Genomic DNA, 72,089 nt, shown 5'->3' with positions numbered 1-72,089 from the left:
CTCATGTCAGTAGCTTCCTGGTACTGATTCTAGACCGAGGAATAATCCTTCAGAATTGATAGCTCGGTTGATTATGTAAAATGTTTCAAACTCCACCTGTCGAAAGTTCCCTCATAGATAAACCACATGTTTCTTCTTAACCATCTGTTATATCACTGCAATACTCTCATGTCTACAATACAACAATAAGAGGTGCTACCCTACTTGACACGAATGCATCTGGAAAGCTCTTGTGCTTTTGGATAGGTGTCATGGGTAAGACTTATGTTGCAGGGAGGATTGATCAAGGACAATGTGGGAGAGATCTGTCAGTCTTCCACTTTATCCTACAAATGCGAGAATGACACCCATCCACACAGGGAAAGATGGCCAGCTGTAATAATAAAATCAGTATAGGACTCTGTCTGCTATACTTTGGTGTATATGGCCAAATAGATGTATTGCACAGTCATCAGTTGCAGTCACAATCTAGCATATGATGCTATCTGCAAAGTAGTGGAGTGGCGATTTAGTGATGATACAGAAATTTGGAAGCATTCTGCCATGTCATTGTCTGGCATTTAAATTATGAAATAACTGGTATACTTCGATGTATATGGCAGAATGGGCATACAGCACTATCATATATCTCCATTTGAAATTTAGCATATGGCACTTCCAGAGTAGTGGAGAGATGATTTACCTATGATACAGAAATTATGAATCAATCTGCTGTGTCATTAGCTGGCACTGAAATAACAAACAACTGATAAAAGTGATCATGCTGTCAACTGCGGTGAGTATTATTGTACATCGCCCCATATCAACAGTGTATTTCACATCCCATTCATCCACTGGTATGCAGTAGATTAATGTATAATGATTGACTGACACCACTTGGTTCAGGAGGTGGGAGACTTGGCGAAACACTATATATCTGTTACTTGTCACTGTGGAGCATGGGACTAAATGTAGAGGTCACACTTTCAGACGGTTGTTTGGGAGCATTCCTCAATGCTGCAGAGTCATCCTATTTCCATGTCCTGATATGCCCTCCACATATTTTAATATTTTTTACCAATAAGATAACAGTACCTCTTTTTATATCTACTACCTAATGCCTGTTGTGAATGGTACATTCTGGCGTTTATCAGCAGTTGAGCAGTAATGACACACATGATTGAAAATTAGGTAACAATGCTCTTAGAACACTGAGACATCCGCTATCCCATCACTGTGGAAGATGAGATAATCTGTGTAGGTTATCACCTTTGGATAGCTGTTGGAAATGCTCTGCAATGTACTGCAAACGCTTCCAGTTTCCATACGTTACAATGACTTCCATATTTTCTCAGTGAGAAATATTGCCTCTGTGGTTTATTTCTACCAACTTGTCTGTTGTGGGACATGTATAGTTTACTCCACGCAATTTTAAGCTTTCTGTGCGAGCGAAAGGATCGAAATGTGTTAATGTCAGCTTGGCAGCTCACGTAGACCTCGGAGGCAAGGTAGAAAAGCAAAGTTTATGGTGGTGCACGAAGCTGTAGTCGTACACTGTTTGGATGTGTTACAGCCGGAAACACTATGTGTTAAACTGCTTACAAACCCGCCCTTGTGGTTGATGGTCTGTTATAACTGGTCTTCCTCCAGTACAGTCAACAAAACGTTATGCAGATTTGTACAAGCAACTTCGATCACTGCCCATGTGCACCAGTGGAGTGATATGTGTATATGTAACATTCCCGATGTCAGTTACAGACGGTATTTGTTGTTTTGATACATCGAAGGAAAGAGATGCCGTAAAATCTTATAGGAGGTTCTATTACAAGGAGTGGTATCTCTCGTTAAAGTTTGGATGCTGATAGTTCTCTCAAAATTGCACCAATTTTGCTCATGAAAATATTAGAAATTGACTGTATCTATTCTCGTGGAATCACGACTGTTTTTATTATTATCATCATGGTTGCGTGTTTAAATATAGGTGTTACTGCAAGTGCTGTGTTATTTCGAACTTCACAACCACTTATTATAAAGTCTATTTATAGCTCGTTGTGGAACTTAGAAACGATTGCGCTTCTTCCTGGCGTGATTACATTATGTGAAGCAGGATGTGATGATCAAATTGCTTACAAATCTAGAATACAAGAATATGCTGTGTGATACAAATTTTACAGATATGTCGGTAGAGGTGAGTTATACATCAAAAATGTCAAATGTAAGCAAGGAGAGAGACACATGGTAAAATCTTAAAGGAGGTTCTATTACAAGACAGGCTTTCACGATTTGTTTTTTAAACACCAGTGTAATATAGCATGTTAAAATGGGACTTGCAATATTGTACAAAACAGTAATGTCCTCTTGAATTATAGCACGCTGCTATCGAACATAAAATGACTGCATTTTTCCGTCATGTGAGCTAATGGCTTAAAAGACTGTATTCTCTAATGTTATTTCTCGTGTCTGAAATGTTTGTAATAGATATGTGCATGACAGTTTATTTATGGACAGTGATTTGGACACAAGAGATGTTCTCAGGTCGTGTAATTTGTGGCTGAAAAAATTGCTTAACGTAGATGTTTTTTCATTGGAGTTAACATTCTCGCTCTTTCTTTACGCTGATGACGGTTTCGATACAATGAGGACATTCTGCAGTGAGCGGTAGTTTTTGCAGCAAAATAGTAGTGTATGTGTGTGTGTGTGTGTGTGTGTGTGTGTGTGTGTGTGTGTGTTCAGTGTAGTGTAATGTAGTGTCGTGTAGTATAAGTTGTGTGTTGTGTGGACCCTGACCCAAAATAGTAGTGTATGTGTGTGTGTGTGTGTGTGTGTGTGTGTGTGTATCCAGTGCAGTGCAGTGTAGTATAAGTTGTGTGTAGTGTGGACACTGACCAGTAAGGTAATTAAAATGAGTTGTGTAAAGGAATTTTTTAAATGAACTATGAACCAGCTTGCAACTTGTATAAAAACCGCTATACACAATATATCAAAATCAATAACACGGAATATCAATATCGACGCACAGGAGATAATATTACTGTCTGCATGAATTACTTAAATCTGTAAAAATTGTCATTTTTCATTGAGATGATGTGTTCGATATCATTTTGTAAACACTCTGTGGATAAATAAACTAATAATTAACTAAATCATTCAATACTCATAATAAGACGATTATCTCCACAAAGTTTGATAAATGTCGGACAGGAGGTTCACATTGTAACACTTTCCATTTCCGTCACCGTAGCTTCATGTTGTTGCTAGGCTTATGTCTGCAGTATATCACGATGTATGATGCTACACAGTTAATATGCACAACGCGTCGGGCACAACAGTGTGCTATCACTTTTATCATTGAAAGTTCTTTTCCAAGAAAATTGAAACAATATGATAACGAAATATGACATTTGTGATCATATTTCAACGTGCTATTTTCCAATTTACTTATTATCACTGTATTAACTTCTCGCTTCTACCTTTTAATTATAATTTTAACTTAGTGTTAACTTCAGTTGGCAATTGCTCAAACGGTAAATTAATTCTCCCCAAGATTTCTTCTGAAACTGGCTGTACATAAAAATAGCCATAAACCAGTCGTAACTGTGCTGTTCCAAGTCAGTCGTTTACCGAGTTATGACGGGCCAGAAGTGGTATTTTCAGGGAGAGCGTGCATCCTCCTTCTCTTAAAAAATCTTTGAGTTCACTGACCTCCGGGTCAGATTCTAAAGTAATTCTTTCCTTAGCAAAACCCTCATTACCGTTGTAAGTTACGTGGTCTCTAATGAACCCGTCAGCAAAGGCTATAATAGTCATTACTTTGGTAAGATCTTAGTGGAGATGGATAAGATTTATCTGTCTAGACTTGGAAGGGTGTTTCAAATAGGTAATTCTTAAATACTTTTCCGTTGCATCAGTATTGTTATCAATGAATATGGAATTAGTAGTAAAGGAAAGGATAAAACAGAGTTAACACACATCGCAAATATAGTTCTATTTTTATTTCCGTACATATCTTCAGCCCTAACTTCTGGTTCGCCTCATGAAACATATGTCTGCTTTGTGACATTGCGATTGTGGCATGGATCGAGACTGGGATGTGTTATCGTTTTACCAGTGTGTGCATATTAACGTGATTTTATGTCTGCGTTTAAAAGAATTTTGCGTAGAACTTACGGCCTTATTTTATAAATATGTCGGCTGCAATGCTTTGCTGAAAATTGCTACGTAACTACGTATGAAACTATCGTAGTCTCAAGGAAATCTTCTTGGTCGCCAAGCCGATAAGAATCTTAATGACTGATGTTAAAGAATCGTGCAGGCTATGGAATAATCTATCTGCATGAGAACCTGCTGTATCCGTACTTGGTACAGCGTGTGCTCGCAATATCAGCAGCATGTACACTTCTGCGAATGATTCATTGAACAATGCATCAACCCTCACGTGTTAGTGGAAATTTGCTGTGCACTATTGAGGCTGCCTTTTAACATGATCCGATTGCAAAGCTTCACAGTCTGCGTGTATGGACAGCCGAAAATCCTCATAAAATTGTGCACTCACGTCATCAGCATCAATTTTCGTTAATATTTGGGCCGGCATTGTTGGTGGCTCTAAGAGACCGTGTTTTCCATGCAGGCTCAACGGAGAAACTTATCATGTTGCAGAAACCGATATCTAATATGGAAATAAAGCGTTTCTGGGTCCATGTCATACGACATATTTTCTTCCGTTACGTTTGAGGTATGTTTCCCGAAAGTTTGAAAGTATCTTTTTGTTACACCATGTGTATGGTATGATGGATGTTGGCCTGCTCGTTTCGAACAGTGTGATTACAACGTACTTACTTATTCACTCTCCTGACTCGCCATTCTCCTTCCTCATAAACTGGTCCAAACATTTTCCTCGGGATTTTATTTCCGAAAACCTTTATCTTTCTCTCTGTACACTTATCTGTTCTCCATATTTCTGCAACATACATTAATACTGGTCTCATTATGCTTTTGTATATCCTTATTTTGACAAAATTTTGGATTGTAGTAGCTGGTGAGTGAATATAATGCTTTCCTCATCCTCCAGGTTAGGTGCTGGGCACTGAGGTAACAACGCATTGGGGTAACTATCGGTCTCTAAAAAACGAACCTGTTACGAAACGTCAAGAACATGCCTCTGATTACAATGTTCTTCAGCCCCTTAATATAAACAACACCAGATTCGTCTTACCCATGTTGTAAAATCTCATTTCCTGGCCATGCCTGTGTGCCCACCCCTTGGTAACGACCTTTCACAATTTTCTACCACAGGGTGGCGTTACTGCGAAAAGGAGCTTTGCTTTAACCTGGAGCTGATGGCAGATGTTTCCCACAAATCCTCCTGGATGAACTATGACTGGAGCCTAAGAGGCCGATTTTAAGGGCGAGCATTTCCTACGAGGCGAATTTTAAGGGCGAGCATTTCCTCAGTGTTTTCAGCATTCATTACAGAAAAAGTTTTTAATGTCCATCTAGGAACTAGAACATTCTTTAGCTAGCTGAAGGTGATGTTAGTTAAAAGTGACAGACGTAGCTAGGGATAAGTCATGAAAAAAAATTTCATTTATTGCACTGCAAATGTGTGGCTGGTGTTTTTCACGAGATCTTATTCTTGCTGAATTTGAACTGTGTTGTTTGTTGTTAAGGTAATTACCAACCGCTATTGTTAAGTGAGAAGCGTTGTTCTTCAAACCTCGATCAATGACAAAAGGTAGATTTTTTTACGAAATACTTTTTTAAATATAATACCGAAATACTAATTGCACAAACGAGTTAAATTAACATTTACACAGCTTTTACAGGCACGATTCCAATAGAGTGTTCGACTTTTAAAAATTTTATTATTTATTTTAGAATAAGGAGACAAAGTTTCTAAGTTTTTTTTTTTTCCAAAAGCTGATAAACGCAAAGATGGAAGCTAGAAGTTTTCTTAGTATACACATTCAAACACATTACTTCCAATTGTTTTTTATCGTTAACATTAATTACAAAGAAAACTACTGCACTGTTCATTTTACATAGAAATACAATGCTGTAATGCACTCTAATACTTAGTATTACACCTTTACCGGTACGTTAAAATGTCTCATAAGTTTTAAGACATGCTTTCTTCTGATCCGTACTAACCATATTCTTCTTTTCCGAAGTGGTTGCCTTCCTTATTTCTTGGCTGCTGTTGTTAGATTAACGTACTTCAACCTCTATAGAACTTTCATTGTAAGTATCCGATACTGACAACAATACCTTCCTCTTAGACTTTTCATAAAACATTCCCTCGCCGAGCAGTTGTTTTGAAAGGCCTCTTAGATCGTAGGAGTTTTAGCCCACTGGACTTGAGATGCTACGTTTCTTAATCTTTATTTAGTATCTTCACAATGCCACGTTGTTCCGGCACTTTATCATATTCAGTCGATAAAAGAAAGCCTACAGGGTGAGAATTTCATCTTGGAAAGGAAGTCTTCCTTTTACTGGTTTCTTTATCCACTCTACCAAACGCTCTCATAGGATTATAGCTGAGTTCACGAATACGAAAGTAATGTACCAACTTATTAAATTTTCTGTTTTATTCCGTGAAGGCCATTGGCTTGCACGTCGCACATCATTATTGTATTTTAATTTTGTCTGTTACATGAGTCAGAAAATGAATGAATTTAACTTGGTTATATCCTTTCGGTCCTTCTGTTTCAAGTGGAGTATGAAAACAATCCTTTCACTTGTTTGTGCTTGAAAATAATTATAATGCACAATCCTTGTAGCCAAACTTGTCTTGAATAGACTACTTCACATACAAGGAGCTTTGGCTAAGGCCGACTCTATTACTTATCGAAACATCCTTTAACCACATTTGGATCTTCCTCCGTCAGGATTGCATAGAACTTTGTTGCATGAAGTGTGCAACCTTTGTTTTGCTATTAGTTGATCCTTTTTCTCCAGATCTTGATTCCTTTGAGAGACTGTCTCTGGATATCCCTGCTGTTGCTTGTAGTGTTGCGGCACATTCAAGTACCCTCTGGCCACCTTTTTCCCTTATGCTGTATTTTATCGAAACAATATTCTTCCTTTTCGCTTCTTGCTTGTTGTTCCTTCTCTCTGAAAAAGCTGGCTTGAAGTGAACAATAACCAGGAGTGAATGTTATTGGGTAAACCACTATTTTTTGTTTCTATTTCTGGTTCTGGCGGAAAGTACTTGCCTACAGCTTACGTTCCTTGTTTAGGGAAAACTCTCACATTTCCAGTGACAGTGACGTAATACATTGATATTGTCCCTTCAGTTCTCTCAGAAGCAAATCACAGTTTGCATTTGTTAAATTCTGTTTTAAATGGCTGAGAACAAAATAGTTTTTGCAAAAAGTCGTAGTTTTCAACACCCAATAACAGAATAAATATCGACTTTTGGCAAAAATGTTTCAACAAATCCTGCATTGCAAAAAGGTTGATTTGTGACTACAAGGAGCTAAATTTCGAACCACTGAGCAGTCATTAACTTTAGCAAAAATGATCCTCCATTGCCAGGTGAAACGGGTGCAATGACCTGTGGTGAGCGTAGTGCATCTAGTGGTCGAGCCTCAGAATCTTCCTGAAAGTAATTTAGGTTGCTACAGGGCTTTTAATTACTAACTTACGAGTTGTGAGCAGTTTAACCACGCCTCATGGATCAAATAATGGTGTAAGACCATTATTTATATTGATTTGGTATGTATCAGTGCAGATAACTAATCTGGTTCCGTCAATGAAAGTTTCCAATTACATTCATAGAGTAGTAGATCATATAAATTGACCTGTGCAATGCTCAATGGCAATAGTCCGTGAATTCTGCCTGATGGCATTTTGCGCCTTCACATAATGCTGTGAAATCCCTGTGGCAAGACATTTCAGGTGGCGACCCTGCCAGAATTGGAATAAGCACATATAACTTCATCTTCTTCAGCTGAAAGCATCTTTACCAGCTGCCAACATTCACAGAAATATCTTTATAAGCTGGAGGTATCGACTGTTGCGTCCTCACAGGTCGAAAGCATCGATTGTTGTGTCATCTCCAGCTGGAAGCATCGATTATCATACCACTATGGGCCCCACATATAAGTAAATGCAGTAAGGTATATTGCGTAGCTTTAGTGCAGTACAGTTTGAGCTGTCTGCATACAAGTAATCGGTTTTGTTCTTGTCTGAGATATTTGGCTCGATAACACTCTGAACTGCTGAAATTAGTGCTGATGATTTACTTCTTGGAAGCGATATTTTTTGGGAGATTTTTCTGAGTGTAATTGTTTATTAACTTCGCTAGCGTGAAAAAGGGAAGTGGTAGAAAGCCAATTAAATATCCTTGAGGAAAAAAAAACTGAAAGGACTTGAATGGGAAAAGGAGATTTTGAAGCCATTTTGGTTTTTCTAGCCTAATGTACTAAATCAGATTACAGACAATGTGGTGAATAACATTAATGGTTTCACAATGTAAAAAGGTAAAAATGTAGGGTTACTGTATGATTCCCTGAATTAGAGGATGAACAGCATCAGTATTAAATGATGGCAGAACGTAGTAGCAAAAACAGATCTAAATTAGTTTCGGTGAGGAGAGGCCAGCGTGAATTTAGAGGAAAGTGCAAGTGAGGAATACTTGACAGAATTAATGACTATGAGGCAGGAATCAACGATAGCATTGCACAAGGAGGGAGCTATATGGAAACATATCGGAAAGGCTGAGTATCTACCTACAGGTTTCCCAAAAGTTCACGTAGTGAGTTCGGCACCAACAGAGTTTCAATCAGGAGATGATACAGAAACTGTGAATAAAGAACCAAATGAATCTGAGAAGATAAAATCTGATGATGATGCAACTCTTTTAGAAAAGTCGGTGCTTCCTGAAATGCTGGATGTGGTCGATAATGTGGAGCTTTCAGACGTGAAATCTCATTCAGTAACAAAGTTAGAACAAATAATATGAGAAATAGAGAAACTGAAAGGCGAAAATCAGACATTACGAGATGGGAAAATTGTTCATGACTATCAGTCAAAATATGATGATCGTTGCCCAAGTAACCGGGCAGTAATGGTCCTTTGTCCTGTCAAGAGAGGTACGAAGAACTGGATTTCGTCTTTCATGTTAAACGGGTGGAAGCTAGAGACAGGAGAGACTCACCTAAAATAGATGATGAATCGGAGGTACGGGGTGGAAAAGCTGTTAACCAGTTCTCAAGTGTAAAAGTCTTTTGCGGAAAGATTCCAGAGAACAAAGAGGAGTAGAAAGAAGAAGCAAATGGGTGGAACGGAGTCGAGACATTTTAGAGGGCTTCAGAGCAGAGTGTGGGGCTATTAGGTAGCTGGAGTTGGCGTTAATTAAAAGTGTCGCACTTGGTTGGGGTTAATTCATGTCACTAAATTTCATTCGCTGCACTACGTATTCAAGTGTCGTCAATTCTTTTTTTTTTTTATGGAACCTTTTCATACGGACATTGATCTTTATTCCTGTTTTGTTGTTATGGCAATGATGGTTCAAATGGCTCTGAGCACTATGGGACAACATCTGAGGTCACCAGTCCCGTAGAACTTAGAACTACTTAAACCTAACTAACCTAAGGACATCACACACATCCTTGCCCGAGGCAGGATTCTAACCTGCGACCGCAGCAGTCGCGCGGTTCCGGACTGAAGCGCCTAGAACCACTCGGCCATATGGTGATGTTGGATGACAAATGCTAAGACTCAGCTGAACGTGGTTGACTGACCATTGATGAAAATGGGAGACCAATGATTGCACCTCGGATTCTCTTCTTACAGTAATTAATCTAACTATCTAATCTAATTATTGCCTTTCGAGTTGTGAGAGGTAGGGTGGAAAGCAAGGAGCTGGTAGTGGAAGATTTGCACTCCATATGAAACAGATAAATAAATGAACTTAGCTCAGAAAACATTTTGAGTGCAGCGCTGCACAAAGCGATAGAATCTACACGATGTTATTTTCGTGAGGCTGCAGTCACAAATAAATAAACTGACTGAAAACACATCACAAAAATAATTAATTTAGAGCTACTAAATTTCGTGAATACATTTGTCTAGGTAACGTATTTAAGTGATTAACATTCCAAGATCACGAATTAATGTAAGCACGAGATAAGCCACTGCAAGTGTGAAATGTTGGTACATTAATAACCAGTGTAACCGTCAGAATGTTGACTGCAAGAGTGCAGACGTGCATGAATTGTGTTTTACAGGTGCCGGATGTCAGTTTTTGGAATGGAGTTCCATGCCCGTTGCACTTGACCTGTCAGTACGAGGACGGTTAATGTTATTCGTCGATGCCGCAGCAGTTGTCGTCCGATGATGTCCCACATGTGATCGATTGAAGACAGATCTGGCGACCGAGCAGGCTAAGGCACGATGACGTCACTCTGTAGAGCATGTTGAGCTACAACATAGGTGTGTGGGTGAATGTTATCGTGTTGGAAAACAACCCTTAGAGTGCTGTTCATGATTGGCAGCACAACAGGTTGAATCACCAGACTAAGGTACAGATTTCCGGTAGAGATTTCCCTCAACTGGCCTCCTTCTGACAAACACATGACCATCATTGTCACAGAGGCAGAACCATCTTTCATCAGAAAACACATCTCCACGCTGACCTGCGGCGAGCTCTCGCTTGACACCAAGACACGAAGTCACGAATGAGGATGGTTTGGGATGACAGGAATGTACGTGGCATAGGGTCCGGGTTCAGAGCTGACCGTAAAGTAAGCAATTTGTAACAGTACATTGTATCACCGTGGGACCAACTGCTGCTCAAATTGCTGCTGCAGGTGCAGGGCGATGCGCCATAGCAAAAGCCGAACACGACGATCTTTCCTCTCAGTAGTGCTGCACGGTCGTCCAGAGCCAAGTGTTCTTGCAACCGTACATTCTTGTGATCACTGCTGCCACGGCGGCTATGTTACTGCATATCTTTCCGCAGTATTGCAGCAGGAGCCTCCAGCTTCTCGTAGCCCTGTAACACGACCTCGTCCAAACTTTCTGAGGTGTTGATAATGCCATCTTTGTCGCCTTAAAGATATTCTTAACTAACGTCATCTCACCACATCCAATCTCATTGTTAGCTAACGCTCACGACCGTTACAGCGTATATTTAAAGGAAACCTGATTTGCATCCCCATAGTGGCACTACTAGCGCCACCCTTATGCTACTGGTGAGAAACGTGAATAGACATCATTTTTCAGATGTAGCAATTTGCCTGGCAACTGTCGTTTACTGTTTACAGCTCCTTCTTGCCGTTACTGCGGTCAGTGTACAAATAAATCAGGTGCTCCAGCGGCTACAAAACAAATTTATAAAAAAGTTAATTAACGCACCTAATATACAATACACAGTTGGCTTCGATCATCAACATTGGCCAGATTAAAGTCACATCTAAGGGAAGAGCGTAATTTACATAGGAAACATCTGAAACGTAGCAAATAAATAAAGTATTATTTAAAAATTACGTACAACGAACGGTTGTATCGAATTCAGGATACAACCACAGAAAAAAATGTAGAGCTACAACCCTCAATTATTTTTGTGAAGAGGACAGCACCTTTTTGTTTCAGAAGCGAGCCAAGACGAACGTTTTATCTGCGATTACGGCAGATTTATACGGCTCACCGCCATTGTCATTTGTATTTTGTAGAGGTGCAATCATACTATGCGCACTCGCATATTGTTGCATACAGCAACAGATTTAATTCATCCTCAGCTATACTACGTCTTCACATGGCGAAAGGCTCCGTGTTCATTAAATGCACTTAAATAGTCCAGTACGAACCATTTTTTCGGTTAGTACATGTTTTCGAAGTTCGATAAAACGAGTTTTCATTTGAAGAGATATCTACTGTCGAGCAGAAGAATCAGAACGAACCTTACACAGAAAGTCATTGCCAAGTGCGCCTAAGAAAAGTAATGTATTTACAAACATCATCTATTTAAGAAATTAGTTATAATATTTCAATAAGTTGGCTCATTCCTTAGCAGATATTCATGCACGATCACGTCAAAATTAATAATCAAAGAAAATTTAAACCTGGCAGGTTTGCTGAAAGAGTTCGTAAACTATTACAGAACGTGGAAATAGATTAAGACATCAATAATAAAAGGAATATACAAAGTCGATAATATGAAACTTTAAGAACTGTGAAATAAAAAAGTATCTAAATCTATACGGTAAGTAATATCAAGTAAAGGAACACTTTCCGAAACCCAGTAACAATAGACGATGACACAACCTAAAGATATAATACATTACCAAAAAACATGTTTCCTGATTCTGTCAGGTGAGCTTTAATCATCACAAAAAACACCAGCAGGGACAAACAGTCATGCAACACGAGCAGATCGAATGATGCTCGAGAATTGAAACAACAACTAACCAAGGTCACACAAGGGGGTCGATAGAAAAGTTTGCGTCAAAATACTTCTCACTGACCATTGGAGTTCAGAATCAGTAAGATAAAGTTCTTGAATTTGCAAGCATAAAATGTTCATCCAACCAACGATGGCTACAACTTTGTGCTATGGCTCTGTATCTTCGAGGCATTTTAAAGTTTTGTACGGTATACTAAACGGAGTAATCTCAATTCACTTCCTAGGTATAGACTTCATAGGGTTACTTACTCCGTCGTCGGGAAGTAAATGAATGGCACCTAGTGCCCAGTCTTGACATCCAATCCCGTCAGTAATTGTCCGGTAGCTGATCCTGTTTCCCTTAGGACGAATGGATAACTGAGTTTCAGGCGAAAAATGTTAGAGTATAAACCATCTGAAATATGACAGGAAGAAAACTGGACGGGAGGACAAACATACGGCGGCTTTAAGGACATTTTCGTAGCACTTTTTAGTGTGGGAAACACTCTTGGGCAACTTGGTTACATAATAGATCATTTAGAAAAGTCTCTATGGAATAAAAAGGCCGAGTAGTGGCAAATAATTAATTTATGTACATGAGACAGGCATAGGAGATAGTATCTCAGATAATTTTTGTTTCTAAAACAAAAGACAAAAACTTAAATAATTTCTATTCTCCTGTTAAAATTTGAAGACGAAAGTATTACCGCAATCTAGCAGACAGTAATAACCTGTTTAGATGATAAAGTAAATCACCAGACACATTGTCTTTTATTTAAAATGACCGTATCCTGACTCTGTTTGCTTCTGTCATGACGAGTTTGTATTTGTATATTAATATTTCGCAACAATCAGCCAAGATTATCGATATAGCATTATGGCGCTCAGTTAACATTGTCACCAGCATTGTGAAGCCTAATGCAGGATTGGCTCAGGTGACTGTTAACATAGGGGGGTTATGTAGTGATTTTACTAAAGAGGATCAGGTAGTGATTGCGGGTGGGGCTGGTAATAATATTGATAGGGTTGGGGAGTACGACATAGATGGTGACCTGGAAAAAATAGCCACTCAGACTGGCAACACGAATGTGCATTTCGTGGAACTGTTTCAGCGTCACGATCGGCCTCATCTTAACACAGCCGTCAGGCATAATAACATGAGACTTGGGGGTGCGCTGATGACAGAAAGCATGGGTTACATTTCAGTGGTGTCGGTGGAGTCTATCAACAGGACGGGTTTCACTAGACATGGCCTGCACCTCAACAGGTATGGGAAGGGGAGGTTGGCAAAGCTTAGAGGTGACAGCATAGGTGGGGTTGGTGGGATCACTCATGGGAAAATTCCTGTAGTAGTGGGTGTTAGAGCTGCACCTTTTTTAGATTGAAGTCAGCTGATAGGTATTCCTGCTTAAGGGAAGTCTCTCTAACAAAGGAGCCACTTTTGACGAAGCTTAGGTATCCGAGTAATGAGGGAATTAGTATATTTCATCAAAATATACAAGGTATTAGAGATAAAGTGAACTGCTTATAGATGTTGACTCTGAAAATATTGGTATATATGAACACTTCTTAAATTAGGAGATAATTCAGAGGCTTCCTTTACCAGGATACAGGTTGGCTGGAAGCTTTTCGAGGAGCTCTTTGCGGTGTGGGGGAGTAGCCATGTATGGAAAAACGGCATCCCATTTGAGTCAATTGATGTTACAAAGTACTGCACTGAAAAGGTGTTTGAATGTTGTGCAGGTGTGGTTAAATTTAACGGAACTAAACTTGTAACTGTTGTTATTTATAGATCCCCAGACTCCGATTTCACAACATTTTTACTAAAGCTAGAGGAGGTTCTTGGTTCACTTTATAGGAAATACAAAAAGTTAGTTATATGTGGTGACTTCAATATTAATTGTATAAGTGATTGTGCAAGGAAGAGGATGGTGGTAGACCTCCGTAATTCATATAATCTTATGCAAACCATATTCTTTCCAACGAGAGTGCAAGGGAACAGTAGAACAACCATAGACAATCAACCATAGACAACATTTTTGTTCATTCCTCATTACTAGAAGGGCATTCTGTTAGCAAAAAGGTGAATGGCCTTTCAGATCGTGATGCACAAATTTTAACTCTAAAAGATTTCTGTGCTGCAACACGTATTAAATATAGTCATCAGCTGTTTAGGAAAGCTGATCCAGTTGCTGTAGAGACCTTTTGTAAACCTTATCAAGGAACAAGAGTGGCAAGATGTTTATAGCGCTGATACAGTAGACGATAAATATAATGCTTTTCTCCAGACTTTTCTCGTGCTCTTTGAAAGTTGATTTCCGTTAGAACGTTCGAAACAGGGTACTAGCAGAAACAGGCAGCCTGGGTGGCTGACTAGAGGGATAAGAATATCTTGTAGAACAAAGTGGCAATTATATCAAAACATTAGAAACAGTCAAAATCTAAATGCAGCAGCCCATTACGAACAGTATTGTAAGGTGCTTAAAAATGTTATTAGGAAGGCAAAAAGTACGTGGTATGCAGATAGAATAGCTAAGTCTCAGAATAAAGATAAAACCATATGGTCAGTCGTAAAGGAAGTGGCTGGTCTGCAGAGACAGGTCGAGGATATAGAATCAGTACATAGTGGAAATGTCCGTGTTACTGATAAGTCGCATATATGTACAGTATTTAATAATCACTTTCTGACTATAGCAGGTGAACTAAATAGAAACCTAGTCCCAACAGGGAATCATATAGCGCTCTTAGAAAAAAGTGTTCCGAGACTGTTACCTGAAATGCTCCTCCATGATACTGACAAGAGGGCGATTGAGTTAATAATTAAATCACTAAAGACCAAGAACTCTCATAGATATGACGGGGTATCTAGCAGAATACGGAAGTATTGTTCTATGTATGTTAGCCCAGTACTTAGCCATATCTGTAACTTTTCCTTTAGGAGTGGTCGGTTTCCTGACCGATTAAAGTACTCGGTAGTAAAGCCACTTTATAAAAAGGGAGACATTGATAATGTTGACAATTTTAGACTTATTTCTATGCCATCGGTGTTTGGTAAAGTTATCGAGAAGGTTGTATATACAAGGTTACTGGGGCATTTAAATTCACATAATTTGCTGTCAAATGTTCAGTTTGAATTTAGAAATGGTTTAACAACTGGAAATGATATATTCTCTTTTCTCTGTGAGGTTTTGGAAGGATTAAATAAAACGTTGCGAACGCTAGGTGTTTTCTTTGATTAAACGAAGGCTTTTGACTGTTGACCACAAAATATTACTGCAGAAGTTGGACCATTATGGAGTAAGGGGAGTAGCTTACAATTGGTTCGCCTCTTACTTTAAGAACAGAAAGCAGAAGGTATTTCTCCGCAATATTGAGTGTGGTAGTGATTTTCAGTCCCAATGAGGCACTGTTAAGTGGGGCGTTCCCCAAGGGTCGGTGCTGGGGCCACTGCTGTTTCTTATTTATATAAATGATATGCCTTCTAGTATTAAAGGTGATTCAAAAATATTTCTGTTTGCAGATGATACCAGCTTGATAGTGAAGGATCTTGTGTGTAATATTGCAACAGTATCAAATAATGTAGTTCATGAAATAAGTTCGTGGCTTGTGGAAAATAATTTGATGCTAAATCAGAGTAAGACTCAGTTTTTACAGTTTCTAACTCACAATTCAACAACAACCGATATTTTGATCAGACAGAATGGGCATATTATAAGCGAGACGGAACAGTTCAAGTTCCTAGGCGTTTGGATAGATAGTAAGCTGTTGTGGAAAGCCCATGTCCAAGATCTTGTTCAGAAACTAAATGCTGCTTTATTTACCATTAGAACAGTATCTGAAATAAGTGACACCTCGACATGAAAAGTAGTCTACTTCGCATATTTTCATACGCGTATGTCGTATGGTATTATTTTTTGGGGTAATTCTTCTGATTCAAAAAGGGTATTTTTGGCTCAAAAACGGGCTGTTCGAGCTACATGTGGTGTAAGTTCGAGAACCTCTTGTCGACCCCTATTCAATAGTCTGGGAATTCTGACATTGCCCTCACAGTATATATTTTCTTTAATGTCGTTTGTTGTTAGCAATATTAGCCTATTCCCAAGAGTTAGCAGCTTTCACTCAGTTAATACTAGGCAGAATCCAATCTGCATGTGGAATGCACTTCCTTGACTCTTGTGCAGAAAGGAGTGCAGTATTCAGCTGCATCCATTTTAATAAGCTACCACAAGAACTCAAAAATCTTAGCACTAGCCCAAACTCTTTTAAGTCTAAACTGAAGAGTTTCCTCATGGCTCACTCCTTCTATTCTGTCGAGGAGCTCCTGTAAGAGCTAAAAAATTAAGCAAATTCTAGCGTTACATTGTTGATTTTCTTTATTTAAACTTACGACTTGTCACCTGAATATGTTTTTTTATATTTCATTTTATCTGTTTTTAATATCGTGTTATAATTTCATGCATTGACTCGTTCCATGACCATGCAGACTTCTCCTTAATTTGGTCCCACGGAACAATAAATAAATAAATAAAATCTGCGGTCTGGTATTGTAGTATGTGTCCTTTGATACCAGCAACCTGTCTCTTCTAAAAATCGAAGTCTGATATGCCATTTTATCAATAAGCCAACCTTAATTGGCGACGTGCGTGAAAAGACTATTGTAATTGTTTACTAATGCTTATTTTATTTGCTGTTTCACGCTACAAAAGTTTTTATGTTCGGAGCACCAGTGGAACCGAAAATTAAAATTTAACTGACGATAAAATTAAAAGCAGAATTAGCAAGAGAAGAACCAGCAGCAATGTTTAGGGGCAGCACTTTGGTAAGTGTACATATGTGTCGTAGATTTTATTGTGAAATTTTACTTAGTTTGAAATTGATGCGGCTTTTTTCATTTCAAAATTCATATGACATACACTCACACTACGATAGAGTATAACAATAGAACGTAGAACATTGTTTTAACAATATGGCTTCGAGTAGCTATATCATTCATGGAATGGTGAGCCGCCATTAAGAAAATAATATTGGGATAGAAAAAATTTTAAATTTCAGTTTATGAATTTTCGTAGCAGTGGATGTCTAAAAATCAAACGTGTTATCAAAATACAATATTATTATATTAGAACAAATAAGCACTCGGTCACAAATATTACGTCAAAATTGATTTTCAAACATCTCTCTCGTCATGATGGCCTCATTCTCAACGAACAGCTGCAGCTGCGAAATGAAAACTTTTTCGATTGTATAAAGCCATTGCTTGATCTTTGATTCAGATTTCCTCGTGCAGTTTGCCGAAATGCTGTTTTCCTGTAACATCTTTGCTGTTTTCTTTAATGTCATAACTGACTTTTTTTTACGTTACAAAATGTATCTCTGTTTAAAGCAGATAAATATGTAACTTCATCCTATTATTATTAGTGCTTACGTTATGCCTGAATCAACTCTTCACAATTTCATGCGTCTAATTCTGAATGTACAGTAGCCTAGTTGTTTCTGCGGCTACTAGATGGCGCTCGTAGCAACACCATGTTTACTTGCCCACACTTTCTAACGTGGCCACCTCAGTCTTGTTGCAACCCTTATTCACTCAAGTACGAGCTGCCCTTAGCGGCTAGCCATCTTATTTACAACTATTCATGACACCGCCTTTCGTGCTTAGATTTTTTTAAATGTGACTTGTAAGTACTGCATCTCTTTCCAGTCAGTAAAAACTTTAATTTTATTAATGTATTACATACCTAATATATTTTAGAACAGTTAGTATAATTCTGAAGACGACGCTCATAGTAGCGTCGAAACCTGGTCAATTTTGACTTAATATTTGTGATCGAGGGCTTATTTGTTCTAATATAATTCTGACACGGTCACTGAACCTTAGCAGCTATGTTCAAAGTTTCACAATATTATTAACTGTATTGTTGTACAGGTATGGTTAAAACACGTAGACAATCAACAAAAATAGAGCATCCTATAGAAAACATTGTATGTAAAGCACGGAATAGACATGGGTTATAAGAAAGGACTCTCTTCAATGACATCGAATTAATTTTAAGTGTGTCTCGGCACGTAGCAAACACTGTGTATGATGGACAATCTACAAAGACATCAAGAATCATAAAATTCATGACATCAGTAACATATATTATAAATATAAGGAAAAGTTATTTTTTGTGTAAAAATATGAATTGTATTTATTGTACAATCTGTTATATATTTACCTTGTTATTTCTATGTTAAAATGTATGATTTCCTCTTCTATTGATGATCTTGATGTAGCAAGTAAAATCCTTAACCACCTGTCACCAAGTATGAAGGTGTTGCACACTGTACTGTGCAAAGGCCGCGATACAGCGAGCTACTGTACATATCAGAGACTGTTGAAATATGAACGAGATCAGCTGTGAAGCATTCTGCTCACACTGCAATAATGCGAGAAAAAGCACGGGCAAGAGGTTGCAGCTCCGTCAACAAAGTCAAACATTCTACAGTGGCGGCATCAACGATCTGGTCTCTCGTTGAGAGATGTGTGTCCGTTGCCAGGGTGACTATGTTGAGAAATAAATATGTAGACATGAAGAAAAAGGACGCAGAATGTTAATATAGTTTGCTTTATTTAAAAATCCATAAGAATTTTCGCATAAAAATTCGGAAGTGTCACTTTTCAGCACACCCTCTTAACAGAACATTCCACGAGTTGTCACCGATATAAACCAGGTTGCTGTAATGCCTTATTCGACACATTCTATTGATTACGTCCGTTGAAACATTCTTTTGATCCGCACCTCGAAGCTGCCGTAGCGTCACAATGGCGAGGCAGACAGAATCTACGCACTCTTGGCGATGAGCATCACTTGAGACTGATTACTCTTGGCGATGAGCATCACTTGAGACTGATTACTCGATGCACTGCGCTGCTCATGTAATTAACAACGTTTATTGGCGTGCCTTGATTGTTTGCAGTGCTACACAAACAGCTCAATATAAACAAAAGCAACCAGCCTCGCTCTCACCCGCAAGACAGGGTTAAACTGTTCACAAAGCTGTTTATCGGCTAAGAGAAGGATTAGCCATAGAGGGGCCTTCCCTGGATGCTAGCTTGGAAGCTCTTTACCAGGACGCAGCAGCCCCACCGGTCGGAGGAGGTAAGAGCTGTACGTCCGCAGTCTCGCTGTCTCTTTATGTGTGTTCCTCGGAGGGGCCGTGCATGGTAGCCGTGCGGTCTCAGGTGCCTTGCCATGGCTCGGGCGGCTCCCCCCCCCCCCAAACCCCACCACCACCGCCACTCCTCGGCCGGCCGCGGTGGCCAAGCGGTTCCAGGCGCTTCAGTCCGGAACCGCGCGACTGCTACGATCGCAGGTTCGAATCCTGCCTCGGGCATGGATGTGTGTGATGTCCTTAGGTTAGCTAGGTTTAAGTAGTTCTAAGTTCTAGGGGACTGATGACCTCAGATGTTAAGTCCCATAGTGCTCAGAGCCATTTGAACCATTTGAACCACTCCTCGGAGGTTCGAGTCCTCTCTAGGGCATGGGTGTGTTTGTTGTCCTTTGCGTAAGTTTGTTTAAGTTAGATTAAGTACTGTATAAGGCAACGGACCGATGACCTCAGCAGTTTGGCCTCATAGAACTTACCACAAATTTCCAATTTCCTCGGAGGGCTCTGACCCTTTTAACTACCCGCCGTCATTCAACAGCTGCAAAAGACAGAGTTGTGTTTGCCTTGTGTTTGGAGGCAGTGACTGATATTTTGATGTGTGTTCTGTCAGCATGGGGCATCGCTGAAGGAGCGGTGCGTCCGTCTAGGTAGCTACTGGGTCGGCGTGGCAGATTCCTTAACAGAAGAGGCCCGGATTCGATTCCCGGTCGGGTTGTAGATTTTAACCGCTTGGTAACTGTTGTGTTGACCTCTTTCTACCGTCGTAACTGACACGAAAATCGCCTGCTTGGAGTCACATAACAGGTCTAAGCACATTTAATGCGGATTGGCCCGAATAAATGTTCTAAACTGTCGAAACACTTCCACTATTGAGTAGACTAAAAAGACACGTCCCGAAAGCATTTTTTTTTAAAAAAAAGGACACCTAATGGTGGATGCTCCTGTAAGATGTGTTGGTTTCTGGATTCATAGCCATTTTCCTTATTGATCATACATTTCCCTGACGTAAAACTATTACCTTTGACGTGTCTCGCAATGTCGCGAATTTTCTTTCGATGACGAAAAATGCTGTTGCCAATATGCTCTTTGCATTCTCCTTGCGTGAATAACGCAACTGCTTGAATTATTATTCAAGCCTATCACTGAGCCTACGGCTATGCATATGGTTGAACTGTGCTCCGTCCAGCTTCTTTACTGTAATTTGTGTGGAAATTATTTCACTTGAAGTTTTTGTAGCTGATTTCATTCTCACGAGGGTATTTAGCTGTCTAGGATCAGTAAGTCTTTATAAGTATCGTCGGTTTTGGATTGCTTCAGATTTATTCAAGTTGCAAAATAATTGATCAGCTTGAGTTCCTCTGACATTTTCACGCTGCTTAGCTCTTAAATTGACGAATTACTATGTAACAAGGACGTCTATAAAAATGTATTGTTTGTAACCCAAAACCAGTAACGTTGAATAGACTGTGGTCCCTGGTTGCTATGTGAAAACATGTTGTACACACAGTGGTTGCGGTTCTGATTGTGATATAAAATGCTTAACACTTATCTCTTTACAAATTTCGCTGTCTAAATTAATATACAAGGCTGTAAGAAGAGATGGTCTCTTTGATATTGTTTACGGCGGGGTTAGTTTTATGCATCTGGGGGAATGGGGCCACCTCCAAGCTAGACATAATGTATCGGTCATTCTGCAACACTTCTAAATGGGCTGTGGTTCAGGTCCTACTGTGCTGGCTTAAGGGCTTGTAAATTCCACGTTATGGTGGATGCTTTTCCAGCGACTGGAGAAAATAAGCTTTCGGAAAGTCCTTTGCAAGGGAGTGCTATTAATTAGCGCAGGAATTGACCAATCGGAATGTCCGGCGGTCTTTTCCTGAGGTTAACTGGTCCGAAGGCAACATAACAACTCTGTTGGGTGGCTGATAGCTTGCAGAATCAAGTAGAGTGCTGAAAGCCTTCGTTGGTGCAGGAGGAAAGTCATGGTCATGTGGGGTGGTGGTACATGTGTGTTTTTTCAATAGAGAAAGTAGTTAACGCACGCATTCCTGTGTCCTGCTGTAGAAGTGGCACTAATCATTTTCGAATCATCCAGTAGGGGGTTCAGGTTTAATGATCGTGAACGTGCTCGGTAGCACAGGCTTTCAAGTCGGAGCGAGGAGCTAACTCAAGGCGATGCTTGATAAAACTGACGGACCTCATGAGTTCTGATTGATGCACATAAATTACCTTGTTTCTGCCGATCCTGGAAGTGAGGTATAATTCAAGAGAAACATTTACCTTTTTGACTGTAGGCTGTTGCCCTGCTTTGTTTTTTGTAAGGGGACTATCGGCGACAATTGGTAGAAACCAATTGGAGGCGATGCAATGACCTTTTGTTGTGCACCTTTTCTTATCTTGTCTCGGAAGTGAGAGCTTTTCTGAAACCCGTTGCATTGTTACTGGCCACTTGTTAACAGTGACAATTTAACCCTGTCTAGAAACTCAAATCAAACCTAGCGACCATTATTTACACTGTTTTAGCACTGTAGAGCATTAATCAGCGCCCAAAAAAATTTTTTTTCAGGGCAAAGGTATGGATCAATTCGTCAATGATTTGTGTCACGCGCCACGGATCAATAAGAGTGAGCGGGTTCTGACCACAGTGGCAACGCCTCAGGAAATTCCGACGATCAGACTAAAGGAATGTTCGACAGTGTGATCAGATTAGTTGTGATTGACTAATGATCAGCTTCGTTACAGAGCTATATCACATCACCATAACAACAGAGTCAAAGCTCCACGTTCTGGCCCAGTTGGACCATTCGCCACCAACCGACCCCAGTGTCAAGCTCAGCAAACAGAGTCACTCGGATGTGGTATAGAGAAGTATGGGGTCAACACACCGCTCTCTCGGCGTTGTCGATTTTCTGTACGTTGGATCCGCTGCTTCTCACTCAAGTTAGTTTATTAACTGGCGTCACGAGGCTGAATGTTACCCGCTGCAGTCCTCCCACCAAGGAGAAATTCGTGGCAGTAGTGGGAAATGTACCCTCGCCTTCCAAATAACAAACAGACACATTGACCACAGAACTACGAAGCGGAACGTAACAACAGATGCATGCACCGTATATAATTTTGGATGGATTTCTCGAAGTATTTGCAATCATAATGATGTAGGCTGAAGCATTAAATTAAAATTTGTACCAGCGCTGGAATTCGAACTTGGGTCTCCTTACTCGGCAGAAGCGTTAACCACTGCGCCACACAGGAACTGCAGTTGCCAGAGCTCTACGGACTACTCTAGTACATCTCCCTCCCCGTTACAAATTCCAATCCACACCTCAGATCATTGCGTGGACTGGAATTTGTAGCCAGCCGGTGTGGCCGTGCGGTTCTAGGCGCTTCAGTCTGGAACCGCCTGACAGCTACGGTCGCAGGTTCGAATCCTGCCTCGGGCATGGATGTGTGTGATGTCCTTAGGTTAGTTAGGTTTAAGTAGTTCTAAGTTCTAGGGGACTGATGACCACAGATGTTAAGTCCCATAGTGCTCAGAGCCATTTGAACCATTTTTTTTGGAATTTGTATAAGAAAGGGAGATGTACTAAAGCAATCCGTAGAGCTGTGTGACGCATGGATTAGTGTTTCAAATGGCTCTGAGCACTGTGTGACTTAACTTCAGAGGTCATCAGTCCCCTAGAACTTAGAACTACTTAAACCTAACTAACCAAAGGACATCACACACATCCATGCCCGAGGCAGGATTCGAACCTGCGACCGTAGCGATCGCGCGGTTCCAGACTGTAGCGCCTAGAACCGCTCGGTCTCCTCGGCCGGCCGAGGGTTAGTGCATCTGCTTAGTAAGCAGGAGACCTGGGTTCGATTCCTGGCACTGGTACAAATGTTAATTCATTACTTCAGCCTACATAATCATCACAGCGAAAGGTGAGACCCTGTAAGTCTCAGGAACATCAACTGTATATATTAATTCATTTACTTAAAGGTTGCTGCATGACTGGTGTCCAAAAGTACCTTTCATAGTCCTGCCTGTATTAGTCCGACTGGAATCAAGCGTCGTTTAAAATTTTACATGTCTTTGCACTTCTGTTACCGTTACACTGACATTTAGTGTGGCTGAGATGGTTCGGTGTAGGGCCACTTGTCATTAATCGAAAATTGTCGTGTAGCGGAGGGGACCATCTCACAGTTTCACTGAAAAACTTTAATTCATTCATGATACGTTTCCCATAATGCATGCTTCACCTACTTCACCCTTCCAGAAACACTGTCTACTTTCGACGGAGTGCAGAGAAGCATTTCTTTCTGACACTCGCGTAAAACACTATTTACTTACAACAAGTTATACAGGACAACCAACGGAAGTGAACTTTGCAACTGAAGCTGTCATACTTTAGGTAAGAAGCATTATTTACTTTACCGGGTTTTTTAATATTTGTCTGAATGTCTGAAATTTACAAATTCCATTCGCGTCCTTGGATTATGTCTAACATGTGGAGCTATTAGCATACGGCCTCAGGTTTAAATGAGAAAATGGGTTTTCTTCGATCATTTAAAGGTCACGATGGCAGTATTGAGGAAAGGGATAGCCAATTATATCACTAAATACATTGGTGTAAATCAATAATTTAACAGATTAAAAGTGACATACTATACAGTAAGCTATTCGCTTAAAGTAGTGCATATTTATATATAGGCTGATGTAGACGTTCTACAAATATTGGCGATATTATCGAAAACTTATGAATACCGTTTCTACATTAGTGGATTAGCTGAGAATGGCCCAGAGGGACTGTCGTTAGTTTCCCATGTACACTTATAACGAATGGTCAACATTGCCTCACACCAGCGGGACTTGGATTCAACAATATGGTAGGTTCCCAAAGCCTGATTGCCGCTCCTGAAAAGGACCCATCTCATGTTCTTGTAAAATCAAGGATATAGCTCTGATAATTATTTCAAGCATGTCTAAGAGATATTAATTAGATTTTATACTGGGTAACACGATAGTCATGGAATTCAAATGGTGTTCTCACGTTCTGTTTTCGTTTCCAAACGAGTTCTACGTAGAAGAGTACTGTTGTCTATAAAAAGAAGAGATATGCCAGTGAAACCAGGACGTAGCACAATAAAAGTTCCAATGATCTTGCTCTCATAACAGCAAAATGTCAAATAGGTGATTGTAATAACGGATAGCATTTTCATTAAAGGTAAAACAACATAACTATCATTTCAAACTATTATCAAGCCCCCTCCGCAGTCAGTGGTTACCAATAGTCGATCGTAGACTTAGCACATGATTCCTCTGCAACGTATCTTCATCATGTGTTGCTTGCAGTGCTGAAACAATGCCCCACTTCCCCAAGGAGGTGCGCGAGCATATGACTACGTCTCTTCCTCTAAGACTAATCTATGAATTACAAGCTGTAATTACTCTGGTTACAAACAGATAGCCGTAACATTGTTACTCGTTAGCATGTCGAGCTAGTACGATGATGATGATGATGATGATGTTTGGTTTGTGGGGCGCTCAACTGCGTGGTTATCAGCGCCCGTACAATTATCCAATCTTTGCTCAGTCCAATTTCGCCACTTTCCTGGATGATGATGAAATGATGAGGACAACACAAACACCCAGTCATCTCGAGGCAGGTGAAAATCCCTGACCCCGCCGGGAATCGAACCCGGGACCCCGTGCTCGGGAAGCGAGAACGCTACCGCGAGACCACGAGCGGCGGACAGCTAGTACGAAAGAGTACATAACCTTTCTGTGACACTATATGTAGCAGAAAAAAATCGTTGTGAATCCAGGAGTTAATTCCAGGTAAGAATGTATATAAGATACTGCAGTGCTAGACAGCTAAGTACATTTCCGTTTTACACCTGTTTACACCTGTACGTAGACATTTCAGGTTAGGTTACCTTAACCATCTGCCATACCGAACTAGTCGGCTGAACAAAGTTAGCGTCATCTGATTCACAAACGCCTTTTTCGATACATCTGATTAGGTGGTTTGATGACGCTTCAAGCCACAAGAACTAATTTTAATAGGAAGAACACAGAGCTTATCCACGAGACGACCGATAGATATACACTCGATGTTTTTACTTTGATACCTAAATAGTAAGCGTATTACATTAGTTTATGGAAAGTACAGATTTTCAGATCTCTTGGGAGATTAAAACTATGGTCCGGAGAGAACCAATTCCTTTCTCAGGCTAAGGCTCTACCAATCGAACTGAAAGTTTCAAGTCATCGCACACTGCATTTCAGAATGAAAATTCGAGCTCCACACAGCTTTTCATATTAATTACAAGAATAAAGACATCTTCTTGATTCAACGATCTGGAATTATGTTCTCCTTACGATTAAATTCAGTTTCAAACCAACAGATGTTATTCATATACCAATAATTGTTACATTGACACTAAAGACTAAAAATTTGGAAAAGGAAAAAAAAGCTTGACTAAAAAATCCTTTTGAGTCGAGACAAAAATAAATGCTTCGCAAAGCAGTAGAACAGTAAATAAAACTTAAAATTATTGTTATTCAACTTTGATGGTATCTGCAACTATTTCCTTACAAAACATCACGTCTGACCCTAATAATGAATTAATTGCATTGCTTCATATCTTTTATTAATTAGTTGACACAAGCGAAAATATCGAATGCAGATATGTGAAGCTTAAACTGACTTGAAGAATATTATGAAGTGTTTGTGCGTCACATTGATTTATTTAGAATATGTGTACCGATTACACTCCAACAGTCCTTGTATTGTCCTGGAAAAGCAGAAAAGACAACGTGCTATCCACTGGAATAAGTGTATACAACTGTTTCACCTCATGTATAAATAAATGCAGGCCCATTATCATTTGTTTATAACTGAAGCAACATACAAATTGGCGCTGAATATTCAAATATTCTTCTGCAGTGCTAGAGGGGACAACATACTGCTGACTAAAGCATTAATGTTAATCGGTAACGATAGCCATTTGAAGAGCGTCAATGTAGCCCAAAGACCAATTGTTGTTGTTGTTGTTGTTGTGGTCTTCAATACGAAGACTGGTTTGAGGCAACTCTCCATGCAACTCTATCCTGCGCAAGTCTCTTCATCTGCGAATAACTACTGAAACCTATATCCTTGTGAATCTGCTTATCTAAATCAGCTCTTGGTCTCGATCTACAATTTTTACCCCTCATACTTCCCTACTTCCCTCTAATACTAAATTTTTGTTCCCTCGATGACTCAAAATGTGTCTTACTTATCAATCGCTTCTTATAATCAGGTTGCACAATAAATTTCTTATCTCCCAAGTTCTATACAGTACCTCCTCTTACGTGATGTACCCATCTAAACTTCAGCATTTTTCTGTAGCAACTCATTTTAGAAGCTTCTATTCACTTCTTCTCTAAAGTGTTTATCGTCTGTGTTTCACTTTATACATGGCTACACTCCATATTCAGAAAAGACTTCCAACACTTAAATCTATGTTAACAAATTTCTCTTCTTTAGAAGCGCTTTTCTTGCCATTTCCTGTCTATATTTTATATCCTCTCTACTTCGGCCATCATAAGTTATTTTGTTACCACAAAGCAAAAGTCTCATCTAATTTAAGTTTCTCGTTTCCTAATCTAATTACCTCGTGATTCGGATGTATTCCATTATCCTTGTTTTGATTTTGTTGATGTTAATCTTACACTCCTGGAAATTGAAATAAGAACACCGTGAATTCATTGTCCCAGGAAGGGGAAACTTTATTGACACATTCCTGGGGTCAGATACATCACATGATCACACTGACAGAACCACAGGCACATAGACACAGGCAACAGAGCATGCACAATGTCGGCACTAGTACAGTGTATATCCACCTTTCGCAGCAATGCAGGCTGCTATTCTCCCATGGAGACGATCGTAGAGATGCTGGATGTAGTCCTGTGGAACGGCTTGCCATGCCATTTCCACCTGGCGCCTCAGTTGGACCAGCGTTCGTGCTGGACGTGCAGACCGCGTGAGACGACGCTTCATCCAGTCCCAAACATGCTCAATGGGAGACAGATCCGGAGATCTTGCTGGCCAGGGTAGTTGACTTACACCTTCTAGAGCACGTTGGGTGGCACGGGATACATGCGGACGTGCATTGTCCTGTTGGAACAGCAAGTGCCCTTGCCGGTCTAGGAATGGTAGAACGATGGGTTCGATGACGGTTTGGATGTACCGTGCACTATTCAGTGTCCCCTCGACGATCACCAGTGGTGTACGGCCAGTGTAGGAGATCGCTCCCCACACCATGATGCCGGGTGTTGGCCCTGTGTGCGGGACCGTAGCCCAGCTTCATGGAGACGGTTGCGAATGGTCCTCGCCGATACCCCAGGAGCAACAGTGTCCCTAATTTACTGGGAAGTGGCGGTGCGGTCCCCTACGGCACTGCGTAGGATCCTACGGTCTTGGCGTGCATCCGTGCGTCGCTGCGGTCCGGCCCCAGGTCGACGGGCACGTGCACCTTCCGCCGACCACTGGCGACAACATCGATGTACTGTGGAGACCTCACGCCCCACGTGTTGAGCAATTCGGCGGTACGTCCACCCGGCCTCCCGCATGCCCACTATACGCCCTCGTTCAAAGTCCGTCAACTGCACATACGGTTCACGTCCACGCTGTCGCGGCATGCTACCAGTGTTAAAGACTGCGATGGAGCTCCGTATGCCATGGCAAATTGGCTGACACTGACGGCGGCGGTTCACAAATGCTGCGCAGCTAGCGCCATTCGACGGCCAACACCGCGGTTCCTGGTGTGTCCGCTGTGCCGTGCGTGTGATCATTGCTTGTACAGCCCTCTCGCAGTGTCCGGAGCAAGTATGGTGGGTCTGACACACCGGTGTCAATGTGTTCTTTTTTCCATTTCCAGGAGTGTATATTCTCCTTTCAAGACACTGTCCATTGCGTTCAATGGCTCTTCCAAGTCCTTTGTTGTCTCTGACGGTGTTACAGTGTCATTGACAAACCCCGAAGTTTTTATCTCTTCTCCCTGAACTTCGATTCCTACTCCAGACTTTTCTTTGATTTCGTTTACTGCCTGCTCCGTTCGTAGATTGAATTTAATCGAGGATAGGCTAGAAGCCTCTCTCATTCCCTTCTTAACCACTGTTACTCTTTCATGTCCTTCGGCTCTTGTAACTGTCGTCTGTTTTCTGTAGTCTTTCGCTACTGTATTTTACCCCCCTGCTACTTTCAGAATGTCAAAGAGACTACTGCAGTCAACATTTTCAAAAGCTCTCTCTAAGTCCACAGTTGCTATAAATGTAGGTTTGTCTCTCCTTAACCTATTTTCTAAAATAAGTCTGGGGGTCAGTATTGCCTCGCGTGTTCCTACATCACGAATAAAAAAAAAATTCAGGTATGTGTGGTTGGTTGTGTTATTCACCGTCGCAAAGATGACGGGATCTATAATGGATAAAATAACACTGAAACAGAACAGCTCTTTACATTTTTGGGGAAGTGCGTGTAGTGTGGGTCGTTTAACAGAATGATTGCTAAATAACCCTAAGCATTTTGTAGCGAATACATAATATATACCCTCAGATTCCAAGAATTAGAAAATTTCACCCCACCCTGCGGACACCTACGCTCAGGAGTAACGTATCGGGCGTGTGTTGGTAGACCGAATGTGGCGAGAAGGCGGAAGTGGGACCACGACTGCAGCCGGGTCGGATTCCCTGCCGCTGGCCAGTAAACAGCTCCGAGGGAGCACAAAGGCCGTTATTTCGACGGGAGCGCCCGCCACCGCTCATCGACCGACCCTTATTCCCAGAAAGAGAGTCTCACGTAAAATTAACGGGCGCAGTGAGCGCGCTAGTAAAACGCTAGCTCCATAAATAGAATACATTTAGTGCCTCGTAAAAGTCCTAAGGGCTGTGGGGTGGTACACGAAATGACGGCTCGGCGGCAACATCACACATGCGATTTATTTTCCGAACGATTCTTTTACAGTTCAGAAATTCCCATACGTGAGAATATGCGAGGTCCTCATTTTTTGTAACACTTTTCCATCAGAAAAGTCAGCGGCGCATCATAAAACCTGAAATGTCCCAATCAGCTGAGATTGATACTCTTCTGTGCTATCGGCAACCAGAACTGTAGAACCCAGAAGGATGTGTCTGGGGAGATAATAAACTACATCACTCGTGAAACGCTTCTTGTATGAGGAGTAGTAATAAAGTTTTAACTGTCACCTCCAAAAAATGAAGTTACGTCGCTAACTTTCTGTGTGTTTGCAGGTACGCAAGTCCATGCCTGGTACACATTGTAATCACAGCGCCATACTACCACAGCATGCGACTTAACGAGCGATTCGTTTAGAGTAGCAGCGGAAATGTTACAGCTGTGTCAGACCATCCCAGAATACGTTTAGCCGCCTGATTTGACATGCTGCGATACTGTGCTGAAACTATTTCAGTTTGTACGAGCACTGCAAATAAACTTAGTTTAAGGGCTTCTCCGCCATTCAGCTGTTGCCCTATATTCCAATTCGCCAGCTTTCGCGATTATGGCAGCTTCTCAGATCTCTCTTCCTTATCAGTCCAATTACTGTAGTTCTGCACGTCAATCTCGGCCGTCCACGCTTCCTCCGACATTCCAGGATTGCTTCTGGCCATCATCCTTGCTCCATTCGCCGTTCACGATCATGCCATTGAAGAGCTCTATTCCCAATTCTTTGTACGACAGGTTGCTCTATATCGATTATCTACCTAATTTCCTTATTTCTTCTCCTCACTCTTCTGGATATCCTGGATGCCCACCTTATTCCATCCGTCTCTACTGCACGTCCCCTGTTTCTCTGCCGCTTCCCCAAGGCCAGCCTCCTGCACTGTACGTTAGTATACTTCCAAATACTGTTTGCAGAATGCTCTTCTTTGTTTGTTTTGATATTAACCAACTCTGCAGAATTCCATTTAGCGTTTTAATTGCTGCTCTTGCGTGCTGGATCTTGTGTTCCACAGCTTCCCGAAGAATGGATAATCGCTCCTAGGTATGTAAACTACTTTACAGCTTTAACAGGTCCTTGCGGCAGGGCAGTACCACATCCCTTCCATGTCCTCCCAGTACTACATATTCTGTTTTTGCTCATATTTATTCTAAGCCCGCCTCGCTGAAATGCTTTCATTAACTGCTTCATCATATATTTGACGTCCTCTTTACTTTGAGCTATCAGTACTTGGTATGTACTATGTGTCAGCCATCTTCAAATGTTATACCTTTTCCCGTAATTATCATCCCCATAAAATCATTCAAAAGTTTAAAAGTTAATTCTGATAACCGTAGATTCACACGAAAACGTTGATATAGTTAAGTTCATGGGGGTTCCACTTCATTGATTTTCAAAATCGGTCAACTTAAAATTTTTTGGTAGTGAAAATGCATTATTTATCATAAAGTAAAACAGTTTTGGGCTTTTATGTTTTAAGTCCACGCAAAATATATTTGAACTGTGAGAGGGTAAAAAGTTTACGACTGCCTTAGTTAGGTCTGGTCAGAAGGAAGGCCTTTCGGCAGATGGAGTGAAAAGGGAGGATGGAAAAATTCATTTATGGGAACATCGCTGTTGTCCGCTCGTCAGTCTCAGTGTGACACATCGAGTTGTTTCATCTATAGAGCGATACAGAAGAATGTACTCTATATTTGACACTGATTATTTTTGGAACGAAATGAATTATAGGTGCGACAATAGCATTGTATGTCAAGGTAAAACAGTTTTATTTTTTGTTTTCCTTTAGTTTCTCCGCCGTCTCGTCGAAGCTTGCGCGAGTCGATATTTGTGAATTCTGAAGGCGTACGATACTTGGGCGTAGAGTAGTTCAGTACCGCAAATGTCATCTATCGTCCTCGTGAGCAACTTTCAGGAATCTTCTTCTTGTGCAACATACAATAAATTGTAAATTACCATTTACATGAAATACGGAATTCCTCTTTCCATTGTATTCATAAAATGGAACAATCTCTCTTGTGTATAAATTATCTTTCTCTCTTACTCGTTGCAGGCAGAACCACTGATAATGATATTGCCTTGCTCTCTTAAGGCGTGTCTGAGTGGACTGTGAGCTATTACTGGGACAGGAATTTCACGGACAGATGTCTACTAGCAGCATGTGAAGCAAACCTCCGAATCAGTCGCCATCAACAGTGTGATGGATGTCTGCGACCGCTTGACTCACAATGACAAACCAAACAGCCGTGTCAACTCCGTGCTTCTGAAATGCACTCATTCATCATTTTCCCGACGCTGAACAACACCGTCGCTCTTTTCGGTTATGCGAGGTCACAATGCCACGTTGCAGTAGCCACTGATGAAACTGTGTGAATTTGTATTGTCTTGCTGTTTACTTAATTTTTGCTTTAAAATGCAATCACCTAAAATAGTATAGTCTTTTTTTATTTTTTTATTTTTCAGTCATTATGAAGTTTCTATTGAGATTGATTAATTATTCCTTCTACCACTGCAATAATTACTTCAGTTAGAGCGTTATCATGGCCAATAAGCATATCTCAGTCACCAATAATCGTTGAAGTATGAGTTAAGATACTTGGTCGAAGTAATTGCCTGTAATGTTCGTAGATTTTTGTACCCATCAAACGAAGAAATTTTCTTAACGAAATTGCATACTGTCATGGAGATTGCTTCTCATGTTGAATCTGCTTACATTATTCTTGTGAGCTATATTATTTCATTTTCTTTCATTTTCCGTGAATATATATATATATATATATATATATATATATATATATATATATATATATATATATATATATATATATGCCAAAAGGCAAAACCCACACATACACCACATACACACACACACACACACACACACACACATTCATGTTATATGTACTCCGAAGTACAGTTTTCCAAAAGAAAATTTTTAATTATTATTTTTCGGATATATATGCCAAAAGGCAAAACCCACACACACACGCACACACACACATATATACACTCCTGGAAATGGAAAAAAGAACACATTGACACCGGTGTGTCAGACCCACCATACTTGCTCCGGACACTGCGAGAGGGCTGTACAAGCAATGATCACACGCACGGCACAGCGGACACACCAGGAACCGCGGTGTTGGCCGTCGAATGGCGCTAGCTGCGCAGCATTTGTGCACCGCCGCCGTCAGTGTCAGCCAGTTTGCCGTGGCATACGGAGCTCCATCGCAGTCTTTAACACTGGTAGCATGCCGCGACAGCGTGGACGTGAACCGTAGGTGCAGTTGACGGACTTTGAGCGAGGGCGTATAGTGGGCATAAGGGAGGCCGGGTGGACGTACCGCCGAATTGCTCAACACGTGGGGCGTGAGGTCTCCACAGTACATCGATGTTGTCGCCAGTGGTCGGCGGAAGGTGCACGTGCCCGTCGACCTGGGACCGGACCGCAGCGACGCACGGATGCACGCCGAGACCGTAGGATCCTACGCAGTGCCGTAGGGGACCGCACCGCCACTTCCCAGCAAATTAGGGACACTGTTGCTCCTGGGGTATCGGCGAGGACCATTCGCAACTGTCTCCATGAAGCTGGGCTACGGTCCCGCACACCGTTAGGCCGTCTTCCGGTCACGCCCCAACATCGTGCAGCCCGCCTCCAGTGGTGTCGCGACAGGCGTGAATGGAGGGACGAATGGAGACGTGTCGTCTTCAGCGATGAGAGTCGCTTCTGCCTTGGTGCTAATGATGGTCGTATGCGTGTTTGGCGCCGTGCAGGTGAGCGCCACAATCAGGACTGCATACGACCGAGGCACACAGGGCCAACACCCGGCATCATGGTGTGGGGAGCGATCTCCTACACTGGCCGTACACCACTGGTGATCGTCGAGGGGACACTGAATAGTGCACGGTACATCCAAACCGTCATCGAACCCATCGTTCTACCATTCCTAGACCGGCAAGGGAACTTGCTGTTCCAACAGGACAATGCACGTCCGCATGTATCCCGTGCCACCCAACGTGCTCTAGAAGGTGTACGTCAACTACCCTGGCCAGCAAGATCTCCGGATCTGTCCCCCATTGAGCATGTTTGGGACTGGATGAAGCGTCGTCTCACGCGGTCTGCATGTCCAGCACGAACGCTGGTCCAACTGAGGCGCCAGGTGGAAATGGCATGGCAAGCCGTTCCACAGGACAACATCCAGCATCTGTACGATCGTCTCCATGGCAGAATAGCAGCCTGCATTGCTGCGAAAGGTGGATATACACTGTACTAGTGCCGACATTGTGCATGCTCTGTTGCCTGTGTCTATGTGCCTGTGGTTCTGTCAGTGTGATCATGTGATGTATCTGACCCCAGGAATGTGTCAATAAAGTTTCCCCTTCCTGGGACAATGAATTCACGGTGTTCTTATTTCAATTTCCAGGAGTGTATATATATCTATATATACCAGAAAAATAATAATTAAAAATTTTCTTTTGGAAATTTGTGGTAAGTTCTATACTGCTGAGGTCATCGGTCCCTAGGAGCACACACCATTTAATCTAACTTAAGCTAATTTACCCTAAGGACAGCGCGCACACACACACACACACACACACACACACACACACACACACACACACACACATGCCCAAGGACTCGAACCTCCGTCGGGGGGAGCCGCACGAACCATGGCCAGGCCCCCAGACTGCAAGGCTACCCCGCGTTTCAATAATTCCAATATTATTTGTTCTGGTGAAATACGAATCGAAATGTATGATGTTTCATTTCTGACAATAATAGTATTCTGATTCAGAACAAAAAACAGAAATTTATTACTTCACCCATAAAGCATAATAAATCAATTCCCTAGTATGTCGCTGTAAGTTTTAAAATATTCTCTAACGTCTCCTAACAACTATACTGCAATACTCCTGTACGCAATACACAACCTATCTCATCTTGCCACTGCAACTGCCTGACCAGCAACATGCAAAAATAATTCAAGAGTAATACTCTGATCCATGCAGAGTGCAATACATGGACACAACTGCTGATACAACTACTGCCATATTTTTTTACAGAAATTGAATGATCAGGATGGGTATGTTAAACAAGCCACAAGCGACGTAAAAATGAGAGAAACTGATAACAGCTTCTAATTTACTATATTCACGAAACTGATGAGTGAAACACTTTACACAAATTGGACATAGACCTTTGCATTTCTCCGACATTATGATCAGCATCAAGTTTAACCATTCCACAACAATGTATGTAAGCAATAATCACGTCTGTGGTCATAACAAAGATACGAATATTGCTCTCAATGTATGCATATACAAATCTGACAAAATCGCTCCAGTGCGCAAGAAAGCAATTATGTGCAGCAAAGCGGCAAAATACCAAAAATCCTCAATTAATACCGAAGTCTCCTCCAGCGCTACTAGCACGATCTTGGCAGGCTGCGGTCTCTCAAGTGTAGCGCCCTCTCTCCACCGCATGCTGCGTCCGACGTCTTCCGACTCCTCTCAGCAACTTTTCGCTGTCTACTACTCGCGATAATACTATCTCAGACTCAGAGTTTGTATATGCACACAACAGCAGAATCAGCGGACAACTTCCCATGGAAATATTAACGTCCAACTTTCAGAGCATACCTTCACTTATAAGAATTTTGTGGGGTGATTCTTGCTTAACATGTTGGCAAGAAGAGAACTCAAAATTCATACATAACAAAACTGAGAAAAATAATGTCAGATGCTTCACAAAAGTGGGAAAATACTTAAACGTGAACATAATATTCCATAAGTTATGTAGACAGTAGGAAATTGATAAGCTACACATTGTAGTCAAGGAATATAACATGCAAGTACCATCTTGTGCATGTAAGCACTCACATCTATGTGCCATTGATAGTATTTCATTTAACAGGACAACAAAATGTAATTTATACATAGTTCTCGAAGAGTATAAGAAGATCTTTCTGTTACATGGATACAAATATTACCTACCATTCCAAGTAGTGCAAACAGAGAGAAAACAAATACACAAGTATCATTGTGCAGGTTAGCACTCACATCCGCATGATATTTGACAAGATAACAAAATGTTATTTACAGTTCTTCAAGAGAATGAAAATCAACTTACAATACAAAACCAGGTAAAGAAAAACATATTTTGGGTGCAGAATACTCAGGGACAACTCACACTATGTCCACTGACAACAACACCGAAATGTTAATATATCCATTTGAGGACACAGAAGTTTGAGGTGTAAGTAGACTCAGGGACTCATTACACACAATATGTCCACTGACAACCATTCCAAAATATAATAGTTTTTTCATAATGCAGGGCCACAGTCATAATATATTTCTTTAAAGTCAGTACCGCAATTAGACTGTTGTTTATTTGCAGTGTTTCATTTACTCTTACACAATCATGATTTCGGCTTCAAAGTGCCATTATCAAGTGTTTTAAATTTTAAGTGTTATACAGTGCCTAAGATGGCATACTTTCGTATTTAAAATACACTATTAGTCACATTGTCGAAGGTTCGATATTTCTGGCAAAGCCTACTGCTTTGTTTCATCATTGAGTATACCATCTTGACTAGATGGAACAAAGCAGTAGGCTTTACCAGAAATGTCGACCCTTAGGCAATGTGTCTTATAATATAACTGTCTAATAGTGTAAGTGTAAATGTAACACTGCAAATAAACAACAGTCTAATGGCGGTACTGACTTAAAAGAGATTCCAAAATATTTTAGTGTGTCACTCCTTCTCATAATCATATAAAGGTACTAAGCAGCATCAGCACTTATAGTATAAGTCACAAGTATATCTTGTTGAGTACCAAAGAACACATTAACATCATAAAAGCATTGAAGTTGTATCCCTTTGAGAAAACAGGTTCTCATGATTGATACAGATGATCAAATGTCTCATACATGACACAACAACAGAAACGAATTATAGTGAATAAATGAATAACGATTTATATACACTTAAATATAAAATCTACATCACGTGAAGAGGCACAAATGTCAGTGCTCAGTAAATGACTCAAAATATGTATAACCACTGATAATTACATAAGTGTGGTAAGTTTCTTGAAGTACAGTTGTAAATATATAGTTCAGGCCAACCACATAGTGACAAACTTGTTGTATACAAAGTCATTTTCTGATGTTACAATGAACAGCGTATGATGAAGTCCATGTTTTGATCTAGAACATGCAAACTGTTGACATATAACAACACTGAATTATGTACAGATTTGTCCAAAGACATTAATGGTGACATATTTAAAAATGCTACAATTATTTGCAGATCTCAGAGCTGATACACACATAGTAATTACATGTTCTTCAAATGATCATACAACAGAAAATTAACATTGCTCGAAGATTCATTTACATACACCGTAAAATTAAGGTAAACAATCAAAATATGAGGTTCGTAATAGCCTATTTCTGTGGTTTATATTGAATAAAATTATATTGTGAGTATACATGCAATTCCTTCTTATACAATATAAGGGACTTGAGCTCCAGTGAACATAAGTCAGTGAAGAATGTCATTTCTTATGACTGCATACTCAGTTTAGTTCTCATCACTTATTATTGCACATTCAGTTATTGAGTATTGGGTTGTTGATTATCACAAGTACTTCCTCATTATTACAACACAATTATTTCATTTTTTAAATCACAGTAACGTTTATGTGATGAGTATCGAACAGAAAGTAGCAAGTACCATAACAAGGTCAATATAGTCAGATGCCAAATGTCAACTTGTTTGTGTGTGGAGTCAGAATTGTATGGCCATATATACTTAGTCACAACAGCAAAATAAACACAACATCCAAAAGACATGTCTTATAAAGTAATTTATAATGACGAAAGTTATGCTAAGACGTAATACAAAAAAAATTTATCCTCGAACTGTTCAGTAGTATCTGAAAGAAACGATTTATGAACCAAAAATGAAGCAAGTAACTTCTCTCGAGCATTAGTATTCTTAATGACGAGAAAAATCATCATCTTACAATCATTAAAATATGATAAAATCGACACTGCATCACTGCCATAGCACAACCGAAAGAGAAATTCTGAAACAAAATTGTTCAAACAGAAAGATACTGAAGTATTGAAGTTACTTATTTTACGTAGTCGCTTACAACATGCATAAAAATGTGGCAGATCAACTTGCATCTAGGCGTAAAAATACTGCAAACTGAAAAGGAAAAAAATTGTCAGAATGTGTTACACATTTATATCAAAGTAATGGATCGATGTCTTTAACACTTCCGGATACTTCTGGAACCTTAAGTTCTAAATAACAGAGAACCATAACATTCACATTGTTAGGATGTAGCTCGCTTGCGACATTCGTTACACTCCGATCTGAAAATATTGTTTACTTCATACATACGCATATAGTTCTGTGGTTTTTTATTACTTATGCAATACAGAAAAATTCAATTATAATTATGTCACACACAAAGAATAACATACAGTAAGTGTAAACACTAATAAATAGAGAAAAAAGAATTCCACAGCTTCGCAAAGATAGAAAATTCATCTCACACTTGCATTACATAATTCAGGAGAAGAAAGAGTAATCTTTGTGAAACTATTCATACTCATTACTCGACAGATACATCCACATATGCACTCTCATCTCCAAACAGGTGAAAAAAAAATGTGTTATCTTCAGGCACTGGTGTTTCATGAAGGCAAAAGTTACGTGTTTTTTGGAGTTTGCAATGTACATATATAGCAAGTATGATTGGTATCTCAAACTATAATTCGTGTTCTTTCATAATCGATAGCTCTTAACGTAATGATACATCTCGCCAGTAGCAACAAAACTTCAATAGTACTGTCCTCTCAGAGATTATTTCATGACAAAATAAATCTTTCTTGAAAATGTCACTGTGATTCTACATTCGATGAAGTGTGCACAGACAGAACCTCCATGTGTCCAGTAAAGCCATGTGTTGCTTCGGTTAAAGATTGTACATTCCTTACCTTGTCTTGTTCCATAAATAGCTGCAGAAAAGAAAACGAAATGCTTCCTCACTAAATCACATATAATGCCTCGTGTGTCTTCCTCAGAGCAAAATATTTCATTAATCTTCAGCATAATCTCCTACGAATCATAGTCCACATAATATACAATAATTGCACCATAATATTCCATAGATGCATCATAATAACATCATAAGCCTGATGTAGCACCGTTGTTGTCGTTGTGGTCTTCAGTCCTGATATTGGTTTGATGCAGCTCTCCTTGCTACTCTATCCTGTGGAAGCTTCTTCATCTCCCAGTACCTACTGCAACCTATATCCTTCTGAATCTGCTTGGTGTATTCATCTCTTGGTCTCCCTCTGCGATTTTTACCCTCCACGCTGCCCTCCAATTCTAAATTGGTGGTCCCTTGATGCCTCAGAACATGTCCTACCGACCGATCCCTTTTTCTAGTCAAGTTGTGCCACAAACTTATCTTCTCCCCAATCCTATTCAACACCTCCTCATTAGTTATGTGATCCACCCATCTAATCTTCAGCATTCTTCTGTAGCACCACATATCGAAAGCTTGTATTCTCTTCATGTCTAAACTATTTATCGTCCATGTTTCACTTCCATACATGGCTACACTCCATACAAATACTTTCAGAATCGACTTCCTTACTCTAAAATCTATACTCGATGTTAACAAATTTCTCTTCTTCAGAAACGCTTTCCTTCCCATTGCCTGTCTACATTTTATATCCTCTCTACTTCGACCATCATCAGTTATTTTGCCCCCCAAATAGCAAAACTCATTTACTACTTTCAGTGTCTCATTTCCTAATCTAATACCCTCAACATCACCCGACTTAAATCGACTACATTCCATTATCCTCGTTTTGCTTTTGTTGATGTTCATCTTACATCCTCCTTTCAAGACACTACCCATTCCGTTCAACTGCTCTTCCAAGTCCTTTGCTGTCTCTGACAGAATTACAATGTCATCGGCGAACCTCAAAGTTTTTATTTCTTCTCCATGGATTTTAATACCTACTCCGAATTTTTCTTTTGTTTCCTTCACTGCTTGCTCAATATACAGATTGAATAACATCGGGGAGAGGCTACAACCCTGTCTCACTCCCTTCCCAACCACTGCTTCCCTTTCATGCCCCACAACTCTTATAACTGCCATTGGGTTTCTATACAAATTGTAAATAGCCTTTCGCTCCCTGTATTTTACCCCTGCCACCTTCAGAATTTGAGAGAGAGTATTCCAGTCAACATTGTCAAAAGCTTTCTCTAAGTCTACAAATGCTAGAAACGTAGGTTTGCCTTTCCTTAATCTAGCTTCTAAGATAAGCCGTAGGGTCAGTATTGCCTCATGTGTTCCAACATTTCTACGGAATCCAAACCGATCTTCCCCAAGGTCGGCTTCTACTAGTTTTTCCATTCGGCTGTAAAGAATTCGTGTTAGTATTTTGCAGCCGTGACTTATTAAACTGATAGTTTGGTAATTTTCATCTGTCAACACCTGCTTTCTTTGGAATTGGAATTATTACATTCTTCTTGAAGTCTGAGGGTATTTCCCCTGTCTCATACATCTTGCTCACCAGATGGTAGAGTTTTGTCAGGACTGGCTCTCCCAAGGACGTCAGTAGTTCCAATGGAATGTTGTCTACTCCCGGGGCTTTGTTTCGACAAAGGTCTTTCAGTTCTCTGTCAAACTCTTCACGCAATATCATATCTCCTATTTCATCTTCATCTACATCCTCTTCCATTTCCATAATATTGTCCTCAAGTACATCGCCATTGTATAAACCCTCTATATACTCCTTCCACCTTTCTGCCTTCCCTTCTTTGCTTAGAACTGGGTTTCCATCTGAGCTCTTGATATTCATTCAGTGGATCTCTTCTCTCCAAAGGTCTCTTTAATTTTCCTGTAGGCAGTATCTATCTTACACCTAGTGAGATAAGCCTCTACATCCCTACATTTGTCCTCTAGCCATCCCTGCTTAGCCATTTTACACTTCCTGTCGATCTCATTTTTGAGACGTTTGTATTCCTTTTTGCCTGCTTCATTTACTGCATTTTTATATTTTCTCCTTTCATCAATTAAATTCAATATTTCTTCTGTTATCCAAGGATTTCTACTAGCCCTCGTCTTTTTACCTACTTGATCCTCGGCTGCCTTCACTACTTCATCCCTCAAAGCTACCCATTCTTCTTCTACTGTATTTCTTTCCCCCATTCCTGCCATTTGTTCCCTTACGCTCCCCCTGAAACTCTCTACAACCTCTGGTTCTTTCAGTTTATCCAGGTCCCATCTCCTTAAATTCCCGCCTTTTTGCAGTTTCTTCAGTTTCAATCTACAGTTCATAACCAATAGATTGTGGTCAGAGTCCACATTTGCCCCTGGAAATGTCTTACAATTTAAAACCTGGTTCCTAAATCTCTGTCTTACCATTATATAATCTATCTGAAATCTGCCAGTATCTCCAGGCTTCTTCCATGTATACAACCTTCTTCCATGATTCTTAAACCAAGTGTTAGCTATGATTAATTAGTGTTCTGTGCAAAATTCTACCAGGCGGCTTCCTCTTTCGTTTCTTACCCCCAATCCATATTCACCTACTACGTTTCCTTCTCTCCCTTTTCCTACTATCGAATTCCAGTCACCCATGACTATTAAATTTTCGTCTCCCTTCACTATCTGAATAATTCCTTTTATTTCATCATACGTGTTTTCAATTTCTTCGTCATCTGTAGAGCTAGTTGGCATATAAACTTGTACTACTGTAGTAGGCGTGGGCTTCGTGTCTATCTTGGCCACAATTATGCGTTCACTATGCTGTTTGTAGTAGCTTACCCGCATTCCTATTTTTTTATTCATTATTAAACCTGCTCCTGCATTACCTCTATTTGACTTTGTATTTATAACCTTGTATTCGCCTGACCAAGAGTCTTGTTCCTCCTGCCACCGAACTTCACTAATTCCCACTATATCTAACTTTAACCTATCCATTTCCCTTTTTAAATTTTCTAACCTACCTGCCCGATTAAGGGATCTGACATTCCACGCTCCGATCCGTAGAACGCCAGTTTTCTTTCTCCTGATAACGACGTCCTCTTGAGTAGTCCCCGCCAGGAGATCCGAATGGGGGACTATTTTACCTCCTGAATATTTTACCCAAGAGGACGCCATCATCATTAACCATACAGTAAAGCTGCATGTCCTCGGGAAAAATTACGGCTGTAGTTTCCCCTTGCTTTCAACCGTTCACAGTACCAGCACAGCATGGCCGTTTTGGTTAGTGTTACAAGGCCAGATCAGTCAATCATCCAGACTGTTGCCTCTGCAACTACTGAAAAGGCTGCTGCCCCTCTTCAGGAACCACGCGTTTGTCTGGCCTCTCAACAGATACCCCTCAGTTGTGGTTGCACCTACGGTATGGCTATCTGTATCGCTGAGGCACGCAAGCCTCCCCACCAACGGCAAAGTCCATGGTTCATGGGGGGGACAGCACTAGTTAGGCAAAATTTCTCAATGTGTTCCATATCCATATCGCACAATATTCCATAAATTCATCATGTGTATGCATACAACCCTGAAATTACCACTCTCCAAAATACATCCTAAATAGTAGAACAAGCATAAGGCAGAAATGTTCCTAGTTAAAGTTCAGCTCATCAGAAATACCTTTCTCACTTCAGAACAACTCATAGACTGTCTCTCGTTAAAAGGAAAGTTAGTATTTATCTATACCTCTAGAGTTCTTCGGCTGCTTCACAAAATATGAACCTACGGAATAATTCACCTCATGCACTTTCCTCAAAACTAACAGGAAATTCTGTCTGGTAAAGGTAAAGAAAATTGTACATCTCAAGTTACCACAACACCGAAGAAACTTGATTATATGTGCAAACCAACTTTCTGAAAAAGAAATAAAAAGAAGATTGTCACCAGAAGACCGAAGAAACTTGATTATATGTGCAAACCACCTTCCTGAAAAATAAATAAAAAACGATTGTCTTATAACTTCAAAACCAAGTTAACTCTGCTATGACAATATCTAAAAAGAGGAAAGTTTCAAAATCATGAAATAAGATAACAGCATTACATTTCAATCAGATACTTTAGCAGTAATCTCAGAATAATACCAGCTGAACACAAATTATTCACAGATGGCTTACCAGTCACAGTGCAAATATAAATTCAAAGAAGAGTTGTCTACTTCTATTGTATTATCCTCTTAACGAACTATGCTTAGCCAGTTTAAAGTACTTCTCTTCAGACAACAGAAAATTCCTAGTTAAGTAGACTGACAGCAAAAGGTACGTTCACAGATATATAACGTAGTTGAAAAGTATGAAACAGTGGTGAAAGCTAAAGCAAGAAAATGAACTGCAACAGCTGGGGCACTATGCTCACCACTGCATATGTTTACTAAGTATAGGAAACCTCCTAGAGTATTATTCTGCATACACTTTGATGTTCGATACATGATGAAGACTTCGTGATTTATGTGTGCGTATGGTTTCAAGTTCCACAGTAGTTGCATGTGCGATTCGCTGTATGCAATAGGATCTTCGAACCGCAAAAAATACTTTCCTTTATGAGATCAACGATGTGAATTGAGCAACACTTTCTGACCTACCTGTAGACTCTTGATGTTCACGCCTCGGTTCTGTAGCTTCTTCCTTTCCTCTGCGGCTTTCTTGATGTTTTCCAATACTAAATTCATTATTTCACGGTGTCTTAAAAGTCGTTAAGAGTAGATAACTGTTTTATACTGTCTGATGGTGGTTTATTCTTTAACACAAGGAGTCGAGGCAAAGTTGTAGAATTATTAGGTAGTTCGTTAACGATATTTTGAAAATCCGATAGGTGTAAATAGCAGTTTTTGTGTAGACGATAGCAATACAAGCTGCCAAGTTTACCTAATTCTTTCTTAATGTGTTCCGAAGAATTACAAGATGTCATAAAACGTGATTGCATATTTATTTAATTTTTCTACGTCTCAAAGGTTTCAGACAAGTATTAGAACGCAATTGTGGGGCATTATTAGAAATTTCTTTGTCAATGTGCCCTACTTCTTCCATAAAATTCCTTACGAATGCTATAGAAACAAATTTTGCAGTTGCTTTCCGTAAAGGTGTAAATGACACAAATTTAGTGGTAAACTCAACAGCAACAAAAACAAATGAATGCCCATGTTTAGATCTTGTACCAGGACCGCGCATATCAGCAAAAGCTAATTGGCATGGTTTCACAGGAATGATCGGAATTAGTGATGTTTTGTGCGTAACAGTAGGTGGGTTTTACCTTTTGGTACACTTTGCATTTTCCCAAGACAGTACGAATTCGCTTTTCCATATTGTTGAAGCAAAATTCATCCTGTAATTTCTGAAAACATTTCTTAGCACCAAACTGTGCGTAACTGAGATGTGTGTACCAAATGAGTTTACTGACGAGATTGTCTGGGATGCACAGCACCAAAATAGGACCATCAGGACATATACATCTGAATTAAATGTTGTTACACACAAGATAAAGCTGTCTCATTGCAGTATTTGATTTGTTTGCCATTTACCCTTTATGTGTTTCCAAATTGAATCTTCCTCTTGTTCATGAGCAACATCACATAACGAAGACGAAATAAGGTTTTCAAAGGCTAACTTTTGCGTATGCTCATATAATAAACTGTTTTTTTAATCTTCCTCATTACTCGGATTAAACCAACAGGTGCATAGGAAAGTGCATCAACAAAAAGTTTTCTGAACCCTGAATGCATATCACAGTGAAATTGAATTCCTGAAGAAACAAATCCCAACATCTTGAACGATCATGATTTAGTTTAGCTATCCTAATAAACTGAAGTGCCCGATGATCGGTATATACCTTAGTGTGTTTACCTGGAAGAAAGTAAAGAAATTTATCAAATGCCCAAACTATGGCTAATGCTCCAAGTTCAGTGACAGCACAGCTACGTTCGGCTTTGGTTAAGACTCGGCTGACAAAAACTATATTTTTCTGTGTTAAAATTACATTTTCTACAACTTCTTGAAACAGGTTTGCACCAAGACCGGATTCTGAACTATCCATCGAAAGGTAAATGTCAAAAGATAAATAAGGATGTGATAATGTGGGTGCATTAGTCACTGCAGTTTTTAGATCATGATATTCAGTCTTGGCGATATTATCCCAGTTCCAAACTCTGGTCTTACTTGTGAGCTAACATGGTCTATGTGTAGACAAACTCACTGAGCTAATGAAACGACGATAAAAATTCAAAAGACCAAGAATCCTTTAAGTTGTCGTTTGTTTGTAGGTAGAGGCATTTCTTCAATTGCTCTCAGTTTTTTCTGGTCGGATGAGATACATTTCGTAGAGATAATGTGGCCAAGAAATTTAATTTGTGTTTTACGAAATTCTGATTTTTTTACATTAACTGTATTACCACGCTCAAGAAAGGTCTGTAATAGTTCGTTCAGTACATGATTGTGTTCTGTCCAAAAATTTTCAGCAACCAATATGTCATCAACAAAGATGGTGATCCTGTCTTTCAGATGCTTTCGTATGATATTATTCACACCTCTGATAAATGTAGCAGTTGAAACATCGAGACCAACTGGTAATTTTTGAAATTGGTAGCAGTTTCCAAAACAAAGGAAGGCTATAATTTCCTACATTTAGGATGTGATTCGGTTTGCCAAAAGCTACGTCTTAAATAAAGTGTAATAAACTGTAATAATTCGTCTAGTGTTTGTGGTCGATGTGTTTTTGGTTGTATTATAGTCTCAATCTGTCTTGAATCGAAACAAGTTTCATACGATCATCCTCCTTCTTAACAACGTGTAAAGGACTATTGTATGAACGCACAGCATGCTCAATTACTCTCTGATTTAGCATCCATTGTATCTCCTGTTTAAATTATCCTCTGTATGTCAACGGAGCAATATAAGGTGGTACAAAAAATTATCAAGTTCCTTAACTTTGAATTAATAAAGAAAATTTCATGTAGTTCCTGTCTTGTGAGCAAAAATTCAGAATGTAAGTTTAATATTTCGAATAATTCGTAAGTATCTGCATCAGAATCTATTCATCTCTGCGTACTTTCTTTTTAATTAGCCGTTTTTTGCTAATAGACTGTTCAGCTTTACAATGAAATGTTGTTGTGTCGTTCAGATTCAGTGAGCTTTGGGCCTCGAGCGGAAAGAGAAAACGCAAACAGTTCACATCTTCATTTTCCTTTGTCAACGAACCTTGAAATTTATGTTTACTGCTACAGGATATACTTGTAACATTTCTTCAACATCGCAAAAATTTAACATCACCTTATATTCAAATAAAAATTACATACCCAGAATTGCTTTTGTTGACAAAAGAGGAAATATCCGAAAATTCTCAGATAATTTGTGTCCCTGACACATGAACACTTACGAAGTCTGATTACACACATCTACACCCTTTCCTTGAACCACTCCTTTCAGTTTAGATCTTAATAGTGGCAAAACTGAACAAACAGATGATTGACCACACTTACTAAACAGTGTCCCACTAATCACATTAAATTGGCTATCAGAATCAAGTACAGCAGAAAGTGAAACGTTTCCTATGGAAATTTTTACAATAGGATGTACAAGTGTATATTCACAGTCGTTATTTTATTGTAACACTGCGTCTTTAATGTCGTCAAAACCTACAAAGTTAATTTGGTTTGTATACAGACCATCGGCAACTGCAAACGGTTCGTTTGCAGGCGTGGCTGCTAGTCATTTTGTGTCGATTCGTTTTGCCTAGAGTTGAGTGGGTTGCACGGTCTGATTTCTACAGCAGTAGTATTATTGTCCCATGGGCTCAATGTCCTGATTTCTACAACCTGAGCACCATGTTCGGAATCAAATTTTCTGCGGTCATGCCAACTCCGATTTACTCTGTCATTACTATTGCATTTAAATTGTCTACATTGCCACATCGTCTATTTTCACGTGATCCGCAATCTCTGTTCCTGTACTGATAATTCCGACGGCCCCGGGAATCATTTCCCGAGCGTCTGAAAATCTGTACTGTAGGGCTGATTTCTTATATCATGCCTGTTTTCATCTCGTCTCTCATCGTACCGTTCACGCGAATTCCATCTACGCCACTGACGGTAATTTTCCCTATACTGATAATTATTGTCTCTTTTTGTATGATCATCATTGTCATATTCACCTTCTCGCAAAAGAGCTTTAAAAGCTTCCAAGTCATCCTTACAACGTCCTGCCAAAACTATGTGGCGTAATCTGATAGGTAATTCAGCCAACCAAGTGCGAATTAATTCCGACGGACTGTGCGGATTAGTTAAATATCTGTTTTCAAAGTACTGCACAGGAATTGAAAAATTCGATCGTTCATAATTTTTCATCATAGTCATGTTTCACGCGATCTTCTGTTGTTTCGAACCAGTAAGTGGACAAGAATGTGTGATAAAAATCACAATACTCGTAATATTCAAGTGTTATTGGTCTTACTCTTGCCGCAAGTTCTCGTTAGAAATGACGGCTAATGAATACAAGTTTGTGACCAACTGGCCATGATGGTGGCAAGGAATAGTCAATGTATTGTAACCACTCCATTGGGAGAATTTCATTGTTATCATTGTGAAAAAATTTCTTTTCTGTGAGAAAACGTTTGTAGTCAAAACCATCAGTTTTCAGTACGGATCAGTTTTTCCTCATACCGTAACTCGCATTCCAGTCATTGTGTCTGTGAAAAAATACCTCGTACACAAGAGAAGTGATCGGCATTTGCCAAATTAGTGGGTTAGTTGTGATTTCGAACGTGATAATGGTCGGACCTACTTGTATCGTTATCGCAACCGAGCTTTTCTTCGACATCGGCAAGTTGTTCCTGTATCTTTTTACGTAACGACTGTTTTGCTGATTAATGGACATCTGCCCTTCATTAAAAAGTTGCACAGTCTCGGAATTCTTCGGTAGCAGCAAACGGAACCGGTTCAATATCATCTGACCATTTACCTGAATCATTGTTTGTTTGCGTCAGTCCCTCGCAAAACAGTTCGACTTGTTTTTAAACAGTCATCAATTGATTTTGCGTCTTTGAAACTTCGGTATTAGTATAGAACTCTAATGACTCGAACTTTTGTACTAATTCCTATATTTTCAATTCTTGCTGTGACGTCTGTTGTTTCAGCTCAACAATATCAAGAAGTCTGGACAGACATGAATTCCGCACGTACCTGAATTTTCAACCATTCTGAGATTTCCATAAATTTACGATTTAAATTGTCATTTATCTCGTCACGAAACAATTTGAAGTTCGTGTCTGCTACTAGACTGCTTGATCTCGTCATTTATTCCGTCACGAAACAATATTTTCTCCTCCTGTAGCTTGAAATTTTGTTCCTGGTTGTTACATGACTCTTTGATCTCAGCACGAAGCAATATCTGAATCTCACATACCAAAATGGAATTGTGTTACGGTATTTTGATCTCCTGAATAGAGTGTAATTGCCTGCAGTTTATCACGAGTAATTGGTAAATAGTAGTCTACAATCTGATTATTCACAGTATTGTTCGAAAGTTCCCTGACTTCGTTATACTGAGCAGAATTTTCTACGCTACATCTCAAACTTTCCAAAGTTTAGTTTGGTGCTACCTCTACAGTCTTGCTCATTCTGCCTGTATTCTAGTTTTCATTGTCACTGTAGCAACCAAGAAAATGACACAAAATGCTAAATGAATATCGCAATACAAAACTGTTAACTCCACTGTTAAAAAATACGTAAACAAATTCTGTGCCATAAAATTACTGAAATAAAAATTTTGAATTAATGCGAAGCAGAGCCCAAAGAATAAAAATGCTATGCAATAACTACTGATTGATTACCACTGATAGGTAGACAGGTGATAGTAAAATTTTAAAATACGTGCGGAAATGTGTGAAGTTCTACCGCTGACAATAATAGTATTCTGACAGAGAACAAAAACCATGAATTCATTACCATGACTGTAAATCATGATAATTGAATTCTCCAGTATCTTACTGTGAGTGTTAAGATATTCTTTGACGTCTCCTAACCACTATACTGCAATGCTCCTGTACGCAACAGACTACTTACCTCGTTTCGCTCCTGCAACTGCGTGACCAGCAACATGCAAAAATAATACAAAAGAAATACTCTGATCCACGCAAAGTGCAATACACCGTGACAACTAGTGGTACAACTATTGCCATATCTTTTTATAGAAACTTAACGAATAGCAGGGGTTTTTGTCAACAAGCCTAAAGCGGTGTAAAAATGAAAGAAACTAATAACAGCTTTTCATTTACTATACCCATAAAATTGACGAGTTAAACACAATACACAAACTTTACACGGACATTTGCATTTCTCCGCCAGTGTGATTAGCAACAACTATTCCATCACAATGTACATAAACAATAATCATGTCTCTGCCCTCAACAAAGATACGAATATTACTCTCGATATATGCATACCTAAATCTGGCAAAATCGCTCCAGCGCGCAAGCAAGCAACAACTATGTGCAGCAGAAAGCCAAAGCTCCAAAAATTCTCAATTAATATGAGTCTCCTCCGGCGCTACAAGAACGATCACGGTAGGCTGCGGTCTCTCATGTCTAGCGGACTCTCTCCACCGCGCGCTGCGCCTGACGGCTTCTGACTCCTCTCAACAACTATTGACTCTCTACTACACACGATAACAACATCTCAAACTTAGAGTTTGTGTATGCACACCATAGCAGAATCAGTGTCCAACTTTCCAAAGAAATTTTATTGTCCAGCTTTCATTGTCTAGTGTTGTGTCATGTTGTCTGGAGGTGCTTTGTGTTGAAGTACGTTCCGTTGACATATTGACTGGCGGTTTTTGTCTCGGGATCTTCAGCCGTTATTTGTTTAACGACTTTTTCACTTTTCTCCAGCACTGTTAGCTGGCTTAGTCAAAGGCATACCCTCCGTTTCTGATGGTAATTTGACAATTCCAGTCACTCATGCTATCGAAACGTTAGTAAAATTGTGAAAGAAACGTCGACCGAAGGTCTCATTACTAAATCCAGCCCATCGTAAGTCAACAAACGTCCAGGAAAGCCTCAACAATTTTACTTGTTGTCTTAAACTGTGTCGTCTTGAACTGCGCTGCTGCGAGAAATTTTGATTTGTTCTGTCTTAACGTGTGCTGTTTTGAGATACGTTGTCCTGAGCTGTGTTATCTTAAGCTGCGACGTCTTGAGATACATTGACTTTGGATATGTTGCAGAGGACTGTGTTACTAAACACTGTGTGGTTACCACTTGTGTGGGAACTACTGAAAGTTGTTTATCGACGAGGATATGATCAGAATCGTAGTCATAGGGTGCTGCGAAACCACATAACACAGCCAGACAGCTAATGGTCAGTTAACTACTCATTGTAGTTGAAATATTGGGTAGGATTTCTTTAAGTACTTACTGTACAATAAGACAGATCCAATCACACTCATCTTAATGGCGAACATGCTGATCCATTTATAAAATTAATTAAATAGATTTATATTCAAAGCGGAATTCAATTTTACGTGCATCTGGGTGCCTATTAAAGTTAAAATTGTCACTGAATGTGGCTGAGCCGGTTTTCGGTAAGCCACGAACATTAAGACGAGTTTACATCAATAAATACGATGATATGAAACTTCGGCTTTCGCAGTGTCTTACATCAGCTTTAAAATTGCGGGAATTCAGCCGTAACCAAGCTTCGCCATTGCTAATATTTTGACTGCTAAAAAGATCAAGCACTTTCGGTGCTAACCATAAAGAATTACATTAAAACTCTACCGTCCACCTTATGTACAAGAAGAGCAAGCCATCTGTACGCATGTACACGAAAAAATATTCTTGAAGAAATACCACAAAGGGCAGGACAGATATATGCTACCATGAAGTCACCTGAATAGGATATGTGTTACAGATTCTTTTCAACAGAACAAAAGTACCTCTTTATACGATACACAAATACCGCCAGTGCCGGATTACACTTTTATCATAGTTGAAACTGTCAACACGTTTTAGTCATGGCTGCCAACTTTCACAGGAAGAACCCAACAGAGAGCTTAGCACCGAGAAGCTCGTCGGAATTAACCAACGGATTTGATCTTGTGCACGGTATTCCTTTGGTTGGCTTTGCTAACACGCTTCTATGTCAGTCTGATCTGGAGACAGCTGAAGAGACTGCCAACTATGTATTCTACATCAATGATAACTTCTACATCTACATCTGTACCCTGCAAGACACCCTAAGGCATCCTCTCACAGGACATGAGTAGTGGGACAACCTTCGCATCAAGACACGCTGCATTTTTGCCAAATTTATTCAAGATAGCGCCGTTGACGTCATCCAAGATGGCATCATATAGACTTGGCAACATCGTATGACCTCATCCAAGATGGCGGACTTTGGTGGGAGAATAGTCCAATTGTGATATGTCCACTAACCTAACCTCAATAAAAAATGGCGGGAATTTTCAATTTTGGTGAGGAAAATAACCCAATTGTGCTATGTCCACTAACCTAAGCCTCCAGAAGAAAAAATGGCGGGAAGTTTGAATTCCAACAGGATAAAGCATGCAAAAAACCTTTCTTCTCTTTATTATTATTGATTATCATTTATTAACATTCATTATAATTTATTATTATTTATTATCATTCATTATCGTTTATTATCATTTATTATTATTTATTATCATTTATCATTATTTATTATTATTGACCTGCCTCCACTAGAAAATTCCCTCCAAATTCAAATTCCAACACGATATTGGCTGCAAAACCCAACTTTTGTTTATTATTAGTCATTATCATTTATTAACATTCATTATTATTTATTATCATTTATTATGATTTATTATTTATTATTTATTATTATTTATCATTATTTATTATTATTGACCTGCCTCCACTAGAAAATTCCCTCCAAATTCAAGTTCCAACACGATATTGGCTGCAAAACCCTACTTTTGTTTATTATTATTCATTATTATTTATTAACATTCATTATCATTCACTATCATTTATTATCATTCATTATCATTTATTATTATAGGCCTACCTCCACTAGTAAATTGCGCCAAATTCAAATTCCAACACGATATTCTCTCGAAAACTGTACTTCTATTTATTATTGTCATTTATTATTTATTCAAGAAGTCCGATTTTCTCAGTGTAAAGTCATTTTCCTTATTTCCATAACAAAAATCTATCACAAGTTCAAATCCCAACACCATAATTGATCACATGTACGAACTTTCTCCCTCCTTTATCTTTTTTCTCTGGTAGCCTATCATAATCGCGTCAAATAATAAACTGCTCTCACCGTAACGTAAGTCATGTCCTTTGATTTTGCAGGGAGGAAGGGACTGAAGACTTTATTTCAAGCAGTACAGTCATCACTCGTTCTCCAACACAGTCAACACACACATCTTTGATATCGCAGTGCAGCCACCACGGCGTCCGCGCTCCAACTGAATTAGTTCAAATCCTCGCCACCCCCTGGCCAGCGCACGGAGACACTGCCTATGCCTGTCATGCGAGGCATCCGGCCACTAGCACAGGGGTCGAGCCCAAAAATCACTCCCACGTCGTAAACACATTTTCGCTGGACACGCTGGAACTTGTCGAGTTTGACGTCACAGCTGCCCCTTGTCCGCTCACCACGTGTATTCGTCACCTCCGCACATTTCCTGCCAAAATTGTCTGCCTCGGAGCTGACTCACACAATGGTAGACTGTTCGCTGCCACACTTTTGGCGCTATGTTCAAACCTGTCGTGCCGACCGCTCACCGTGCACCACGTTCCCTGTGCGAGCGAGAATGCAGTGCTACACTTTTGGCGGCAAAGTTTGCTCGACGGTGGAATCCGCCATGACTATACAACGGCACGTTTGGACCGCACTGGAACGCCCACTAATTGACTCGCTCTCACATGCACGTAATAATTGTACAATCGCTGCGTCGAAATCCCGCTTACGTCACACACCCTCCATACACGCGACGGACATAGCCTTCTGTAAATACGTGGAAAATGACTCTTTATTTCAGACATCATGGTCATGCAGGTGTGTTCCAACTGACTTCTCCATGCTCACACAGCGCAACTCCAGAGCGCAGCTGACGTACGCGCGGCCGGCTGAGCCCATTCCATCGGCAGCTCCCTGGCCGGCTGACGTCAAGCGACCAGCGCAGCCCGCACACCCCCATGTGCAGCGCGCCAGGTAGGCGGCAAGCGGCGTCTCAGAGTCTGACTACGTAAACATCTTTCCAGGACCACAAGCACTTAACTCCGTACACGATGGAACCTGTTGTCCGCATGCCGGACAAAGGATACGTTATGTATATATATATCGCTTTGTTCTTGTTCCTTTTAACTGTATGCTATTAAATTAAGGCACTTTGAGATCAGTTACTATATATCGATATGGGGTGTTAAGCTCCAAGACTTGGTTGCATTTCTAGAAATGTGGCGCACTTGGATGGGTTAGGACTAGGAAAGCTCTATTCAGTCAAGAGAGGCAGAGTGTAGCTGTATTCGTCTGCTCGGTTGAGGAATAATTGGGTAGCGATGTTGCGGGGTAGGTAGGTCAATGCTGAGGTGAGGATGGTCTTTTAACGTAAGAGGACTAGATAGCTCTGTGACCGCCATACGCAGAGAGATTGATCGAGTACTATGCGCGATGTCTTAAAAATATGTATAGCGTTGTCTGGTATAATTTGATCGTCTTTATGTGTTCGAGAATTAAGTGTGAATGGACGTGCTGAGCAGTCATCTATGAATGGTCGCAATGATACTTGCCAAGTAGAGGTTGTATTGTTTAGCTATGATACTGAAATTAAGAAAACAAGATGTCACATGATTGACCATTGTTGGACTTACTGTAAAATTTTTCGCGATATCAGCTGTGATGGATAATATTACAGTAGATCGGTGGTGTCTTATCCATCGCATCTGTGCATTGGGTACGAAATAATGATTGACTGACAATGCTTGCTTGAGTCGGGGGGAGAAATTTTGGTTGATGGACCGCAACTTCCAGGGTTGCTAGCACCAAAAACGGTGATCCTGTACTTGTGTGCAAAAATGACCAATCACTAGAAATGGAATGCAGAGTTATAACTATTTGGTCACTGCGACATATGAGTTTCAATGTAGAGGTGGTCAATCACTTTCGAGGGAAGTCGCTACAACGCCAGCAGGCTCTTCTATTTTCCTTGTGTTGTGGCTGTCCTTTATTTAAAATCATTCAATGTTATGCTATCGACTGTAAGAATATGATTTATAAGGTGCAAGGTATAGTTTCCTGTGAGAGGCCGTGCATCAGTCTGTGTTAATGTCTGTTTAGAATCAGAGAATGACTTTGAAGTCACGGCAGAAAGACGAAATGCTTGGCAGTATGCAAAAGCGTGTTAGAAAACAATGTTTGAACAAGGGCCAGAGGCAGCTTCTCATTCGCTTAGAGTATGGGTGATCAAATTTTAAAGGGGTCTCTGCAGCGTGTGTGTATATTTAATATGATCTTGTTCATATAGGCATCTGTAGTTTGAGGTGTTGGATTTGGTGAACTGTTAGGAATTCTTGGATGGTTGCACTCTGAGTTATTAAGGGGGGAGTAATGTGAATTCCGTTTGTCCACGGTCGAGGTGGATCGCATTGATGCCTTTGTGACTTTTTCACTGTTTGATGGTAGAGGATAAACATGATAGGGTGTTGAGGATCTGTTGTACTTGTACCTAGATTGAGGTGTACAACATTGTGCGCATTTCTGGTGAATGGTCAAAACAAGGTCCTGTTGTAGTAACTGAGATCGTTCTGTTTATAGACAGGTTGCAGAAGGTAATAGATATGTCTTTCTCCGACTTAAAATGCAGCGATCAGACGGGTGAAGATAAATGCATACTCATCTATGCTTAGAAAGGGAGAATGCTGTTTTATTGTTAATTGAGTTTTGGCAGGAGTGAATGTGGTATTATACATGCGAGTGGAAATTGTGAGAAAATGGTGAATGACGTTCTTGCCCGCATCTCGTGGTCGTGCGGTAGCGTTCTCGCTTCCCACGCACGGGTTCCCGGGTTCGATTCCCGGCGGGGTCAGGGATTTTCTCTGCCTCGTGATGGCTGGGTGTTGTGTGCTGTCCTTAGGTTAGTTAGGTTTAAGTGGTGCTAAGTTCTAGGGGACTGATGACCATAACTGTTAAGTCCCATAGTGCTCAGAGCCATTTGAACCATTTGAACCAATGACGTTGTTGCGAGAATGCTCGCTAATTCAGTCTCACCACCCCGTTATATTAAATAACTGAATTTACAATTTCATATACGTATGCAAATGTGTTCAACTCCCTAATTTCAACTACTTTTCGAGGACCAGACCGCCACCTCCTCCTCCTAGGAACCAGCGCCAAGTTTGAAATCTGCCAATAAACAAAACTCACTTGCGCTTCCGCCACCAACCTAATAAAATTGTTCTAAACTAAGCCACCAGCACTCAACCTCTTCCTACACGTTTCTGGTAAATGGACTCACCCCGCACTAGGTCCATGGATGGAGGAACTAATTTACTTTATTTAGGAATGGAATATATGTATCACACCGACATGTCCCACATCATACATACCTGCAAAACACTCCTACATAACTCATTTATAAAGTTCTAGGCACACACTTGCTAATTGTAAACAGTTATAAATAACTCATAGCACAGCCTACAGACATGCGAACCGCTCGTAAATAATGCAAAACATTTACCTCCAAATAGCCAAACAACTGCTAATTTTCGGAAATAATTTCAGTTCATAGGCTGATGGCAGGAGGAACGAGTGTGCTTTATTTATTTGCGACATATCTTTTTGAAACTTTTACTACTCATAGGTTTCGATATGTAACGCTCACATAAGGCTGTTTCTTAACTCCAATAGTGCACTGCACTTGGCAACACAACCACACCCATCAAGATATTCATTCCAATCCAGACCTGTAACTCCTCTACAGATAAATTTGTTCAGTTATTTATCCACTCACTGACATTCTGATCAGATTGCCGTTATTGCGCAAAAACAACTCAGACTGCCCTGTGCTGTCCGGGGAAGTAAGGAAGGGCTGCACTCTATTTATTTGGAGCCCTTTTATTTATTTGTGGAGAATGGTAAATTGATTGATGGGCACAGTTTGTGGGGTGATATATATGAGTGTCAAGATAGGGTTGAGGACGTTTGCGTATGTTGATGGTGGGACGGTTGTGAGGTTAGGTGCGGTGGGAGATGTAAATTAGATCTTATTTTTTAAAACAAAAATGTTGTAAAGTAAGAATAATATTGAGAAGGTTTTTAGATTGCTGGTCACATGACAAGGTGAGAGCAGGGATGTGTGCCGGCCAGTGTGGCTGAGTGGTTCTAGGCGCTTCAGTCTGGAACCGCGCGACCGCTACGGTCGCAGGTTCGAATCCTGCCTCGGGCATGGACGTGTGTGATGTCCTTAGGTTAGTTAGGTTTAAGTAGTTCCACGTTCTAGGGAACTGATGACCTCAGATGTTAAGTCCCATAGTGCTCAGAGCCATTTGAACCATTTTTTGAGCAGGGATGTGTAGTTATGTTTAGTTAAAGAGCCATGTAACGTCGTGTGAGGAGCAATGTGCAGTGTGCTACAGTGTCATAGGAGGTAAAGACAGGTGCTGCTATGATGTGTCTAGCGTATGGAGGCTGCGCTTTGGAATTATGCTACGTTGATATAAAGTTGACTTTCACTCGTGTCCGGTGGTCGCGGCTCGGGAGCGCGGTCCTGGACGGACGTATGTGTGTGCTTCGACCGCTGACGAGTGCGTTGACCACGCCAGCTCACGCTTGCAGAAGCCGAGCAGGGGCTGTGCGAGGTCTGAAATCAGATGGATGGGTGATTTCACGATCCTGTGGGCATAGTGCAGAGTGGGAGTACCTGCGCACGTCTGCTGAGTTATTTTGCAAGTGGATCTGCAGGCTCTGCTATGCGTTATTAGGATAGTTTACGAGTACTGAAGGTATCTACACATCTGTGTGATGTATTATTTAGTAGCAGTTTGCTATAGTGTGTACTGAAATTATGATTGTGTGAGTGTCTGTGGGCTGTGCAACCTGGCCCAGGGTACATCTGGGATTGGTGTTTTGTGATAGCGTGATAGATACACTGTATGGCTAAATAAGTTGTTCGAAAAAAGTAAATAGAGTGTTCTCAATTATTAAACATGCCTGCAGCACAGATCAGAGTGATTGGTTTTCCGTCACCATCCCGGTTGCATGTGAGTAGTAAATGTTTTCCCGGCCGCAATTAATCGGGTCTGTCGACGAGCTATGAGCTATTCTGAGAATAGACGTGAAGGAGGTCCAGATCTGAGACGCCGGCGGTATACATAAGAACAATTCAGCTTTCACATGTGTCGGCTATCACGAGCGCTCAGAAGCTGAACTTGGCTGGAGACTCTGGAATCCCCTTCCCTGCCGACCGCACGCGCTCGTGGCCTGCCTTGGAGCGTAATCTAAGGGGCATAGGCAATATCAATTGGTGCGAATGCGACTGTGTTGAGGTCATGTTTGGGGGAGGCCGAGCCGAGACTTTTGCTCGGTTTGGCAGCTGGTGGTGTTTGGACGCATCTGTTGCACTATTTTGCGAGCATGTCTGTGCACTGTGTAGTGCTTTATTTGGAAAGTTTAAGAGTACAGAGCTCGTCTGCTGATACTGTGTACTGCATTATTTAAGAGCTGTTTGCTATTGTGTGGTGAAATTAGAAGTTGTTTACCTGTTTGTGGCCTGTGTCAGATGACCACAGTGGGATCAGTGTGGGAGTTTTGTGACAAATATACTCCACGACTAAATAAAAGGTCTAAAAAGTTCAAATGGTTCAAATGGTTCTAAGCACTATGGGACTTAACATCTATGGTCATCAGTCCCCTAGAACTTAGAACTACTTAAACCTAACTAACCTAAGGACAGCACACAACACCCAGCCATCACGAGGCAGAGAAAATCAAATAAAAGGGCTCCAAATAAAATGAGTGCAGCCCTTCCTTACTTCCCCGAGCAGCACAGTGCAGTCTGAGATGTTTTTGCGCAATTATGGCAATCTGGTCAGAATGTCAGTGAGTAGACAATTAACTGAACAAATTTATCTGTAGAGGAGTTACAGGTCTGGATTGGAATGAATTTCTTGATGGGTGTGGTTGTGTTGCCAAGTGCAGTGCACTATTGGAGTTAAGAAACAGCCTTATTTGAGCGTTACATATCGAAACCTATGAGTAGTAAAAGTTTCAAAAAGATATGTCGCAAATAAATAAAGTACACTCGTTCCTCCTTCCATCAGCCTATGAACTGAAATTATATCCGAAAATTAGCAGTTGTTTGGCTATTTGGAGATAAATGTTTTGCATTATTTACGAGCGGTTCGCATGTCTAGGCTGTGCTATGAGTTATTTTTAACTGTTTACAAATAGCAAGTGTGTGCCTAGAACATTATAAATGAGTTATGTAGGAGTGTTTTGCAGGTATGTATGATGTGGGACATGTCGGTGTGATACATATATTCCATTCCTAAATAAAGTAAATTAGTTCCTCCATCCATGGACCTAGTGGAGGGTGAGTCCGTTTACCAGAAACGTGTAGGAAGAGATTGAGTGCTGGTGCCTTAGTTTGGAACAATTTTCTTAAGTTGGTGGCGGGAGCGCAAGTGAGCTTTGTTTATTGGCAGATTTCAAACTTGGCGCTGGTTCCTAGGAGGAGGAGGTGGCGGTCTGGTCCTCGAAAAGTTGTTGAAATTAGGGAGTTGACCACATTTGCATACGTATATGAAATTGTAAATTCAGTTATTTAATATAACGGGGTGATAAGAGTGAATTAGCGAGCATTCTCGCAACGAGCAAACGCGCTGTTATACGGTCATGGTGGATTCCATTGTCGATCAAACTCTGGCGCCAAATGTATCCTTTGTCCAGCATGTGGTCAACAGGTTCCATCGTATCCGGCGTTACGTGCTCGCGGTCGCGGAAAGATGTTTACGTAGTCGGACTCTGAGACACCGCTCGCTGCCTACCTGGCATGCTGGCCGTGGGGGTGTGTGGGCACTGCTGGTTGCTTGATGTGAGCCGGCCAGGGAACTGCTGATGGAGCAGGCTCAGCCAGCCATGCGTACGTCAGCTGCGCTCTGGAGTTTCGTTGTGTGAGCATGGCGAAGTCAATTGGGACACGCCTGCATGACCATGATTTCTGAAATAAAGAGTCATTTTCAAGGTATTTACAGAAGGCTATATCCATCGCGTGTATGGAGGGTGTGTGACGTAAGCGGGATTTCGTCGCAGCGATTGTACAGTTATTACGCGCATGCGAGAGCGAGTCAATTAGCGGGCGTTCTAGTGCGGTCCAAACGTGCCGTTATATACTCATGGCGGATTCCTCGGTTGAGCAAACTTTGCCGCCAAAAATGTAGCACTGCATTCTCGCTCGCACAGGGACACGTGGTGGTTGGTGAGCGGAAGGCACGACAGGTTTGAAAATAGCGCCAAAAGTGTGGCAGCGAACGGTCTACCATTGTGTGATTCAGCTCCGAGGCAGACAATTTTGGCAGGAAATGTGCGGAGGTGACGAACACACGTGGTGAGCAGACAAGGGGCAGCTGTGATGTCAAACTCGACAAGTTCCAGCGTGTCCAGCGAAAATGTGTTTACTACGTGGGAGTGATTTTTGGGCTCGACCCCTGTGCTAGTGGCCGGATGCCTCGCATGACAGGCATAGGCAGTCTCCGTGCGCTGGCCAGGGGGTGGCGAGGATTTGAACTAATTCAGTCGGAGTTCGGACGTCGTGGTGGCTGCACTGCGATATCAAAGATGTGTGTGTTGACTGTGTTGGAGAACAAGTGATGACTGTACTGCTTGATGATGATGATGTTTGGTTTGTGGGGCGCTCAACTGCGTGGTTATCAGCGTCCGTACAATTTCCCAACTTTTGCTCAGTCCAATTTCGCCACTTTCCTGGATGATGATGAAATGATGAGGACAACACAAATACCCAGTCATCTCGAGGCAGGTGAAAATCCCTGACCCCGCCGGGAATCGAACCTGGGACCCCGGGCTCGGGAAGCGAGAATGCTACCGCGAGACCACGAGCGGCGGACTGTACTGCTTGAAATAAAGTCTACAGTCCCTTCCCCCCTGCAAAATCAAAGGACGTGACTTACGTTACTGTAAGATCAGTTTATTATCTGACACGATTATGATAGGCTACCAGTGAAAAAAAGATAAATGAGGGAGAAAGTTCGTACGTGTGATCAATTATGGTGTTGGGATTTGAACTTGTGATAGATTTTTGTTATGGATATAAGGAAAATGGCTTTCTCACCGAGAAAATCGGACATCTTGAATAAATAATAAATGGTAATAATAAATAGAAGTACAGTTTTTAAGAGAATATCGTGTTGGAATTTGAATTTGGCGCAATTTTCTAGTGGAGATAGGCCTATAATAATAAATGATAATGCGCTACAGTCGCAGGTTCGAATCCTGCCTCGGGCATGGATGTGTGTGATGTCCTTAGGTTAGTTAGGTTTAAATAATTCTAAGTTCTAAGGGACTGATGACCTCAGCATTTAAGTCCCATAGTTCTCAGAGCCATTTGAACCATTTTGAATAAATGATAATGAATGATAATAAATGGTAATGATTGATAATAAATGATTGTGAATGATAATAAATGACAATGAATGATAATGAATGTTAATAAATAATAATGAACAATAATAAACCAAAGTAGGGTTTTGCAGCCAATATCGTGTTGGAATTTGAATTTGGAGGGAATTTTCTAGTGGAGGCAGGTCAATAATAATAAATAATGATAAATGATAATAAATAATAATAAATGATAATAAATGATAATGAATGATAATACATAATAATAAATTATAATGAATGTTAATAAATGATAATCAATAATAATAAAGGGAAGTAAGGTTTTTGCATGGATTATCCTGTTGGAATTCAAACTTCCCGCCATTTTTTCTTCTGGAGGCTTAGGTTAGTGGACATAGGACAATTGGGTTATTTTCCCTGCCAAAATTCAAAATTCCCACCATTTTTTCTTGAGGTTAGGTTAGTGGATGTAGCACAATTGGTCTATTCTCCCGCCAAAATCCGCCATCTTGGATGACGTCATGCGATGTTGCCAAGTCTATATGCCGCCATCTTGTATGATGTCATCGGCGCCATCTTGAATAAATTTGGCAACAATGCAGCGTGTCTTGACGTTAAGGTTGTCCCACTACTGACGTGAAGGCACTAATGCATAAGGATCTGGTGATGTCACCGCATGCAATTTGAGGCCCACGAGAAATACGGGCCTTTCAACGAACTCGTCACGTCACACCAGTCAACTTGTCCGCTGCACTTCGCGAACGCTAGGCTCCGTGCAGCCCCCACGGGAATTCAATATGAAATTGCAAAGATACCCACTAATGGTCTTACCTTTGTAGTGTGCTATCGAGAGCTTGTACGTGTCTGAACGTGCACTCTACATTTGTTAAACTCTTCTTATACAGTTACTCGCTCCAGCCGAAAATAGCTTCTGGCACCCGTAAGACCTGCAGCGTCACATGCTGTGAGGTAAGCGCCACGGTCTGTCTTTCTCGTGGCCCTCAACGCTGGTCCATGTTCCATTATGTTGCGAAGCGTGAAAGAATCAATTGCCTTGGGGAGATGAACGTGCCCAATGAGAGTAAACACCGGTTTTGCTTAACAGACACCATATTGTATTATGTCATACACAATTGAACTCCATATTTGGTGGTTTTTATTTCATAGTATACCTGTCCGCCCTCGTGGTCTCGCGTTAGCGTTCTCGCTTCCCGAGCACGGGGTCCCGTGTTCGATTCCCGGCGGGGTCAGGGATTTTTCCTGCCTTGAGATGACTGGGTGTTGTTGTGTCGTCTTCATCATCATCATTCATCCCCATTACGGTCGGAGGAAGGCAACGGCAAACCACCTCCATTAGGACCTTGCCTAGTAAGGCGGTACGGGTCTCCCGCATCGTTCCCCTACGCTCTGTAAAGAAGCATGGGACATCATTTCATTTCATACATGGTATAAAGGTAAGTCGTCACAATGAGGGTCTCTGGAAAATGCGTCTTTTTAGGTACGATTTGTTACAATAAAATGACCGAAAGCTACATATCAATAGTGAAATGTTTCTCGCGTTTGATGTTTTTCTTGGTAGAATGTGTATGCTTTGAAAGTTTACCGTTTCAGAGCTACCGCTCAAGGATGATTTATCAAAGGCGCGTCCTTCTTAGTGTTCTTTGTCATACTTAAATATAAAATGATAACATCTCTAGTTAAAGACTTAAGACACTCTATACCATATAACATAGACACTGCTGCCACGTTGAAGACAGAGAGTAATTGATAACACCATAAACTATAAAAATACAAGTAGCTGGTTTCTGTCCAGCTTTTTACACATTTTTCTACATTTTGTTTCTAAAAGATATGGGACATCGTTATTAATTTAATAGAAGCATTATCTGCATCAGTCGATGTTATTTAACACACATTAAAGAGCCAAAGAAACTGGTACACCTGCCTTATATCATGTAGGGACGCCGCGAGCACGTAGAAGTGCCGCAACACGACATGGCATGGACTCGACTAATGTCTCACGTAGTGGTGGAGGGAATTGACGCCATGAATCCTGTAGGACTCTCCATAAATCCGAAAGAGTACCAGGGGGTGGAGATCTCTGCTGAACAGCACACTGCGAGGCATCCGAGATATGCTCATTAATGTTCATGCCTGGGAAATTTGGTGGGTAGTGGCAGCTATTAAACTCAGACGCGTGTTCCTCGAGCCACTCTGTAGCAGTTCTGGACTTGAGGGGTGACACGCTGTACTGATGCAATTGCCCAAGTCCGTCGGAATGCACAATGAACATGAATGGATGCAGATGATCAGAAAGTATGCTTGCGTACGTGTCACCTGTCAGAGTCGTATCCAGACGTACCAGATCATTCCAACTACACGCGCTTGACAACATAACCGAGCCTCCAACCGCTTGAATAGTCCCCTGCTGACATGCAGGGTCCACGGATTCATGATATTCTTTCCATACCCGTACACGTTCATCTGCTCGAAACAATTTGAAACGAGACTTGTACGACCAGGCAACATGTCTCCAGTCATCAATAGTCCAATGTCGGTGTTGACGGACCCAGGCGAGGCGTAAAGCACTGTATCGTTCAGTCATCAAGCGTACATGAGTGAGCCTTCGGCTCCGAAAGTCCATATCGATGATGTATGGTTGAATGGTTCGCAGGCTGACACTTGTTGATGGCCAAGCATTGAAATTTGCAGCAATTTTCTGAAAGTTTGCACATCTGTCACGTTGAACGATTCTCTTCAGTCGTAGCTGATCCCGCAGTAATCGCGGAGATTTGATGTTTTACTGAATACCTGATTTTCAGGGTCCACTCGGGAAATGATCGTACAGGAAAATCTCCACTTCATCGCTACCTCGCTCATGCGCCAACTACAACACCACGTTCAGGCTCACTTAAATCTTCATAACCTGCCACTGTAGTAGCAGTAGTCGATATAACAACTGCGCCAGACACTTGTTGTCTTATACAGGCGTTGCCGACCACAACGCCGTATTCTGCCTCTTAACATATCTCTATATTTGAATACGCATGGCTATGCCAGTTCCTTTGGCGCTTGAGTGTAAATACTCGTAATATATTTCCTGCAATTCTTGTTGCGCAGTCCACCGGCTGGAATGTTCCACCATTGGGAAAAAAACTTGACTGCCAGTCTGTCTCAGAAATTAAACACAAGTTACACACTGGAAGTTTCCGCTATTATGAAACTTTGTGTAGAAGATACCTGACACTCCACTCTTTTTCTCTATCGTCAGACATCAGCAAAAACACCCAGTAAGTGTTTTAGCGTGTATGGAATAAATCACTGTGGTTGAGAGTGGACCCTCATTCTATGACAGAGTACAACGGTGTTTAGCTGTACATGAACTGCTTTTAATTCAGGATTATTGTCAAGGTAAATACATGAATTTACATAGGTTGTAACATGACAAGGTTAGGACAGTTGTCAAGATAACGCATTATGTCCTGTTTAATCGAAATAATACTGAACACAAAAATATCAAGTTTTAATCCGAAGGTTCTATACAAAATTATTCTTACTACTGCATCGTGAAGTTGGCCAATATTACGACAAATCATCCGATTCCGGTTCTACGTTTGATACTATTTAGGATGACAATCAAGTCTACAGAGGATGGTTTCGTTTTGTGACAAACTGAGTAAAAGATTACTTAAGGTTGCTTGAGCTCACAGGAGACGCAAGTTGGGGAACCAACAAGTTTATGCCTCTGCTAGCGGTATTTACCTTAGCTGTGATGATTTGTTGGCTGCATGGCTGCTCCCATCCCCTGAGAGTCCTATAAAAGCTTATCAAAATTTTTGCTGATTTTATCAGCAGAAACTGTCGTATGTTTCTTGTTAGTCTTGAAATATGGCGATATGCATGTGCATGGATGGAGCAGCGTGCATATTACACTGCCCTCTCAGTTCTCGTAAGCACAATTAACTAGATGGCGGTTTCGTTTCTTTGCTGTTGGAGCTCAACAATGACACAGCTAACATCTAGCTGAATGTCAGCCGAAGTGAATGCAGTGTTCACACAAAATTCTTCCTTTGCGTCATACAGAGCGCCCTTTTCTGATGTTTCAGTGGAGAGTCCTCGAAATTTTCGGTCTTGTTTCTCTCGTAGGAAAACTGTGCCTCACCTGGGTCCTTTTGTGCTCCACATCACGGCTTTTCCCACCAATAGGAGCGTTTCTTTCATCTTGCGGAAACTAGCTCTGCCTAACATCAAACCACGTAGAAATTTCGGCACTTTACTCGCTCCTAGTTCATTTCAGCCAATCGGACAGTTTGTACCTGCTCCAGACGCCTTAAAGTTACATGTGTACACCACGAACATACCACACGCCTTTCACGTGATCAACTGCATCACTGGTCTTTCTGTATTCATCTGGAAATTCCCCAACGAGTTTTCTAAAGATTCTTTCCATAGCAAACAGTGCTGGCTTGCTACCTGTTCTCCTCCATGCATCGCCCAGAACGCTCACTGTCCGGCGCCTTGGATCGCCTTAAAAGCGTTCCATCGTCCTTGTGCCATGATGGAACAACTCACGTCCACCCCCCAAACTAAAATGTTTCCTCCAGCAGCGTTTTTCACCTCTTTCTCATTAATGTGCAGGTTTTAGGTTTGGCGTGTTAATACTGTCGACTGAGTGTCATCCCTCTGCATTGCATACTGTACATTTCAATAGGCAAATCTGTTCCTTTTCGTCAAAGTATGTCAGGTGGCATATTCATCTTCTCGTTATGATGTATAAAATCTCCACAGCTATGTTGTCTCTATTACTTATCAGAATCCATGCAGTTCGCTTTTTGGGACTACTGATATATCTTACATGTTAGCCAATGAACTTAGTTCGATATCTTCACCAGACTCTGAGGACCTCAACATACATAAAACCTTGTTCTGTAACATTACAAGCTTCACGTGAGTACTACCGCTAATCTGACTTTCAAAGCTTAATGTCGAATTTCAGACGTGAATATACTAATCTTTGTACCAAAGTAAATAACGTTATTCCCATGTATAAATGTGTCAAACCCTTGTCTTAGTTCGGCTAAAAACGGTATCACAGTCAGTATACATTATAATGACCCTTCAGACAAGAGTATTAACATCATGTTAAATGCAAAAAGTTTGTTTTGTCATCTTCTGCAGATAATTCTATCTATCCCATGCAGTTGCAGACAGGAGATAACATGCCACTTTACACACCCATCCATCACCATGTTAGAGCAAAATTGTGAAAAATTGCCCCAAACATCATCATGTTATAGCAAATTCAACAAAATTCTCCATGCATTATTATGTTCACAAAAAGCATGTGGGTTCCACATACTGTGTTGAAAGGAATTTGAATGCCTTACTTATTATTTTTCCAGTGTATGGGTGGGAAGCAAATAACAAAATAGTTTTGTTTGAAAAACTGTTTATCTATTTAGGTATACATGTTTTTACACAAATCAAAGAAAATATTATTTTGTTTTGAACCATTTTTTGTACATTCTGCTTCTTTAAACAAATATGATAGCAGTAGCAACAGTACATCCTTCTTCACAAGATGTTCGTTGTAAGCTCTTGATGGTAAACACTGCCACCTTGGCCTATGAATAACATTGGATCTTGAAGTAGCCACTGCCTTTACAATCCTTGGAGTAGTTTTCAGTGTCCATGAAAAAATATTTCTGTCCACTTTTTGCCAGCTTTCCCATCTGTGAATAGAATATCCATCTTCACGTCTGTAATTATTGTGGGGGCACTTTCTATTAGTTTGTTGTTACTAATCAAGAATCCATTCCTTTGACTCTCCAAGGTCCTCTACATCTTTGAACTGGATATTTTTCAGAATTTTTATACATCATAGTTTTTCTGAGAACCAGGTACAATTTACTAGCACTTGTTACAGCTCCCAAATTTTGAAGCATCTGATGTTATTTGCACTTGAAAATCTTTTCCTCTCCAGTTACAGTTTGGTAAATGGAAACAAAACAATATCAAATCAGGACAAACAGTGACAGCTGAAACAAACAAATTGGCATTCAGAACTGAAACAGAGTTGTCGTCAGCTACTGGATCTTAAAAGTGTACTGTGACATCAGAATTCAACTGTTTATGTGCAGTAGGATTCAAAACTGTTGCCAACAGCAGTAGCTGACAGTGTGCATGTGCAGTGGGTGGAAGCTTTTATGTCTTAAAACCATATTGTATCACCAGAAGCTGATACTGTATTTAACATAATATGAGAATGGATGGTAGCTACTGGATCTCAGTTAGTAATAAAAACCTGAAGCCAACAGTGTATTTGTCATTAGTTAGCAGTGCCTATCAGCTAGTGGATTCCCTTATTTTGTATTCAGGTGCAGCTGTGCTTCAAATGAACTTCTAGCAAATTCCACAATACATCATCATGTAACAGCAATAGGGTATCTTACACAATAAATTGTAACAGACTACGCTTTACATTAATATGCACACAAAAATTGTAAAAAAATGACCCCATACATTATCATGTTAGAGCAAAATTGTAACAAATTGCTCCATTTATCAGCCTATTACTCAGAACTGTGAGAAATTTTTCAGTTATGGCAAAAATTTTAATAAGCTACCATATATTTCGACATGTTACAGAAAATTTGCACTATACATCACCATTGTTACACAAAGTTAAAGCAAACTGCCTGATACATCACCTATTCAGTATGCTGAGACTTGTTCTAGCAAGCTGTGACTGGTTCCAACAAGCTAAGGCAATTAGTCAGCTAGTTGAAACTTGTCAATTCCAGCAAGTCAACACGTGCTCCAACAAGGAAAATCCATGGTCAGATTTCTGACTTAACATGTACAGGTCAGTAGCCTATCCATGAGATCATAAGACTCCCTTTACAATTATGTCATCTTAACACAATGCACAGGTCACTGGGCTTGACTGCATGGTTTCATAATCTAAGATGGTGGGAAGCATGATATCATGTTGGCATTATACTGGTCATGAAAATGAAACAGCCAGTCAAAGGACCATATTTTAACAACCACTAAAATGAACGCCGTAGGAGAAAGTTAGTATTCAAGGTTGATGATCTATGCAAGATGTCAACATGACATAATAGCAAAGGTGGCATTGCTTGTGATGTCATGGATAGGATACTAATCAGGACATGTGATATAATGAATCTGATTGTTTTTCTTGTTGGAACAAGACGCAACATGCTGTTAATTGGTCAGCTGAGGGTCAGCTTTGTTCCAATTATTGTAAGAAGGTTGTGTGGCAATTATGCTGTAACATAGCGATGTGTGAGATAATTTGTTACAATTTTTGCTATAACAGGGGCTGGTTCCATATGAATTTTTGTGATAATTGTGATGTGTGGACTGATTTATTACAAATCTGGCTGCAACATAGCAATTTGTTGGGAAATTTATGACAATTTTTCTGTAACATAATGATGTGTGGGCAATTTCTTTACGGTTTTTCTGTAACATAGCTATGTGCGGAGAGGCAAATTATCATGCTGTCTGCAGTATCTGATTGCATTAACTATCGTTATCAGTAGAAGATAATAAACGGTTTGTATTGCAAAATAAACTTAATACCCAGCATGAGGTCACTATAATGATTGTATGACTCTGTAAAGTATTTGAAAGCATATAACCTTGAATTCTTATCTTCGTCAGAGTAATGTAACGTGACGCTGGAAGTCACATCAGCAGTACTGCGTGATTTGTAATGTTACAGAGCAATTTTTTATATATTTTGGTTTTTTAAAAGTGTGGTACAGATATCAAACAAAGCTTATCGATTAACCTGCAGGATCAGTAGTGCCTATAAGCACGTCATGAGTATTTTTATAAGTGACATAGATAATTAACATGTAGATATATTTAATGTGCGAATCCTTTGTGCTATGCAAATATTAGTGCTATGCAGATGTTAGTGATGAATGTTGCTTCACCTGTAAATTTTCTCATTAGAGGAATTGTGTATTTTTTGAAAAAACTCTTATTGAAGAAATAAGTTATGGCATTAGTGCCACAATCGTTTTGTAGTTAAGATTTTACATATTTTGGCAAATAATTTAATTTAGTGCAAGATGGAGTTTTCATTCATCATCAAAGTTTTGGAAATTTGTTGTAAGGACATGTGACCAAACTGCTGAGGTCATGGGACCTCACACTAATTAACCTAACTTAACCTAACTTAGGCTAAGGACAGCACACACACACACACACACACACACACACACACATGCCTTAGGGAGGACTCGAACCTCCTATGTGGGCAGCCACGCAAACTGTGACAAGCTGCCCTAGACCACGTAGCAACCCTACATGGCGATGATCAAAGATCTTGTCACTATACTTCCATATTATAATAATCAACCTGTATGTGTTCTGATAATCGATATTTGGTAATTAACTTTAATTTGGTGCAAAATTCATATTTTCGAATTATCAAATTTTTCTATCTTTGGTAATGTTTTCATCATTTTCTTCAGCCCTGTCGTGAGTTTACATCTCATATTTAGAGCATAACAAAAATTTATATATGTATATTTTGAAAATAAACTGTTTAAATAATACAACAGATTAAAAATCCTTTCAAAACACTTTGTTTGGTTCTGGAACGATATGTGGTCAGTTTGCTTGAGTTGGTTATGTTGTGTATTTACACCTCATATTTTGAAAAACTACGACTAAATTTCGTATTTAGTAGATGGGTATTGGAAGGATAGGAATTATAGTCTAGTAACCTTTTAGAGAGCCTTCGCACCATTATCTGATCGGTAAATGTCGTAATCTTCCTCAGAATGTTTTTGTGCATAACCTTGAGTAGCTCTACAGCAAATTAATAAAAATCAATAACATCCAGACAATATCAGTGATTATACATTTCTAGTGCAGAAGTGATACATTAGCTTCTTCTCCCTCCTCCCCCCTCCCCCTCGGGTCCCTTAAAATGGTTGTTGGTGAGGTGAAGTATTACTGAAATACTTGTAAAGCATCAAAGGCGCATAGTTTGGTGTCTGTGCCATGAATGACATAGACTCAAGCAAGTTTACAATCGACATGAGAACACCCTTTAAGTATTGTGACACATATTTTGGATGTGTAGATGCGATTTTAGCATAGACATACACAATGTGTGTCTCTTCTTGATGTAGTTTCTGCCTTTGTTTTAAACACGAAAATATAGATAAACATTGTGTCTCTCTTGACGATGTAGTTCTTACATATCTTTTACACATGAATACTGTGAGTGACACGATTTACATATTATGACAGATATTCAATGTGAAAATAACATTATGACACTTGACATAAACATCGTGTTGCTGACATTTTCTTCACATAAATTTTAAATATGGATGTTACACCCTTTACACATTTTTGATTAGTAATGCAGGTCGTTCGTTTCATTTGAAGATGATTTCAATTAATGAAATTTAGCTGAATCTTACGTATTTTCGATAAATATTACAAGTGTTTGGTTTGCTAATGGAGCTTATGTGTTTTGACAGAATAATGAAATTTAGCTGAATCTTACGTATTTTCGATAAATATTACAAGTGTTTGGTTTGCTAATGGAGCTTATGTGTTTTGACAGAATAATTACATTAAGAATATTTAACTGTCTTTTACACAAACTATGGGACTGAGATCAACGTAAGGTCATTACCGACAGCACAAGTGCTACTTGAGTTTTAAGTTCACGGCATAAACAACACTTTTTGTGTATATGTGTGTGTGTGTGTGTGTGTGTCAGCGGATGTGTGGGTGGGTAGGCGGGTAGGTGGGTGTGAGTGGGTGTGATTAGTATTTTTTGACTTTGAAATACTGTAATTTACACTAGGCCAAAAGTTGTAATTGAGTTTCGTTATTCAAGCAACAAAAGAACTGTACATGGTAGAATTAAAGATGATTCAAAATGTAGGCTGCCAAGAGACATCACATTTCATCAGTTAATATGGAAAATGGCGCAACAACTAACGCCAGCGGTAAAATTATACAAGTAATTAGGTTTTCTTTCAATTTTCGTAGATTCAAAATATGAAACAGAAGCATAGATAGTTAGTGATGACAAATGAGATGTATGAAATTACTTGAAGTAAGTGGGAGGGAAGGCAGTGATTGCATTTCAGCACAGACACTTACAAGTATTGCAAACGTAAGACAAAGCAGTTTACAAATAAATGGCAGAATGAAAACAATTCCTCAGAATTACAACAACAGTCTAATTTTCATACTTATCACAAAGAAGTTGACATACAACAACTATATCACTATTAATATCATCTCTGTAAAGTACAACACATTCGTTACCATCACCAACCCCGCAGAGAAAAACAGATTTGAGTCGCTCGAAAAACAAGCTGCGTTTAGAGGAATACGCATGTATATGGCAACGTCGCACTCTACAGTATACAATGCTAGTTCGACTTACGCTGACAACATTGGTGAGTTTGTTTTGGGATTGTTCCTCAGGATTTTGCTATAAAGGCCCCAAGATATCCGATGGCTCTTAATAATGTAATTATAGTTTGTTTTATTTATTATACTAGTTATCTTTGTTTTGTGAAATTACGTCCAGGACATGGAAAAAGCCTGTAATACGCAATCACCAAAGGAATTTGCAACACAATAAGTATTAAAATTACTTTTGGAAGGTCTTGCAGTGCTTTGTGTAGTTTTGTTATGTACTGTAAAGTTCTGTGAAGGTCTACAAAGTTTTAGTTTAACGTAAATTATCGTACAAACAAGTCGCCAGTTAAGTATTTCGGTACAGCCGTAAGTCGCACTCAGTATCTTTTATAGATCGGTTTCGCTCTATTTAACAAGAGCATCGTCATGAACTGTGGAATTTGCAATGTAAAGCAGTTGGTCGATTGCGTTGCCACTGTAATCATACATGGGCAGTGTTACAAATCAACTACTTCGAACTGCAAATTCCACGGTTTCTGACGATGTTCTTTCATTTGGGCAGAACCGGTAAGGAAATAGTGGCTGTTATTAAAAAGTAAATTTGAAGAATCTCTGTTTCCCCTGCAGGCAATGCCTGCTCAAGCTGAACATGTCTTTTACTATCCAAGTGATGAAGCAGCGGTTTGTTATTGCAATCCACAAACTCACCATTTTCAGGCAAGAACAAAACTTTCTGAGATTGCATGACATATGTCATGCACTTTATTTAAGAACTATAATACTAAAAATAACTAACACAACTTTTAGAGAATCTAAATCTACATACATAAAATTCACGATTATCAGTGTTTCACATACTACTACGATTGTGAACACAGGTTTGTAAACTGTATCATTTTTTATCATTCACTATGAGACCATACTGTGATTCCAACAGTCTATACAAATGCACTTGAAAGACATATCCATACTAAGGTGGCCTTGGGTGGGTGCAGAAGATATAAATTGGTTTGGTTACGATACGCAGGTGTTCAGGCGTCAACGAGTGGTCTCAAAATGGATCAAAGAGCAGTTAGGTGATAGATTTCTGTCCACTCTTTCCACCCAGACCCAATATTTTTGTTAGAGCTCAACTCTCTATCACGAGCCTGGTGAGATGTTCAGAGATGTCTTTCAGCATTCCGTGGTGTGATACGACCAGCAGATGTCTGCAAAGCTGTTTAAGCATCAAACTGTTTAAACGCAAACATCGAATACATGCTTCAGATCACACATACAAGATCAAATTGTTTAAATGAAAATGTCGAACCCGTAGGTGATACTTCAGTCACATAGTCATGGCACTGCAAACGTCACTGTGATTGTTTAAATGCTAAATTGTTCAAATGGAAGTCGCCAATTTAGTGTAATAATGTTTAAATAAATGAATTCGTTACTGTTCCATGTTTAACAACACCACAC

The sequence above is a fragment of the Schistocerca cancellata genome, chromosome 6 (assembly GCF_023864275.1).
Source record: "Schistocerca cancellata isolate TAMUIC-IGC-003103 chromosome 6, iqSchCanc2.1, whole genome shotgun sequence".
Taxonomy (NCBI): domain Eukaryota; kingdom Metazoa; phylum Arthropoda; class Insecta; order Orthoptera; family Acrididae; genus Schistocerca; species Schistocerca cancellata.
This window is presented reverse-complemented; position numbering follows the sequence as displayed.